The 71,653-nt window shown below is 41.9% G+C and overlaps 5 protein-coding genes across 5 annotated transcripts; 4 read left to right on the top strand and 1 right to left on the bottom strand.

Annotated features, from left to right (window-relative positions):
• The first annotated feature begins 14,681 nt into the window (after nt 1–14,681).
• LOC133408519 (potassium voltage-gated channel subfamily A member 3-like) lies at nt 14,682–16,028 on the top strand. The gene has a single exon (XM_061687517.1). It carries the CDS (start codon nt 14,682–14,684, stop codon nt 16,026–16,028), a length of 1,347 nt encoding a protein of 448 aa, XP_061543501.1.
• A 10,894-nt stretch (nt 16,029–26,922) lies between these two features.
• On the top strand, nt 26,923–29,945 carry LOC133408509 (potassium voltage-gated channel subfamily A member 2). Its single transcript, XM_061687502.1, has 3 exons — nt 26,923–26,983; nt 27,073–27,126; nt 27,873–29,945. Exon 3 carries the CDS (start codon nt 27,957–27,959, stop codon nt 29,451–29,453), a length of 1,497 nt encoding a protein of 498 aa, XP_061543486.1. The 5' UTR covers nt 26,923–26,983; nt 27,073–27,126; nt 27,873–27,956; the 3' UTR covers nt 29,454–29,945.
• A 13,047-nt stretch (nt 29,946–42,992) lies between these two features.
• Nucleotides 42,993–48,744, top strand: LOC133408518 (potassium voltage-gated channel subfamily A member 10). The gene is made up of 3 exons (XM_061687516.1): nt 42,993–43,143; nt 44,756–44,871; nt 47,095–48,744. Exons 1-3 carry the CDS (start codon nt 42,993–42,995, stop codon nt 48,742–48,744), a joined length of 1,917 nt encoding a protein of 638 aa, XP_061543500.1.
• Nucleotides 48,745–56,819: 8,075 nt separating this feature from the next.
• LOC133409255 (uncharacterized) lies at nt 56,820–62,961 on the top strand. The gene is made up of 6 exons (XM_061689041.1): nt 56,820–56,924; nt 58,046–58,656; nt 59,232–59,342; nt 59,604–59,665; nt 60,392–60,652; nt 61,133–62,961. Exons 2-6 carry the CDS (start codon nt 58,056–58,058, stop codon nt 61,151–61,153), a joined length of 1,056 nt encoding a protein of 351 aa, XP_061545025.1. The 5' UTR covers nt 56,820–56,924; nt 58,046–58,055; the 3' UTR covers nt 61,154–62,961.
• Nucleotides 62,962–67,310: 4,349 nt separating this feature from the next.
• Nucleotides 67,311–68,930, bottom strand: rplp2 (ribosomal protein, large P2). Its single transcript, XM_061687799.1, has 5 exons — nt 68,856–68,930; nt 67,849–67,972; nt 67,708–67,756; nt 67,538–67,633; nt 67,311–67,437 (listed from the first exon to the last, which is right to left on the bottom strand). The coding sequence occupies exons 2-5, from the start codon at nt 67,969–67,971 to the stop codon at nt 67,364–67,366; spliced, it is 342 nt and encodes a 113-aa protein (XP_061543783.1). The 5' UTR covers nt 67,972; nt 68,856–68,930; the 3' UTR covers nt 67,311–67,363.
• Between the last annotated feature and the right edge of the window lie 2,723 nt (nt 68,931–71,653).

The raw sequence follows: 71,653 nt of genomic DNA, 5'->3' as shown, positions 1-71,653 counted from the left end.
TCTTTACTTTCTTTGCCGTTGTCTCTCCAATGAATACAATGAGCGACCGAGATCAATGAGACAACATTCATTTATAAACACAACTATAGAAAAACTAAGTGTATGCAAATATGCAAAAACATATGAATTGGCTGTTGAACATCGGAGAACTACTTCCCCTCAACAAATGTAAGCCTTAAAGAGCCAGTGAGGATATCATATATTTGTTTTCAAAGCTCTGATCTTGGTTCTTATTTTTCCTCTTTCCCACCCTGTCCGATTCAAACATGCCCTTTTCTTTTTTTGTTGTTGTTGTTTTTTTTTTACGAAGTTGTGTGTAAAGTGAGTAAAAGTACAGTAATTCCCAAAAGAATGACTCTGCAGAGCTGATCGTGAGCAGATGTCTCAAACCCGATCACCTCGCTCGCGCCATTCAACCTGCAGACCAAGTTTTGCATTGCAAGCGTCGCAATGGGAAATATAATTGGAGGCAGCGCTGCCGAACGAACCCGCAGCAGATCTTTGGCGTTCTCGTCCCAGCGCCAAACATTTGCCCTTTAACGTTGGAAAAATGTGAAAATTGTCCTTTGATAAGTTTCCTAAATTATCAACAGTGTTTATGGGATCAAGTTCCACGCTGTGTGTCCTTTCCCCCCCTCCCCGTCTGAGCCTCACTCCAAGGTTACTCCAAGGTCACCGGGAAGTCGATGATTTATTCCTCATAAGTGAGACGACGGCAGCGGAGAAATAAAAAGCGCCGCTTGTGTTCGCACTGATGTCGGCGGCCTCGCACATCTGGAGCCAAATGGGAGCATCTGGATAGGCGCGAGGATTACCGCCGCCGCTGCTTTGAATTAAGCGCTCGCAACGCTAGGGGGCGCGGGCTTTTCAACACACCTCTCCGCCATTGTTCCGCAACCTTTATGGAACCGAGGCGCACATTTGACGTTATACAACAGTCAATTCCCACCGAGCAATCTGATTGGACACAAGTCACTCCGTGATTGATGCTACAATACAACAGCACAGAGACTTTTTCACTTTCCAGACGCACACTGATCGGTGGCGGCCAAAGTGAAAAGGAAGAACAGATGAATTGTCGTACAGTTCGTTGCGTGTCGCTTTCATAGTTCTCAGAATTGAGATCGAGAGATCTGATGGGCCTGTGCTCAGACTCCATCCGAAGTGTGTGACCTTTGAACTAGTGCCCCCCCTCCCTCCCCAGGCCAGATCAAGCCCCCTGCAAGATGGCCTTTTTTCTGGGGTTGGGGGAAGCCCCCTCATTGCATCAGGACAATGACTGTGTTGTTTAGGACATCATTTGTGCATTGGATCGAATTTCTCGTAGTGTAACGAGACTCTAAAAAGGCAAACTTTCATGTTGGACGCTCCTCAGTGCTTCTACAGTGTGTGCGAGAGTGAGTGGGTGATTGCGCTGCTGGCAGATGTGCTAATGGTCGGAGAGAATTCCCTTCCTCCCTCAAGGTGGAGAGCGCTGTCCTTCTCGACGGGGATCCTCTTGAAACGGTTGAAAATGCTTGTACGTTGCCCTTTTTAAAATGACCTTTCATGTTCACAATTTAAGTCAGTTCCCACGTGATGTGCTTTTATCCAAATCCCCCAATAGGAACAACAATTACAGCGCACTTTAGCGCCGCTGAAGGCAGCATGTTTTGGAGGGGTTGGTCCTTTTTCATGCAAATGACCGACTGCTCGGCCGGACCCCTCTACTGCGGCGCCACAGCCGAGTACGCGAAGCGCAATGCGCACGAAAGCCCCCCAAAAGACTGTCAAAGCCACCGAATGACACGATCAATTAACGTGCGGATCCGTGCATGTGGCGCATGTAGCGGACCAGTGCGAAATCGTGAACGCACGATTCGGCAAAATTCAGATCAATTTTACTCAATACTGCATGTCCCAATAAGATTTTAAAAAAAAAGAGATTAGATCTGAAGTAGACTCGCAGTCCATTCCAGGAGGCTCTTTGACCATCAATTCATTATTAAATGCCCAGTGGTTGCCAGTGAAAACACTGGAAAACTAATGTAACAAACAAAATTAACACAAAAAATAATTACACTTCAACAAAGCATGTCGCAAAACCTTACCTTTGCGTTCCACTTTTTAGATGTTGTCGTAATTGCCATTTTCCTCTTGGTCTTACCTCGACTGATACAATTATAAAAGGCTACACACACACACACACACACACACACACACACAAAGCCGAATGGAGTGCAAAATGAAACAAAATAAAGTTTTCAAAATATTTAGTTGTGTGACCGTCCAACAGTTCTGACTTAGCAGCAGCTTTTCTTTTCATTTTTATGCCCTCTGCTATGACGCAACAAAATTGGGCTTGTTCAAAGCGTAACATCAACATCTTTAAATTTCCTATTTAATTTGTATTTAACTTTTATCTGCAACATAGCTTTCATTTTCCTATATTCAAGTGCAGTGTTAATATTCACAACAATAACGAATATACTTTTAGGCAATAAAACCATGTTTTTGACCAACGCTTGGGCCGATGCGTTACTTTATTTGAATGTTTTTGAATGTCATTTGAATATTTGAAAAAAAAAAAAAAAAAAAAAAAAGGAAAATCTTATATATAAAGTTTATATGGTAAGATGGACTTTAACAGCCTATTGTTGGCAATATGTTCAAACATAACAAAGCACTGTCGTGGTCCCTTGTGCATTGAGTGTGACCCGCATTCACAACTATTTCATGTGCCCTTGCCCTCTGGGACTTGAGCTGGTTTCTTGAGCATGCCTCGCTTCAAACACGTGTAATCTAAAAAAGCTCAAGAGAAAAAAAAAAAAAAAAAAAATCATCCCTCAACTCTCTTGCTGTCATTTCCATTTAAGCGTGCCGTACACGTTTGGTTCCAGCAGTGCTGCCACTCCGTGTGCTTGCAATTCAAACAAGATGGTTAAAAAAAAAAAAAGGAAAAGACAAAAGTCAGGCAGGAAGGAGGGCAGCTAAATCTATCTGCTGCCCTCTTGTGGAAACATGCTGTAACTCCTCTTCCTGCAGTGATTGACATGGCCTCTTTTAGTAAATCTCATTTCTGTATGAGGAGTAACTAAGCCAATTTATTGATTGTCATCAAGCAACAATTTAATTGGCAAATTCATGTTTGTTGTAATTAGGTAAAGCATTTTTCAACATTGTTCTTCTGCATATGACAACAATGTTCACCGCAACACATCCTGTTTTGATGCCTTTGGCGTCTCAGAGGACGCGCGATGGGGCAAGTACGGTGATCCAAGAGCTCATTAGACGTCGGAGCAAATAAATCCTCGCAGGGATTGAGCAGGCGTGCCAGGCCCACAAAAAAAAAACAAGAAAACAACAACAACAACAGTCGGCTGTCGGAAAGCTCAATGTCGTCGCCTAATGAGGCTTTCTTTACGAGCCGTCGTAGCTCGCTGAGGAGGTGCGTCAAATCAAGTGCGCCGCACGCCGGATAAAACCGCAGACCCTCGAGGCGAAAAGTGACTTTATCTTTGTGACACTCTCAGGCTGGAACGCATTCTGGTCCGAGACGCAGCGGGAAGCCGTGATGTGCGCAGCGGGCGATTGTTCGGCAGATAGTCGCCGCAGCGTGAAGGCTTTATGCATGCTCATCCATAAGGTATCGTGGCATAGTAGTAGCGATTATATTTAGATGCAATTCAGGCCTGAATGATTATCATGTAGTGTCGTCGTGGTCGACAATCGTAAATGTTAAACCCGTCCAGTATTTACGATCGTAAATCCTTGTGCTCAACATCGAGTTGGGACGAGCCACAAGCTACATAACCGTGACATGAAACTGAAGGTTGGCCAATCAGGAAGCGACCGGAAGCTCGTACTGCTGTCGGACACAACTGGTGGTCCCTCACCATAATAAAACATGACAAGAAGAGTTTCCAATTGCAGTGTAGTAACCACATAAGCTAACATTTAGCCTAGCTTCTGCCATCGCTTTGTCTTTGTATATTCCAGCAGTCCAGCACCGTGCAGAGGCATACAGATACCTGGATCGCTGGCGCAAACTTAAAGTGAAGTGTAAGGTCCACAGACAGCTAGTGGAGGGAGGCCAGAATAGGAGTTATGTGCTCCCTCTTTCGGGTTCCAGTTAAGAGGTGAGCGTCAGCATTTTGAACCAACTGAAGATGTTTGAGGGAGGACTGGTTGACTCCAAAGTAAAGTGCATTACAGTAATGCAGCCTAGATGTGACGAAGACTCTTTCGAAGTGCTGCTAAGAAAAAGAATTGTTTTCCCTCATTTTTTCTCGCATATGTGCGTCTCTCACATTTTAGAAATGGGTTCAGATGATACAAATTGGTACGTGTGAACGCGGCTTAGGATTTAAGCGGCAAAAGACAAAATCCCCCAAACTTCCTAAACACGACGCGTCTTGGTTTTGTGCGCCTTTAGGGAAATCCCGCATCCGGATAAATTCTTCCTCTTTTGCTCTCGCCATCGTTACGAGCGGAAATCCTCATTATGCCAATTAAATCTCTGCATCAACACTGCGGCCCGGTGTTCGTCGTCACCGGGGTCTTTTCCCACAACGGCGCTTACCGCTCTGTCATCATCTCCACTGACCTGGATCGCCGGCCCACGCCTCCACCTCGCTAAAGATTTTAATGCTGACGGATGCGAGGGGAGGGGTGGGGGCAAGGGGGTGGGGGGTACGCTCATGGATACAGTGTAGCAGGTGTAGCTTTCAATAACCTCGTGGCCACGGATTTTGAATGGAAGTTTAACACATCCTTGACAAGCGAGACGTTACTTTACAACTTCCTACACGCACGCACATCATTAGCCGCCGTGTTGTTGTTGTTGTGTGTGTGAAACTGTTTGCATCTACATGAAAGCAAGTGGGTGAACACTCCGCCTGGATTTTCGTTTCTTTTGGCACCAAATGAAAGTCTAAAAAGTAGGATATGTTCCTGTTTTGCATATGTTGCCCCTGTTTGTGTGTGTGTGTGTGTGTGTGTGTGGAGAGGAGGGTGCAGCTGCCGCGCTCGGTGGGCTCAGGCGACTGTGAAATGTGTTCTCAAACAGTTAATTTCACAGCCCGGATGGAAATGCAGGACGTTGGCTTACGCGGCATCAGTCGAGGTCACGCCGTCCCGCGCTAATAGCGCCGTCGCCGTGGTCACCGCTAGAAAAAACAAAAAACAAAAAAGAGATTCCCGCCATCTGTTTGCTGCCAATTTGAATTGCTTTCTTTTTGTTGTTGTTGTCAAATTCATATTGGAATGAGAAAATAGAAGCTGTTTGGAAAAGAACAGTTCTCCAGGGATAGGGACTGAGCCCTGCTGCGAATAGCAAAAAAAAAAACCAAGTGATTTAATTTATTTATTTTATTTTTTGCCTCCCCCCCAAGAAATGTTTAGAATTGCCTATATTGACTGTTAAAATTAATTTCAAATTCATCTTACAAAATGACCCTTAAGAACCAAATACATGATTTGATTTCGAAAAAATGCACCAGAAGTGTACAGGCACATGCGGCAAAGACTCTCCGTAACTTCCACTAACAACCCAGGCTAAACTCAGCTCCTCCACTGCATACGAAGCTTGGTCTCTTAGTTGAGATGCATTACTTCAGCATACTTCCTTGACACCGATTACAGTGCTACTTTTCCATTGAGGCAGTGCTTTGGCGACACCTTATGGCAACCTAGGGCGTTTTTAGATGGAGTACACAAACCACATTTAGGTGTGTTTTTCAGCCAATAGCCGGTTTTAGGTTTCACGGAAAGAAACGTGAATTGTCCTCAGTGTTGCCAACTTTGCAACTTTTCTCACCCTTCTATTTTTCTCAAAAGCAACAGGCTACAAATCGAGCCACTTTTTGCGGTGTTCGCGGACTCCTGACTCAGACTCCTTTTAAGAGCACGGGACGTTCACCCCTCTGCTTCCAGACCGCAAACGAATGTCGCGCACGCAAAGCCAGAACTGGCTAATTCAAGCGTGTAGCTGCCAAGTCATGGGTGGAGAATCTCGGCGTGGCGGCGCTATTATGTACAATTGCCAACGTGTGACGTAACATTTCAGAACAGCTCGCTCACAGATTTTCAAAGATATGTAGATGGTATAAGATTTACTTTACACTGACGCCAGGGACGCAACTATTTGTATAAAAGCAATTAAAAAGTCAATTTTCCATTATACGCCCCTTTAAGACAGCTCTTGTATTGGATCTCATTAGATTGCGCAGGTGCCCAGACATTACGACACATTTGTGCACTTCCCCTCATGAATTTACCGCTAAAGGTTGCGTTGCCAGCGGGCCAATTTGCACTGGAACACGTCATTTCCTTCTAAATGCCGATCTGCCTTGTAACCTCTCTCAGTAGTTGTCAGTATTTTCTCCTCAAAAGTGCACAAGCTTGCAAAAAAGACCAAGCTTGACCGAGCATATGCGCGCTGTTTAATATTGAACCAACAGTTCTTAAGTGAGCCGCGGCGCCACGATTCCTTGGTGGGCCACGTTCCTGTGCCGCCGCCTCGCCGTGCTGCAATTTGGCACCCTTTCAGGGGTTACTTTCGTCAGACCATCTGCCCCTTTTGAAAAGTGTCTGCTTCACACGCTTCCAAGTCGGTTCTCACACTCGGGAGCAGGATTAATTAGCTGCAGAGAAGGAGAAAAGGCAGCGAGGAGCAAAACAGTATTACAACCCCAATTCCGATGAAGTTGGGACATTGTGTTAAACATAAATAAAAACTGAATTATTTGCAAATCATGTTCAACCTATATTTAATGGAATACACTACAAAGAGGTGGCACGGTGAAAAACTGGTTAGAGCGTCTGCCTCAGAGTTCTGAGGACCGGGGTTCGATTCCCGGCCCCGCCTGTGTGGAGTTTGCATGTTCTCTCCGGGCACTCCGGTTTCCTCCCACCTCCCAAAAACATGCATGATAGGTTGATTGAAGACTCTAAATTGCCCGTAGGTGTGAATGTGTGTGCGAATGGTTGTTTGTTTGTATGTGCCCTGCGATTGGCTGGCAACCAGTTCAGGGTGTACCCCGCCTCCTGCCCGATGATAGCTGGGATAGGCTCCAGCACGCCCGTGACCCTTGTGAGGAGAAGCGGCTCACAAAATGGATGGATGGATGGATGGACACTAGAAAGACAAGATATTTAATGTTCAAACAGATCAACTTTATTGTTTTTAGCCCCATACCATCACAGATGCTGGGTTTTGAACTTTGCGTCCATAGCAGTCCGGATGGTTCGCTTCCTCTTGGCCCGGAGGACATGACGTCCACGATTTCCTTAACAATTTGAAATGTGGACTCGTCGGACCACAGAACACTTTTCCACTTTGCATCAATCCATCTTAGATGAGCTCGGGCCCAGAGAAGCCGGCGGCGTTTCTGGGTGTTGTTGATAAATGGCTTTTGCTTTGCATAGTAGAGTTTCAAATTGCACTTATGGATGTCACGCCGAACTGTATTGACTGACATTGGTTTTGTGAAGTGTTCCTGAGTCCACGCGGTGATATCCTTTACACATTGATGTCGGTTTTTGATGCAGTGCCGCCTTAGGGATCGAAGGTTGTTGGTTTTCGGCCTTGCCGCTTCCATGCAGTGATTTCTCCAGACTCTCTGAACCTTTTGATGATATTATGGACCGTAGATGATGAAATCCCTAAATTCCTCGCAATTGTACATTGAGGAACATTGTCCTTAAACTCTTCGACTATTTTCTCACGCACTTGTTCACAAAGAGGTGAACCTCGCCCCATCTTTGCTTGTGAATGAGTGAGCAATTCAGGGAAACTCCTTTTATACCCAATCATGGCACCCACCTGTTCCCAATTAGCCTGTCAGGGCGGATGTTAAGGAGGTATTCCAGCGCTCAGGGGGCATCTTATCATATTCATCACACTGACAATGTTGTCATACAGGGAACCGAGCAGGTCCTCCCTTAGGGGGGGTGCATCCTTTTCCCTTCTCCTTGGCCTTCACGTTTCACTGGCAGAATGTCATTTGGAATAGCACCACCTGTCTTCATCTTTTTCTTTTCTTTTCCATCACCTAGCATCTAGGCATGGTATGATCCAAAATCAATAATGTTCATACTTGGACGGAAACCCCTCAAGGTTCTAAGGGATTTAATTAAAAAAAAATTTTTTTTTTAAAGAGCATTAAGAAGGAAAATGGCCATCTTGTAACACAGTGTTTCCCAACGTTGACTACATATTTTACATTTGAAAAATATCACGGAACACCACCAAACAAAAATTTCACAAAAAGTACATGGGCTGAAATAATCACAATCCTGTCTCAATGTATTCGCAAATTTACCGACTTTGTTAAATCTGGGCCTGTTGAGTTTAACAAAAAAAAGAAGGAAAAAAAATCTATTTTAATGCCACTGTCAGATACACAGTTTAATTGTACCTTCTGCCATCTAGTGGAAGAGCATTTCATTGTTTTGTTTCACTGTATGTCACTGGCATAGATCGATGACCAAAGACACACTGATTTGTTATCCTAACAGCATAATTGCCCAATTCATTTTTAAATATTTTCAGAAAACAAGAAAAAAATTTTTAAAATAGAGTCCAGTTGCTTCGATTCAACCTTTGCGGATTATTATAACCTGACTACGAATCTACGCATAGAAAAAACACATTTTTTTACAAGCACATTTTGCTTTTTTTCTTGATATTTTGCCAGTAAGTTAAAAATGACTCAGGCAGTTATGTTATTAGGCTAACCATCATTTTCACACCTATTAAGTTCAACTAGATGATTTCCCGCGGCACGCCTGATGATCTCTCGCGGCCCATTCAGTGGTTGGCAATCACTCTTGTAAAAGACATGATTCAAAAATCAATTGCGCTGGAAAATCCAAAGATGAGCGAGAACATGCGCTGATTTCCAACATTTGTCAATCAATCAATAGCCAACATTCCTCCCCCAAAATACAAACATATACAACAGTCTCAGAAAGAAGGTGATTGGCTGTTCATGGTCCCCAAATCAATAGAATAATAATCCCACTTTGACCACAACAAACATTTTGTGTTCAGACAGGCGTTTATTCTTCCAAAATCAGTCGGGTCCTTGCCTGATTGTCTCAGCGGAAGCAGGTCTCGCCACTTTCGCAGCCCGTCGGGTTCCAGACAAATCAGCGGTAACCTCGGCTACCGGCCGCTTCTCATCACGGCGAGTGAAAGCGGCCAGCGCTATTTACGACCTTGACCTTCACCTTGCTTCGCGGCGGCCGGTCGCGTGTGCGCGTAATGATTGCGATCTGGCGGGCGGCCGATGTATGAGCGCCCGATCGATCCCGCTCTCGCTCGCTCTCGTTCTTATTGACCGGCCGGGCCGCCACAAGCCGCACCCGGCGTGGCGAATCAATCCTTGCGCCTCGTTACTCAAAGAGCAGGCCGAGAGTTATTACTTTCCGTCGACGACACGGACTATCTGCAAGACACTTAAGTCTGGTACGCGCATATTTATATTTAACATCGCAAGCAAATTGTATTTTCCGTGGCATAGCGAGGTCCCCCTGTATTGCCAAAAGCGTATCGCTACGCATGACGTCCGCTAACCAGAGGCTGAGCTGCACTGTGTTTGTATCCAGAGTTGACCTGAGGCAGTCACACTTCCCAACCTTTGTACGAATCAAGACAATTTTCAATACAAATCAAAATCCAGGGTGTCCCTCCTAAAAATGACTCCCTCGTTGGCTGGCATATATTTCGTTTTGTTTTCGGCATTTATTGACATAGATACAAGTCTAATGAGTTAAATTAAAGAACGTGGTGTAACATTTGCTAGTTTTTAGGGGTACTTGTGCCGGAAAAAAAAAAAAAATGCATGGGTATTGAGCAGGCAAAGAGTGAGTGCATCTTTGTGTGGGTGGCACCCAAACGCAAACTAACCATTAGGCAACCACAAGCAATAATTGGAGACCCAAATTCTCCAGGAGCCCCCCAAATGTCTCATTAAAAACTGATTAATACCATTTTATTGGATTGAAAGCATTTATTATTGTTTTAATTTCGAGTTCTCCCTCCTACCTTCTCATGCAATGGACTAATCCATCTTCTGACTTCATTCAGGAAGTAGGTAAATAAAAGGTCTATGTTTTATTTATTTATTATTGTATCATTTGTGCACTTTGTTACAGCTGCAGTTGTTGAAAATGACTTTAGTTGAGTATCGAGAAAACAAACATGTTGGCGCTTTGCGAGGACGTTGAAGCAGAGTCATGCCAGTGAAGAAGAGAAGCTGAGAAGAGAAACCAAAAGTCCAAGGTGCTAACGAATTGCGCGTCACCAACAACCGCGAGAGCCGGACGCTCTCTCCGGTAGCAGTAGCACTGCTGGCAGTGTCAGCCGAGGAGGATGCAGTTGAGATGAAGTGGACAGTGACACTCGTGACGCTTTTCATCACAATCGTGTCAGCATGAAAGCGTTTTAAAATGGCACACTATATTAAATGTTGATTAGTGTTCTTAGCAATTACAGTGAAAGTGTTCAGACGATTCAACTTGTTCGATAGTAATCCTCAAGAAGGATTTGAAGGACTTTACAGCTCAGGAAATAGGATCATTTTCTCCAATTCACACTTTTAAGTTGATGATTAACCTAAATATTTAATATCTCGGCAGCACATGGATGCGTACGGCCCCATAAGTGGGTTTGCCTCGGGCCGCCAAATGACTAAATACGCCTCTGCACGTAACCGTTATATGCAATATGAATTCTTATTCAGTTAAAGATGTTAAGTCATAAAAAAGTGCTCTTTTTCTGATTCCATCGTGCGGGTGTACCTCATGTTGAAACCAACGAAGGCTAACGAGCGTGTTCCAATATGCATATATCAAGCGAGAGACGCTTGAAGGATCAGTGGAAGTAACGCGGCCGACATTAAATAACCAGCTGACGGTGGAGAGCGTGGGAATTTACAGCGCTGGCCTAAAAAAGGCTGGATGGGACTCCTCTCGCTCTCTGGCCCCTGGTGCATTCCATCTCATCGGAGCGGCAGCACTACCCTGGCGTCTAAATGTCCAATCCTTGTTTTTGTTTTTGTTTTTTTCTTTTTCCGCCCAAATGAAAAAGCCAGTCGGAACCCTGAGCTGCGACACGACTCCAGACGCAATAAGCTGCCGTGTTTGAACAGAGCGTGACCTAAATAAGTAAGTGCATCAAGGGAACAGATGCCGAGTGGCCAGATAGGGTTCTGTTGAAAGGGGAGCGTCTCTTCCAGCGTCCTCGAAGCCTTTTATCTGGACGTAGTGATAAGTAGCCTTACTTTCAAAACACACACACACACACACACATATATCGTGGAAGCCTCTTCCACTTAATCCCAATATGTAACATCATTCATTTCTCAGTGGGAGCACATCACACAAAGTCTCTTAGGTCGATTTACTCCTGCACAAGCCAAAGCGGACGTTATGTAACGTCTTCAACTCGAACTACTTTTCTCTTTGGGGGTGGGGGAGGGACAACAACAGTCAGTTGCCGTGGAGACAAACTCCAGACGCAACTTTCCCTGGATGTCGCTTGCAACCTCAAATTTCATGCTGGAGCCGCAATAACGTCAACAACGAAATCAGTAAATAATCAACATTTGAAAGTACGAAGGCTTTTGCCCAAATGTTGCAAGTTATTTTTAGATCAAATTCTTCTAAGGACAATTTCATAGGAAATTGTACAAAAGGATGGAAGGAGGAGGAACAGCCAAAGTCCAACACAATTTGTTCCGCAACGCTTGTTGACTTTCAAGTTGTTCTAATGTCAACTTTCCAATTTTTCAATTGGAAATAATACTCATGGAAATAATACATTTTGTCACCATGGTGACACCTTTATTTCCCGTACAGGTGTCGTTTTAAGTAACATTTGAACATTCTTAACTTGCGCTTCCCATTTTCCCTCACTTGTTTGGGAGATTGTCGTGACCAGGAGAAGAACATAACTACCGTGCCACTGCTTTTCTTCAGCTGAAAAATCTCGACAAACTTGGAAGGAATTCTGGACCGTTCGAAGAACCACTCGGTGTTAGCGCAAAATGTTCACGCTTCTGCTAGGAAGCAAAATAAAGTGTCGAAAAAGCCTACTAAATCATCTGAAATCTGGGGTTAATCAGAGACACTTTACATGGTGGCAGGTTTGTGCTGACTCCCTTTTAACACGAGTTTGAATGTGATTGGTTCCTTCTTAACACGGCCACATTCCAGTTACGCGGCTGTGCACACTTGTGCAACCGCATTTTTTCCCCCCAGCCATTTATTTTTACTTCCCCTCTTGAAAGGATACAAAAAGACACCTTTCAGTAGAGTTGTACAGGTTGTAGGTCACATTAATGGTGGTCTAATTTTATTTGTATTTTTTTGTATCGCAAACCACTGACATTTAGCAGGGGTGTGTAGACTTATCATAGGAACTGTATTTGAAGTTTGTATGGAGAAATACGGCTCCCAGCATACCCTCCACTGCCCTATGATTTATTTTTATTTTTTTCGGTCATTGCAAAAGAGGTCACTAGGTTTTTCGTAGATCAGTGGCATCCCTTTAAGAGGATTTTCTACATGTTGAGTGTGTTACCATATTTAGACATGCTCAGCTTCTACTTTCTTTTTTTTCTCCCCCCCCCCCCCCCCCATTTTTTTAACATGTGGAAATGAAAATGAGCCATGCACAAGAGACACCGCTGAATCCCATTTGGATTGATTAATAACCCAAAAACCCCACTCTCACCTCGCACACGTGTTGCTCGCCCCAGACAACTGCAACCGCCTTTGATCGAACACGAAACAACAGCACACTGACAAAGGCGCACACGCGGGATGCTTTTTCATGCCGATTTTGTTAGCACACGCTTGGGTGGGAAAAATAGAAAATGCTGATGAGCTGTTTGAGTATGTGAGTGTGTGTGAGGAAGTTCAGCACCTCGGAGAGCAACGACACCACCTCAGCCGCGAGCAGTCCAATTTCTGTCAGGGGACTCACGAGACACAACATTAGCCACACCCGCACACCATAATAGTATCCTCTATTGATTTATTTTATTTTTTTTAAAAATTTTTTAGAGCCCACTAAATCAAATAGTGTCTATCTATTTCATTGTTTCTTGCTAAATGAATTTGATGTTTTCATTTTGGCTTTAAATCTGTACTGAAATCCATCCAAATCCCTTATTAACTTAATTTGGACCCTAGTTGTACACAGTGGATTCACCTATCCCTGCTTATTCAAGAATTTATGAGGTTAAAAAATATAATAATAATAATTCATTTTCAATTACCCGTGGATTTCTGCTATTCGTGGTGCAACCCCCCAAATAGCGGGGGTTACGTGTTCCAGTTAAGAGGTGAGCGGCAGCATTTTGAGCCAAATGGAGACGTTTGAGGTAGGGCTGGCTGACTCCAAAGTGAAGTGCGTTACAATAATCCAGTCGAGTTGCGATAGAGGCACGCTCAAACAACAGTGAGGATGAGGTTTTGCAGTCGTTGCGGCCCCTCTAACGGAAAGCAGAACTCCAGTGTTGCCCTCGCATAAATTTAGTTTGACACCCTTGCTTACTGCAGCGCTCTGTGCATGAATACTACAAATATTCACAGTTGTCCTTGTAAAGGCCACTAATAAAATTGCAATGATTACAAAAAATAAAATAAAATACAGATTTGTTTCTCTTTTGCAGAAATAAATGAAAACTAAATACAATGCCTATAAACTCTGCAGATGTGTGGGCCATTCATTTCTGGTGTGAATAGTTTCCTTCCCCACTTATAGTGAATATTACAATTTGACACACCCCTGTTCAAATGTCCTCTTTTTTTTGTTTTTTTGTAACAGATCATTTCAAAACTTTTTTCGCCATAAATGTGACTTGGAAAACAAAAATTGAAAGGGAAATATTTTCTTTTTCTTTTCTTTTCTTTCTTTCGTCTTCTTTTTCGTCTTCCTAGCAATGTTGCGTTTGCGCCAAACATTACGTACCCTTTTGTAATCATGGCCAAAAAATTCAAACTGCTTCATCGGATCATCCCAAACCCTCTCTAAATTCTTTTAAAAATTGATTTTTATTTTTTTTATAGCTGATTGGTCACTTTAACGATGGGGGGAGTTTGGAAATGTTTCTCGGTCTTGTGTTTCATATGACAAAAACTCTGGCATTTGAAAAGGGGTGTGTCGATTTTTCTATATCCACTGTATATGTTAGTATGCCAAGGCCAATAATAGTTCGACATTCCAATTTGAATAAATAATGCATGGACGTTATCATGACAACAATGTCGTCAAGTTGGCTTTTCTTGAATGACTTCCCTTCTTGTGCTGCCTTTTTTTTTTTTTTTTTGGTAATGATATGCAACGAATACGTATCATATTCTTCTTATTGTGGTTTTGTAGCGTGTTGATATTTTGGACCACGGTCTTATTTGGTTCCATGAGACTGGCGTCCAAGCTCTCGAGTGTACCTAATGATTTGGCCCTTCGCGTGCCTTTGAGCGTGTCGCGCGCGCGTGTTTGTGCGTGCGCGTGTGCGTGCGTGTGTGTGTGTGTGTGTGAGCGAGAGTGAGACATATGCGCGCGCGGTTGGCGGGTGTGTACGCGTTTGCGCTGGGACGGTGGGATCCCGGATCGTGGATGCTGGAGCGAGCCGAGCGCGGGTCACCCGTATGGACCGCCGGGACTCGGGCGTGATCCCGACGACGACATGACGGCGGAGAACCGGAACCAGAACCCGCGCGTCGTCGTCAACATCTCGGGTTTGCGCTTCGAGACCCAGCTGCAAACTTTCAACCAGTTCCCCGAGACGCTGCTGGGCGACCCCCGCAAGAGGATGCGCTACTTCGACCCCCTCCGCAACGAGTACTTCTTCGACCGGAACCGACCCAGCTTCGACGGCATCCTCCACTACTACCAGTCCGGCGGGCGCATCCGAAGACCCGTCGACGTGCCCGTGGACATCTTCTCCGAGGAAATTCGCTTCTATCAACTCGGCGAGGACGCCGTGGAGAAATTCCGAGAGGACGAAGGCTTCATCGGGGAGGAGGAGCGCGTGGTGCCCAAGAACCACTTCCAGAAGCAAATCTGGCTGCTCTTCGAGTACCCGGAGAGCTCGGGTCCGGCGCGGGGCATCGCCATCGTGTCCGTGCTCGTCATCCTCATCTCCATCGCCATCTTCTGCACGGAGACGCTCCCGGAGTTCCGGGACGAGCGCGACCGGCGGTGCGCGCAGCTCGCCCCCGATTCTAACGCCACCGCCGGCGGCCCCTCCTCCGCGACGAGCCCCTTCGCGGACCCCTTCTTCGTCGTCGAGACCCTGTGCATCGTCTGGTTCTCCTTCGAGCTCCTGGTGCGCCTCTTCGCGTGCCCCAGCAAGACCTCCTTCTCCAGGAACATCATGAACGTCATCGACGTGGTGGCCATCGTCCCGTACTTCATCACGCTGGGCACCGAGCTGGCCGAGACGGAGAGCGGCGGGGGCGGCCAGCAGGCCACGTCCCTCGCCATCCTGCGGGTCATCCGCCTGGTGAGGGTCTTCCGCATCTTCAAGCTGTCGCGCCACTCCAAGGGGCTCCAGATCCTGGGCCGGACCCTCAAGGCCAGCATGCGAGAGCTGGGCTTGCTCATTTTCTTCCTCTTCATCGGGGTCATCCTCTTCTCCAGCGCGGTGTACTTCGCCGAAGCCGACGACCCCGCGTCGAGCTTCGCCAGCATTCCGGACGCCTTCTGGTGGGCGGTGGTCACCATGACGACGGTGGGCTACGGGGACATGCACCCGGTGACCGTCGGGGGCAAGATCGTGGGCTCGCTGTGCGCCATCGCCGGCGTGCTGACCATCGCGCTGCCGGTGCCCGTCATCGTGTCCAACTTCAACTACTTCTACCACCGCGAGACGGACGCCGACGAACGGCCGCCGAGCGACGCCCCGCGAGCCGCCAGCTGCGACCCCCTGCCCGGCGCGGAGCCCCCGCGGCCGCGGGGGTCGTGCGACGAGCGGCCTCGTCCCAACACCCGCAACCTCGTGAATATGACCGAGATCTTCACGGACGTCTGAAGTGCAACACTGGGACCAAAGTAGCCACATTATTATTATTAATTTTTTTTTTTTGGGGGGGGATATTGCTCATATCTGCGGACAAACTATCATTTTCCCACATAAAATGCACAAAAGGTGGGGGATGTTAAGATCAGGGTTCAATTTCAGGATGAACCTAAAATGTACCATATCACCTGCAGGTGAATTTAATTGGACCGTTTGGAAGTCTTTTTTTCCATTCCTCTTCCTCTTTTTTTTGTCTGCAAAGCATGTTTCCATATGGTTTACGTCAACACTGCTTAAAAACAACAACAACAACAACAAAACAACAAGAAGACAGATAGAACTTGCACGTTCAATGTCTCAATACTCCCCCCCGCCCCCCTCTCTAACAAGGAAATGAATGGCAGAATTCATAACCTCTTTTTGATCAATTCCCTCCTCAATAAGAATTTGTGTTTAAACTGTGCTCTTCGTCATCCTGTTCACATTCTGACATCGGCTAACAGTTGACCAACATTGCGAGGCTTCAATCGGAATATTTATTGGCGGGCAGGAGAGGTCACTGAGGTCAGTGGCGCACAGTGCCATCAGCGGGTTGTCACGGGAAGACTGGAGGAGTCACAGAAAGGCATACGACCCTCGGAAATGTATTGGTCCATTCATGCATCAAACACCTGTTGTGAAGTTGTGCCATTCATTATTAGACAACAGAAAAGTTGTGCAAAAAAAAAAATAAGTACTGTAAACGGCGAACAATTTGAAATGTTCATTCAGCTCAAATTAAGTTTATGTTCAAGGTTCTTTACCCCCAAATTTACCCGAAAGCTGAATATCCCTACATTGTCTCAGTAATGTAGTTTTGAATATATATTTAAATTTAGTGTTATTCTTCATCCTAATTTCCATTTTGAAATATGAATTTATTTTTGTGAAAAAATAAGTGGCTTGTTTAATATATATATATATCCCCTCATGGTGCCTATAACATATATCTCAATGTGTGTGTGTGTGGGGGGGGGGTGTCACTGATGGGTAAAGAGGTTCACAGGACATTTTATTAGGCACACTCGCCATGTCCGTGTTTCCCAACCTTGAAACATTTACTGAGCCAAGACACCCATTTTACATTTAAAAAATAAAAAAATCACCGCACACCACCACAGAAAAATGTCCCCAAAAGTTGCTACATGAAATAATGATGATCCCCATTTACTCACAAATGTACTTTATGACTTATTGTGTTGTATCAAACGCAGGTTAATTGTGTGCCTTCTGCCATCTAGTGGAGGAGCATGTCATTGTCCTGTCTGTCACTATACGTCGCTGACATGGAGGAGCAATTATTTTTACGAAATGAATAATCGTTTTACGGCCATTTAAATGAAGTTGGATCGTTTCCTGTGGCACGTGCACCTGTCGAAAATGGTTTAATGAATGCGAAGAGAAAAAAAAGGGCAGCGTTTTAAAAGGTGTTAATGCTCACATTTGACTAAATGCTGTCAGGGGATTATTATTGATTTCATATGTTTATCATCGACCCCACACGTGAAGGGGAAAAAGTCAGCCGCTGCAATTGACCGCACAAAAGGATTTGCTATCGTAAATATTGGCGGCAGATCGGGGAGGAAAATAATCACACGATGATCGCTCAGGAGAATCTTTTTACAGACAGCCGAAAAATCGGGCCTTTGCTGACTTTGATCGCAAGGGTGAGAAGTGCTCAAATTAGGCCCGATTATTGGTATGTGTGCACCCTGCTTAATTGCCTATCAGGCCACTAATCAAAACGTCCGTGGGTCAGACCCTAAAATGTGTTTAACGTCTACGATTGTTGCCCCCGATCGTTTTACGAGCAAAATAATCACATTTAACGCACCCCAGCACCACAGGATAATCGCTCAGGATAATCTTTATCGGTGTGTGTTTACCCTGCTTCATAAGGTGCAGGTGTGCTTAATGTTATGTCCTGTGTGTACTTTATAATTTTTTTTTTTTTTTATTATTTCAATTCAGAGTTGCCTATATGTAGTCTATTGTAAATAAAACAAATTGTTACACGACATTCACGGACTTGTTGTAACTTTTGTGTTTAACGACAATATAAAGGTCACGAGGTCAAGAGGAATTCAATTCCTTTGGCTCAGTTTCAAATTTGATTTTTTTTGCCTGTGAAGCGACAACAAAGGGAAACATGTTTATTATTTATATCAATATATCAACCATAACTAGTATTAATAATAAATGCATCTTTGTTTGATAATGACTGCTTTTCAAAGATTTCATGGTCGTGCACTGAAAGTCCTATGAATTAAAAACAAACAAATAAACATAAGAATAGACATTTAAAACATTTGTTTGTGAAATGTTATATTTAACCTAACATTAGCATTTTAGAAGTTTACAAATGGACTTGAAATAAAAAAATGATCTATTAAACTAGCATTTTACATTGTCAAACAATAATATAACACATGAGAGCAAATCAAACGAGATAAGAATACATCATTAATTTAAATAAAAATTTTAAAAAAGCTAAATAATAATACAAAGCTACTTACTACTACTTAAGCTACTTTAAAAAATGTATCCATACATTTCATGTTCATATTTAATCAATGCAAGGGATTTTACAATAGCTCAACACTTCTCTCTAGTGGACAAACTGAGCTATTACGACACAGTATTTACTTTATTCACCAGTGATTATCCTAAATTGTCCCGATTTTAAAAACTATTCCAAGCAGAATATTGTTATAAATATCTTAAGTAAAAAAACAAACAAAAAATAATAATAATAATAAGTTTTTTTCTCTTTATTCAAATGCTTTGATTCGGCGGCACGGTGGCCGACTGGTTAGAGCGTCAGCCTCCCAGTTCTGAGGACCCTGGTTCAATCCCCGGCCCCGCCTGTTTGGAGTTTGCATGTTCTCCCCGTGCCTGCGTGGGTTTTCTCCGGGCACTCCGGTTTCCTCCCACATCCCAAAAACATGCATTAATTGGAGACTCTAAATTGCCCGTAGGCGTGACTGCGAATGGTTGATTGATTCTATGTGCCCTGCGATTGGCTGGCAACCAGTTCAGGGTGTACCCCTGCAGCTGGGATAGGCTCCAGCATGCCCGTGACCCTTGTGAGGAGAAGCGGCTCAGAAAATGGATGGATGGAAGTTTTGATCCACAGTATTTTTTTTTTTCTTAGGTCTCATGTTGTCGAGTGTCTGCTGGGACTTCTTTCGCAATTTATTAGGTACACCTCCACATTCTAATAAGCGCTAATAAATTTTTTTTTTTTTTCCACCATTTAAAACATTTCTCGTGTGTGCTGAATTCTATGTCAATCTTTTGACAAAATATCCCAAGGATCAAGAATTACAGTGTAGGTTTTGTCGATTTTTTTTTGTCAATTTTTCTCTCTTTATCTCTCTCTCGCTTATTTAAAAAGGGCTAACATCAGCCAATTAAATCGGTCAGCCAATTAATTGGTCGGGCCCTGATAGAAAGCCACCTGGGATATATTTAGCAGAAAATTATGGGTGAGATCTGAAATATGAATATAATACCTCATATTTAAGTACTTTTAATGTAATCATAAAATAATTACAAATAAATTAAAGCATTTGAAATATTGGGCCGGCACGGTGGACGACTGGTTAGCAGATCCCCCTCACAGTACTGGTGTCCGGGGTTCAAATCCCGGCCCCGCCTGTGTGGAGTTTGCATGTTCTCCCCGTGCCTGCGTGGCTTTTGTCCGGGCACTACGGTTCCTTCCACATCCCAAAAACATGCATGCTAGTTAAATTGCATACTCTAAATTGCCCGTAGGTGTGAATGTGAATGTGAATGGTTGTTTGTTTCGTGTGCCCCGCGATTGGCTGGCGACCGGTTCAGGGTGTACCCCGCCTCTCGCCCGAAGATAGCTGGGATTGGCTCCGGCACCCACGCGACCCTGGTGAGGAGAATCGGTAAAGGAAATGGATGGATGGATGGAGGGATGAAATATTGATGCCAAACAGCCAATCTGCATGCAGTTTTCAAGTCTCAGTGCATACTGTTGTCACATGACCAAGACCAAGCACTCCAGCCTCGTTTAGCAGAGAATTATGGGTAACCTGAGCCATGTTAGTCCAGTATCTATGGCTCGGCTGCATACCCTCTGTGCGGACATCCTCAATGGACTTGCCATGACTCCCTTGTGCGGAGACGGCGCTTCCTTTTGTCTGAGTGGAGGCCCGGAGCCCACATGTCCGTGAAGAGCAGTGAATTTCACGAATGGCCCCCAAAGTGCAATTACGCACACGCCACAGAGCAGAAGGACGGACGGATGGACTCGTGAATGGCAACAAGCTCGCTTCTTGCTATTTCCGGCACCACTAAGTCGCCGTTTTAGGGCACGGTGGGGAAATATCACAGACAAAGCGCCGAGAGCTGTGAATAATTGCACCGAATGCACACGCCGCTTTTACTTCCTCTGGTTTGTGATGAATGAGCTTCAAGTGAAGTTCAAGTGTGGCCCGGGGCGCCCGTGTGTTATCGGAGGAGAAGCGCGCCATGCTGCCATGCGCCACTTTTACGGCATGTTGGTGGCTGTTGTGTGGGCACAACTCTTAAAAGAGGCGTCCTTCCATCCAACCATTTTCTATACCGCTTAACATCTCTGTCTGGCTATCTTATCTCTCTTTATCATCTCAGCTCTGAGTTTCCAAACAATCCGGAGCTTACGGAATGCGTTTGGAAGTGCATTACCCGACGTAACCCTTATATGTGCGGCGCTAGCAGCTAGCGACTAATCGAATTGAACCTTAATCGAATTCTTAACGAATCGCGCTTAAGAATCCAGATGTTGAACCGTGAGACACTGCTGACACATTTCAATTGAGCGTTGTGGCAGTTGGGCACCCTCTACTGGCGCTTCATCATCACTACGCGTCTGCGACAGAGGGCGACATGGGCGGCCCTCCTTCCCATTGAATTGTGGTCTTTACTTCTTATTCTGCAAGCACAATAAGAATCAATGTTTTGACAACTGCTGGCACATAACAACGTACTATTGCAAAAATAAAAAATAAAAAAAATAAAGTGGTTTAGTTCCCCTTTAAGCAACGGTTATTTGAACACAAATGGTGGGGCAAACACATATCGACTGACAATATAACCATACTCACGAGCATATATTTTTACTCTCAGAAATCGACTAATATTGCTGTTGTTGCAGCTTACTGAGTCAGTTGTGAAACTCTCCATGTGTGTCTTTATGTCGGTTAATATACTGTGCCCTGGTGGTCAAGGTGCACACGCCAGCAGGAGTGCAATGGCATTTCCACCCAGTCTTTTGAGTAGCGGGCATGGTCACGGTACGAGTTAAACTCTCAAGGCACCATTGTGTCTAAAAAAAACCAAACAAAAACAAAAAACTCTGAAGTCGGAGTCACTCTTGAGTCTCTGCACCACTTTAAATGTAACATTTAAAAAAAGTCATGCTCGCTGTTTATCCGGTTCTCCGAAAACCCAAAAAGTCAGGCATCGCATCGTCTCTGTGACTCAGCCGCTGTAAATCCCTCACGTCCCACAGCGCACCGGATGTCTTTGCTGCATGCAGCGCACATTGCGGCACTTTCTCTCCCTCGCTCAACACCTGTCTGTATTTCATTGTGCTAAATCATGGCTCTCGAATACTCGACCATCATCATCATCATCATCCTCATCATCATTTCAGGCCCTTCCTGCACCTCCTACGAAAGGGAGTCTTATTTCAAATGTGACCTTGCTGTAATATAATGCAGTGTTGCCGAAGGAAATGCTTACCTTGACTTGAATTTCACACAGTGCGGACACACACGTACACACACGCACGCACGCAGACACACACGCGCACACACACACGCACACACACACTGTGTCAGGCAACACAAGGGGATCCCTGCTTCAGTGACACTGACTCACTCGCCTCCTGAGTCATGCTCTTTTTCAAATATGTTTTTTGAATATGCTGTGCCTGTTTCATGTTCTGCAAAGAAAAAAACGTTTATTTTCACTGTTTGTGTGATTGCCGTGTGTCCCATTTCGTTTGTCCATTTTAGGTTAATTCATCCAATTAAATATTTTTGTAGTAATTCAATAATTATGAATTAAATGATACTATTTCTTTGTTTTGAAAATATATTTTTTTTCTTCATTGAAATATTATATATCGTTGATTAGACGCATTATTTTAATTAGGAATGGCCGATTACCGTATTAGGTATCGGTATCGGGCCGATACCGACCTTATTTCAAGGTACCGGGTACTCATAAAGGCTGCTGATAACAGCCGCCAACAACAAAGGCCAAAAACCAAACATTGAATAAGTCCTCCTTGCCAGTAGTTGGCGCTAGACTGTGGGAGTGTGACACATGGCCGAATCATCACGTGGCTCAGAAAGAAAAATCTATGTTCACAATTATCTGTCATTGTGTGTGTGTGTTTTTCTTTTTTGTTTATGTATCAAATGTATTAGTGCGATCGATACTCGGTATCAGTATCGGTGAGTACCCAAGAGTGAATACTCGTACTGGTATCGGTCTGGGGAAAAAAAAGTGGTATTGAACATCCCTCATTTTAATAGTAAATTATTGATTGTCATAAGGCATTCAATGACATGGGAGAATTTAATTACTAAGATTATGTATTTACGTATCACCAATAATTCATGATACAGTAAAACCTGTATTTGCTGGACTTTCTACATGTAGAAAGACAAAAGAACTCATATTTTTCCTGCTCTTGCCACATGCTTGGCATGTGCTTGTTGCCGGGCAGAATTCACAGGGCTCAATTATAATGTCCCCATTTAGGCAATGGGGAAAAAAACAATTGCCTTATGCAGGATGTAGGGCCCTTGATAGAAAACAGACAGTCATGTTCAACCACTACTCTATATTAAATATAAACTGTATTTTGAAAGAAAGGTGGTACATACTGTACGGGTATATATTACGCCCCATAACCCAAATGCAGAGTAGCAAGTGTTCTTGTCTCATCCTGCTGGGCGTCCATCTGATGATCCACCACTCCACTCGCCCTCACGATCCCGACTTCCTCTCCTCCACCCCCACCGTTCTCTCCATCTGCGACCCCTCTCAGATGTCCCGAAAAGAGCCTCGGCGAAGACGCCTCGGAGAGGAAGTGAAGTGCGCGGCCGTCGAGGGATGTCAGCTGCGTACACCGGAGGTGGGAGAACAACACGCTGGATGAGGATAAGACGGTTTTAGTATGAGAATAATTCCCCGATAAGGATTATACGCATCGGGCTGCCAGCGTCTCGAGAAGCAGAACATCAAAAGATTTAACATTTTAATCTTTATCCTCTTACCTAACATATGGACAAAAGTTTTGACGCATTACATCTTGATCAATTAATTAATAAATCAATCATGGGTTGGACAAGAACATAAGCCCATCCCCCGATCTGAATTCTTCTGTATGCTGTATTCTGTATGTATAGTTAGAGAAAAAGCAGACTGCCTAGTACGACATCGTTTCGTATCACTGCAAAAGCAAAAAGCTATTTAAAACCTGTTGAAAATTAAGGTTTTATTTCAAAAACTGAAACTGCAGATAGTATTATCTCTTTTAAAGACAATCACAAGATCACAAGCCCACAGGCATTTACGTCATCGTGCAATAAATGGGCAATCACATGGAAAAATAAAATAAAACGTTTTACATTCTATTTTGTATCCATCCATATTTTTCTATACCGTTGAGCTGTGACTCTCCAGCACTTTTCCTGGGATTAATCTTCCGTGCCTGACCCTGTCTGTCCCTGACCTTCCCGCTTCTTCTTACTCCCGGGAATCCCCTCAGTCTTCAGCAGCCAACCAAAAGTTCTGCCTTAACACGTTTGCCTGCCCCCCCGTGGCTAATTGGTGTTTTGCTGCAACGTCAACAAAGTGTGAGTTTACCTGTTATGCTATATGTGGATTACGGAGCATTACACAACCTGGCCCCAATCTTCCAAGAGCATATACAGTATCGGCACAATAAAAATAACTACTGTTTTACTGGACCTGGAGGTTAGTTGCTACTCACCCGTTTGTTTTCTGTCAGTAAACAATCATTCACACTCCCATTCACACCCAGGGACAATTTAGTCTTCAATTAACCTTATAAGCATGTTTTGTGAATAAAAATACATTTTTATTGTAACTTTTATTAAGACAGAAAAAGCGTGTATGTGAGTGGACAGACTGATTTATATATTTTTCTATTGTTATTACGTATAGTAAATGTGAAATCACAAAGTCAACCTGGTTTCACTTCCTGTGTGGACAACAGCCATCTGTCCCAATATTTTGTCCGTTTTTGGTGTCTGCAATGCATCATCATCATGGGGCCCGTTCCATTACATTTCACGTACTTTGCTGTGTTCCAGGACAGCCGCTGTCTGCTGTGATCACCACTGGCACTGCATGCAGAAGAATGTGGCGAGTGCCTTCGCGTTTAATTAAAGGCGACACGCTAATGCGAAGCGAGCCGCGCCTGCCCGGGAGCCCACACGAACGGCCCCCTTGAGTCATAAATAATGGCCGCCCTGTCACAGGAAACTTGGGAAAGCCATTATGGAGACAGTGAGAGGCATCAGCGTGTGTCGCAGCCTTGATGGACTCTGCCAGCACTAACCTTGGCAAAGCCTCACAAGTCAACACCTCCCACCCCCCACACCCTCCTCCAACACAAACACAGCGACTGCCTTCCCATCCCTCTCCTCATATGTGACGGGATTCCCGATAACCTTTGGCCTGTCTCCCGATGTCATGTTCGGTCATTGTGCCTGTGTCGACGCTTCCCTGAATGCTGACTACACGATGCCATTGATCCACGTTGGTCTGTCTGCCAAAAATAGCCGCAATGGAGCTTTAGCTCTATTTTTGTCACCTTTTTATCTATTATAAATGGACGCTTTGTTGCTGGGGAAGCTTGCAATTGGATAGATGGATAAATGGATAGATAGATAGATAGATAGATAGATAGATAGATAGATAGATAGATAGATAGATAGATAGATAGATAGATAGATAGATAGATAGATAGATAGATAGATAGATAGATAGATAGATAGATAGATAGATAGATAGATAGATAGATAGATAGATAGATAGATAGAACTTTTTAGTTCACATGCTTGACACGATTATCAGGGCGCTTCTCAAATCCTTATAGATTTTTTAGTTTCCCCACTTTAATGTTTACGATCATCAAACAAAGGTAAATATCAGACAAAGATAAAGTAATATAAACAGCAGTTTTTAAATGGTGATTTTTTTTTTTCCATTAAGGAGAAAAACTATTCAAAGCTTACCTGGCTCTGTGTGGAAAAAGTAACTGCCCCTCCTTGTTAAATCATGAATTAACTCTGGCTAATCACATTTTATGGTTCATTTTCACTGACCACACCCAAGTCCGATGACCTCCAGGCCTGTTAATTAAGAAATCACTTAGATTGAACCTGTTTGACAAAATGAAGTCTCAAAGATCTCAGAAAGGTGCAACAAAATATCACGATCCAAAGAAATAATAAAAAAAAAAAGGTGAGAAATGAAGTAACTGAAATCTATCAGTCTGACAAGGGTTACAAAGCCATTTCTAAATGATTAGGACTCAAGTGAACCACGGTGAGAGCCATTATTCTCAAGTGGAGAAAAAAATGGAACAGTGGTGAACCTTCCCAAGAGTGGCTGGTATACAAAAAAAAGCACAGCGATGACTCATCCAGGAGGTCACAAAGGAACCCAGGACAACATGTAAAGAACTGCAGGCCTTTCTTTCCTCAGTTAAGGTCAGTGTACATGACTCAGCAATAAGGAAGAAACCAGGCAAAAATATATCAATGGCAGAGTTCCAAGACAAAAACCAACATCTTTGCAAAAAAAGAAAAACTAAAAATCTGAATTTTTTCCCATGACTTTTGGGACAATATTCTATGGACTGAAGATAAGAACTTTTGGGAAGGTGTGTGTGGCATTACGTCTGCCGTAAATGTAACACATTTTCAGAAAAAAAACAAAAAACAAAACCATCATACCAACAATCAAACATGGCGGTGGTGGTTTGATGGTCTGGGGCAGCTTGACTCCTTCAGGACCTGGACAAATTGCTGTGATTGATGGAACCATGAATTTTGCTCTTTATTAGTAAATTCTGGAGAAGACTGTTCCGCCATCAGTTCGTGACCTGAAGCTAAAGCTCACTTGTGTTCTGCAGCAGGACGATAATCCAAAGCACAACAGCAAAACAAAACAAAAAAATGAAGGTTTTGGAGTGCCTTAGTCGAAGTCTGGACTTGAATCCGTAATGTAATGTAATGTTGTGGCATTACCTTAAAAAGGCCATTCATGCTCGAAAACCTTCAAAAACCATTCTGCAAGGGAGAGTGGGCCAAAATTTGTGACTTGTTTGATGATCTTAAACATTAAAGTGGGGAACCTACGCAAATAAATATATATATTTGAGAAGCGGGCCAATCCTTTTTTTTTTTTCTGTAGTTGTGTTCAATTGCATATTTGCCTCCTCGCACTCCACCAAACTCCAAACCTCTGCAGCCCCTCTCCTTATTGTCATTTTTGTCAATCCCTACATTGTGTCAAATTAGCACATTTAATTGTAATTAGATTCTAAAAAAAATAATAAAATTTTTTTTTTAAAAAAAGCGCCTCTTGCTCCTCCTGGTCGTGATGGTTTACCTTTGCGCTGATCTCATCACCTTTTGTTTGGTCCTATATCCGCTTCCCTCAGTCCAACCCTTTCATGTTTTTAACCCCATCTTCATCATCATCACCATCAGCCATCATCTCGAGAGTCGTGGAGGCAGAAGAGGAGGAGGAGGAGGAGGAGGAGGAGGAGGGGGACGCGAGGACACACCCGCCCGCTCACCGTCGCCTTCGGCCGGTGCACACGGCGAGGATGCAGCAGCAGCAGCAGTAGCAGTCGACATGAGGTGATCAGCACCACTCCCGCATTGGAGATGCATTATAATAATGGTTATCACTCCTCATTTTATAGATTAAAAGCGTTTTTTATTCCAAGACAGGAGAGCTGGTTGTCTCCAAACAGCAGCAGAGTCCACTAAGATGTCGGCAGGTATGTACATCACGCATGAATATTGATATTTTCCCATGTATTTTTCCATTGATGCATGCCTCTCTTTAAAAATAACAGTGACAGAGTCCTCCCACCCATCAGCCATCCAGTGAAGAGAATACATTTTTCTACTCTTGGCTGCTGCTGCCGTCTGCTCTTCAATTATTCACGTGTGTTTTTGAATATTTCAAACACCGCCGTGTAGCGTGTTTGAACATTTTCCCCTTTAAAAAAGTGGTTTATTTGCTGTTTGTTCAGCGTGAACCTGAATTAGAAGCTGCCTGTACCTTTTCTGTCTATGTGTGAGTCTATATATATATATATATATATATATATATGTTTGTGTGTGCGTGTGTGTGTGTGTTTGTGTGTGTGTGTGTGTTTGACTGCAGTGATGTTGTCAGCAGGATGCTGCATGCGTGGCTCCTGGTGCCGGCCGCATTGTCGTGTTCATGCATGGCTTCCCCATGAGAAGAAGTAAAAATAAATAAATACAAAACAGGAGCTGGTGGCTTTAGTTCCGAATGGCCCAACGCAGCAGATCGGGCGCCCTAATTTACGAGCTGCTGCGCTGACTCTGCCTGCGTCGAAGCAATTGACATGCAAGGCACACAGCCCGGTTGCGTATTAATTGCAGTCCAGCAAGTTTGAGGTGATTCTTTTAAAGAGGTACAATGTTTAGGAAGTATCGAGTGTTGCTTGTCTCAAGTTTACCTGACCTACTTGTGCGACTGTCCTACATGCAGTCCCACCCTGAGAGACGCCTGGCCGATTCTCCGCACCCTAACGCGCTACCGCACTGCCTCGCCCAGCAGTCTTTTCCCGCCACGATGACGGTTGCCACGGGCGACCCGTCCGACGAGGCGGCGGCGCACCCGGGCCACCCGCTGGACTACGACCCGGAGGCGGACCACGAGTGCTGCGAGCGGGTGGTCATCAACATCTCCGGGCTGCGCTTCGAGACCCAACTCAAGACCCTCTCGCAGTTTCCCGACACACTACTGGGGGACCCCAAAAAGAGGATGCGTTACTTCGACCCGCTGCGGAACGAGTACTTTTTCGACAGGAACAGACCCAGTTTTGACGCCATTTTGTACTACTACCAGTCGGGCGGGCGGCTAAGGAGGCCGGTGAACGTCACGCTGGACATTTTCTCTGAGGAGATCCGCTTCTACGAGCTGGGCGACGAGGCTATCGAGATTTTCCGTGAGGACGAGGGCTTCATCAAGGAAGAGGAGCGCCCTCTCCCCGACAACGAGTTTCAGAGACAACTGTGGCTGCTGTTCGAGTACCCGGAGAGCTCAGGTCCAGCCCGGATTATCGCCATCATCTCCGTCATGGTCATCCTCATCTCCATCGTCAGTTTCTGCCTGGAGACACTCCCCATCTTCCGCAACGACGAGGACGACATGCACAAGTCCCACGCCGAGTTCTTTTCCCCCGAGACCAACACCACGGTCATCAGGTACACGTCCACCTACTTCACCGACCCGTTCTTCATCCTGGAGACGCTGTGCATCATCTGGTTCTCCTTTGAGTTTCTAGTGCGCTTCTTCGCCTGCCCCAGCAAAGCGGGCTTCTTTGGCAACCTCATGAACATCATTGACATCGTGGCCATCATCCCGTATTTCATCACGCTCGGCACGGAGCTGGCAGACAGTCCGGACGACGGCCAAACTGGGCAACAGGCCATGTCTCTAGCTATCCTCAGGGTGATCCGACTGGTGCGAGTCTTCCGAATTTTCAAGCTCTCACGCCACTCCAAGGGGCTCCAGATCCTGGGCCAGACCCTCAAGGCCAGCATGAGAGAGCTGGGACTGCTCATCTTCTTCCTCTTCATCGGCGTCATCCTCTTCTCTAGCGCCGTGTACTTCGCCGAGGCCGACGAGCGACAGTCCCAGTTTGAGAGCATCCCGGACGCCTTCTGGTGGGCCGTGGTCTCCATGACCACGGTGGGCTACGGCGACATGGTGCCCACCACCATCGGGGGCAAAATTGTGGGCTCCTTGTGCGCCATCGCCGGCGTGCTGACCATCGCCTTGCCCGTGCCCGTCATCGTGTCCAACTTCAACTACTTCTACCACCGCGAGACGGAAGGGGAGGAGCAGGCGCAGTACCTCCAGGTCAACGCGCCCAAGAGCGAGTCGGGCGAGGAGCTGAAGAAGAGTCGCAGCGGATCCACCATCAGCAAGTCGGACTACATGGAGATCCAGGAGACGGTCAACAACAGCAACGAGGACTTCCGCCGGGAGAACCTCAAGACGGCCAACTGCACGCTGGCCAACACAAACTACGTCAACATCACCAAGATGCTCACAGACGTGTAGTCGACCACACAGATCGCTGGGAAAAATAATACAAAGGCAATAGAATTCAGGAACGAGATGCTCTTCACGCCACGCTTCACTCCTGCCCTTAAAGCTGTCAAACAGAGCCAAATTGTTTGCATTTGCATGGAGTTTTCCGACTGGAAAGAAAAGCTTGAAAAGTCACACCGATGCCAACCAAAAAGAAGCAATGAAAAACAAAAAAAGCTTTTCAAAAGATAAGCCAACACACAAAAATCACTTGATCACTCACTTCCCAGGGTGCACTGCTCTGCTTTAGACACAAAATATATACTGTAGGCGTTAGGTTTCTTTTTCACTGCTAGATAAATGATAGCCATCGGTGCCACATACGCTTGTGGTGGGACACCTTAGTAGTCAGTATCTGATGAGTGACTGAGAATGGCCTTGACGCCTCGCTGCTTTGCTCTTACGCAACGTGTTACTAGGATTCAAACTCTCTTCGAGACGCTTTGCCCGCCATTCACCCGAACTGGTCTTACTCCGCAGAGCTTTGAGGACGACTTGAATGTTTCATCTCGGGTTTTGCGTTTTTCTGTTTTTTTTTTTTTACAGGCAGAACGTAAATTCACATAGCCTGTAGTTAGGTACCGTGAGTCACTGCAGTGGGTCTTCATTTTACGACTCTCCCGACGTATGACGTTTCGATGTTAAGAACAACGCGCAATGAATTAGTGCGAGAATGCGTGGTCACGAGCCACAGGAAGGCACACTTGGTTACCGCCAAACTTAATGTTTTTTATTTGATATTTTGACAGTAAAAACTGTAAAAACTCTTTCAGTTGTACAAATATTTACTCGAATTCAGTGGTGGGCCGTGTATTTGGTACATGGGCCCTCAGTAGGATCTAACCTTTCAATTATAGAAACCATCATTACTGTAGAAAACTGCGATATAATACCATACACCTTTGCCACACACATAATATGAACAGATGAGAATCAATATTTATCTAATAACATAAAAAAACATCACGCTCACCAGAAAGGCTGATTAATAAATGCATTTATTTGCGACGTGTTTCGCTCGTGTACGGAAAATTACTGACGCTAATATGAGCCACCCAGCTGGCCCTGTCAGGCGAATTTCAAATCGGACTGGTAAAGAAACAGACTTGAACGACTCCCGTAATTGTGACTTTACTACTGCGTTAGCATAGGTTCGTGATAAACCACGGCGAGTTCCGTTTTGCGTACAAATTCGGAACTCTGTTGTAAACTGAGGACCCACTGGAGATGCATGAGATCTGCTCGGTGGGTAAGTTTCCCCCTACAGGCCAAACATATAGGCACTCAAGTTGGGCATGCATTGCGAATTTAGCGCGTTTCTCACTTGGTTTCAAGACGGACAAATTCTGAATCGGGGGATTGTTGGTCGAGGAGCTGCTGGCAGCTCACGATCGGTCGTGCGACGATCGAATGACTTTCTGGCGGCAGAAATGTAATGAAAGTCTTTCTTAGCCCCTCTTTAATCGAACGGTGGCCCCTTATTATTATTATTTTTTATCTTAACACCTCAGTTTTTGGAGTATGATGGTCAATTTGAGATGGCCAAAAAAAAAAAGGTGGTTGAAGGGGGTATGGAAAAATGGAAAAATATAAAAATCTAGCAATATTAGGGGTGTAATGGTACATCAAATATCAAAGTTCGGTACATAGCTTGGTGTTAAGGCGACGGTTCGCTTCACATTGGCTAAAGTGAGGAGAGAAAATACAAAATATGAAACGAGTAAATTCTCCTTCAACACAATAATGTAAACACTAAAATAAAAACAAACAATACATAGTTCTTTTTTTTTTTTTTTTTTAAGTTTTATTTTATTTTATCCCAAAGAAAGTGCAATATCAGTAGTTATTTTTAGGGGAAATGAATAAAATGATTTAACAAGTCTGACTGCGAAAAGCACATTGTTGGCCATGACGTCCGCTAGCCACAGGCTGAGCTGCACTGTGTTTGTCTATTAAGTAGCAGTAATGCAGTTACACTTCCTGTCCCTTACCTAATTATGACTAATTATGTACTGTTACACCCCTAATATATATATATTTCGTAGAAGTAGTAATATAATACCAATGCCTTGACAGTGTGGTCTGCCATGAAAAAGAGACCCTGTCTGTCATCGCAGTCGCCAGCTACGACAATTGCATTATGTTTGGTTATTAACGGAAATTGCAACAGTCAAAGTTACGGTGGCCTTAAAGGGTCAAAAAGGCACATTATTACAAGAATCGCGTTTCTTATGCTACGCCACTTCGTACAGCTCTTAAAATTAGCGTTGACTTTCAAATTTGTTCTTAAAAATTCCCAAATGTCACAGTGTACGCCCAGCTTTTGTTCAAGGAAAAAAAAAAAACACAAACACGATTTCAAACCCCGACTCTCCACCTAGAAACCTTCGCTAGGTTGCCGTAACAAGCACATTGCGGTCGCTGACATTACTTAACCGTTTGGGACGCTGTCGTTACCATAGCAACTTTTAAGCAGAATGGATGTAAAAGAATCTCTCCTAGTCTTGAGTCTTGCATGACATCCACTTCATCCCCAGAAGCATGACTTATAGCATCAAGAAGCAGCTCACCGCAGAGACAAAAAAAATGATTGATGTATTTATATAATATAGAGAGACATTAATATATACAGACAGAATGCATATACAGTACATTTTCACCAGAGACTTGTGATGCAGAGTATTGCCATAATGAAGCTCACATTTAACAGTGAGTGCCAAAGACACACACACACACACACTCCTACACTCTTACTAGCCGTTTCCCAGCATACCTCGGGGCGATATATTTTAAAATGAGATAATACCGCAGAGGTTCGGCTGGCGTTTAATTAACAAGAATGCCTGTTGTGTCGTAAAAGATTGGCATTGGGAGGAAATAAAATACGGTTTTGATTCCAAGGCGGTGTCCAGCTAAGGATAGCTGCCATTGGCTCAACACTGCCAAGGCAGCAGCCGGGCAAGCACTTGCATCCATCTGTCCGTCCGTCCGTCCATACTTGCTGGTGCGGTTAATCAGCAGCAGTGTAGCAGACCTCGGCCGTCCCTCCCGAGCCCCAGGTTTGACATTCCGGGGTCTGATGGATTTCGACTGATGATGGAGGTAGTGTTGTTTGGAGGGGGGGGGGGGGGGGGGGGGGGGGGGGGGGGTGCATTTGTCGGTTTGTAGCATGCGGCGTTTTCAATGAACTCTCCACATCGAGACGCCCGCGCCTATTTTTAAGCTTCTGACATGCAACTGTAACGACACGTGTCGCGCCACCGCTGCGCCGCACGCCCACTTCCGCTGCTCTCACGCGACCCCTCCCATCCATCCCAAACATACGGAAAAGTCCGCCCAAGTCAACCGCTGAGAACCAGCGAGGAAGAACTTTGCTCCATTCATTAGTGCACTTCACTTCAAACTTCACTTCAAACTGGACAATGCAGTTAGCCCATTCTAGCGTCTAGTGTCTCAAACAACCCCATGAATAACCAGCAATATTTCATTTTTAAAAAAAACATAATAATAATAAAAAAACATCTATCAAAAAGCATGTGTGTTAGAAATAAGTTCTCATTGGGAATTTTGTAGAAAATCTCACAAAAAAAACAAGAACACCTTTTGCAAGCACCTCAGAAAAATGCCGCCGCACCGGAAATGTCCCATTTTGTCACGAAAACGGTACAATTTGTTCCAATTATTTCATACTGTGCTACCTTGACTTGCATTAAGAGTGCAAGTCTGCAAGTCTGCAAGAGTGCAGTTTGCAAGTTTTCGCAGTTACGAGCCGTCGCTCAGTCAATATTTTTTTTGCTTTGTAAGCCAGCAGTCAAGGTACCATTGTATTTCCTTTTGTCAATGCATTTTTTAAAAACATTATTTTCTGTTGGATGGACCGAACAGGTGAAGCGCATATATGTGCAATAACTTTTTATGTCTCGATTTCTATTTTGAATTGCAAAACTATTTGATTATTATGTGCGATTCAGCAATTTTTTTTTCATAAATGCCTATAAATATGTCACTTTTATTTATTTATTTTTTTTTTTTTTTTACTAATTACGGTTTTTGTGCGATATCCTACCAAATTCTCATGAGAACAGGAAAAGATGGCGCAGCTGTGCCGATGCATCATTTATGTACTGTACCTTTTACAATGGACGACAACAATAACAAAAAGACATCTTTGTCTATGCATGCGGACACATTTCTCTGGAAAAAAAAAAATTTTCCTTCACTTCGGCCGAACCCGCTGTAGCAGGATCGCACAACGTTGACTTTTGTGTTTAAAACACACCCGGCTTTAGTGGCATTGACTTCCATTTCTTACATATTTTCCAGTCATTTATGGATTATTGAGATTGCATTGGCGTTGAAAATTCACTTTGTGAGAAAGTGGGGAGGAACGCTGGGAAATCTATGCATTGCTTTTCATACAAGATTATGAGACGGTGGTCACCAGGTTGGAGTTTTACCGAATGTGACCGGCATAAACACACGCTTGCATCTGAAGCAAACCTTGAAGCCAAAAAAAAAAAACAAAAAAAAAACTTGCAATATTCTGCTGCGGAATAGTTCAATGTGAACTTTTCAAATTGTTTGGGGGTTTGTTTGACCTGCATGAAAACACGCAAACAAACACACACAAGTGAAACAAGGTGACCAATATGCAATACGTATGCATGTGTGAGCTTGAGAAAGAATGATTGTAACTTTCACACAATATGTAAAGTCATTCACCCCTTCACCGTCCCCTTCTACCATAAGGTTGGATGTACGCCGCGTGGTTCAAGTGAGACAATTCCGATTTGTTTTGATGGCACAATTGGCATATGGAATACCCATGGAAACCATAAATCATACAAAATGTATTTGATACTTTCAAGAAAAAAGGGCCAACTCTGACAACAATTTGTCACCGTTATTTGATATACAGTGATCGCTCCTTCATAGTCGGGCGATACGTTACTGGCTGAAAAGTTGCAATTGAAAAACATTTTTTTCATGGAGTTTAGTATTTAAAATACCTCTAAATAGATATATTGGATTAAGTCATGAAATCGGAATTGGGCACTTTGACCTGCAGTGTAAATCCAGCCAAAGAGGCCTGGAAGCTTCCGTGAAGGATGACGGCTTTTCTTTCTATGAAATGATGAGATTTCTGTACATAAATAAGAGCAAAGACAATATCTGCAGGTGGCCTATGGACTCGGCAAGTAGTTTGATCTGCACTTTACGAGAGAACAAGGACACTCTATGGACCAGACGACATTTAGTCCTTCCGACATGATTGATAACGCTGACAAGGAGATATCAATAACAATGAAGCCAATAATAATTACAGTAACTCAAGCGTTTTGTGTTTTCTTTGCATTTCAGTCTGACTTCCGACAACTCCCTTTTCCCCCTGCAAAGCTAATTTTAGCCCAAATCGATGAAAGGCCTCCATTGCTGCTATTCTTGGCGTGTTTCTGCGTCTTTGTAGCCGCGGCGAGGCGTGCGGGAAATGTTGAAAACGCCTCGCGGTGTCTTCGGCATCGCGCGAACGGTGCACGCGCTCCCTGCAGCTTGGAAATGAGCAGAGACTGCGCTATTTTTAGCCTTTTGGTTCTGGAAGGAGAGAAGAAGAAGAAGAAGAAGAAGAGGATGAGACAGACGGAAAGGAGCCTTGAAAGGAATCAAGTTGCACTGCAAACATATTGACAAGTACGAGCCATCGTATCCAAAGATGGCTGCCCTTTTAGGTTCGGAACTGACTAATTTCAAGCAAAACGCCATCTTTTGGTCAACTAAATACAGAGCCTCAGACATGGCTGGGAATACATTATGGCCATATTATAGATACTGTACAATGTGCGTACATAATGATAAGTTGTGACCACGAAATAACGAAGTCGAGCCAATGTACGATAAGATAACATTGAATGATGAGGAATAAGAATCATGAAAATAAATAAATTAATTAACAAACTTACAAAATTAAATGAGGCATTTGAACCTAAAAAGCACAGTATATATTACAATTGCAGTATTTGAGGACTGTAACGTGTTTACAATAGTCATTTTTTATTATTAAACATTTTTATAGTTGTATATAATGTTAGCCATGTTCATTAATTACATTGTATTATTATTGTTTCTTAGTATCTTTATTATAATACAATATTTAAATAATAGATACCCCTAAATCTGAAAAGGAATCTTTAAAAATAAAATCTTTGATTTGATCATTCATTATTAATATGCAGTGGAGCGCACCAGCGCCCTCTTGGGGTGATAACTGGGATGGAACACTGAGCAAAACTGACTGTTAAATGAGCGGCTGAGGTGTTGGGCCCAACATCGCCTCAAATCCATTGTCCAATCAGGTGGCTCATATATTGTCGCTACACAGCTCACAGCCACTAGGGGGACTTTTTTTCCCCCCGCCCTGTACATAGCAATAACATGCGTGTTTTTGGAATCGAACCCGCAATTTCAGAACTCGGAGGCAGCCATGCTCACCACTAGTGGACCGTGCTGTTCTTTCAGCATTTTAGCCCCACACAATTATTCATTTCTTGGTCTCTCAGCATCGAGCGCCAATGGCAATTTTTGGCCTTGAAAAGGATTAACACGAAAACAAGCTGCATTTTTTCAAATCTGGTTCCGCATTTCCAGGAAACAGGAGTTCCGTGTCGTCCCTCTGGGGGCGACACGGGGGGCAAGTTGAGGTCGGCCGAGTGGTCATCGTTGCGGAACCGTACATGGAGAGCCAAGTATTATTTGCGGATGGTACTCAGCGTAAAAGGTAGGATACATTCTTTCAGCTGGGCCTCAATTGGGCCATTTTCCTGGGAGGAGTCACGGAATTTGCATTTCCGTTTGATTTTGGGCATGTGTCCTCGAGACTTTTTCTGTTACGATAGACATGACCACCCAATTTCCGGTCCATCGGAGAAACTGGTTTTAGGCGTAAAATTTTTTTAAACTACTTTTCGAGAATCTTTGCAATAATCGTCAAACTCTTTCGCAGCCCACATGAAATGGCGTGCGTAGATAAGCGTCGAAATTTAGCGTCACCTATCCGTCGAAAATAGCGTCGTCCGATTGGGGCTCATTTAGACGAATTCCGTCGTAGGAGTTCGCCCGAAACGTTAGCTTCAAACTAAAATGGCCGACTTCCTGTTCAATTCGGGCCACGGGTCGTTGAGACTTTTTCGTGCATCCTGTTATTATAGACACATCCACCGAGTTTGCTGTTGATATAGTATAAAGCTTGTGTCAGGGGCTATTTTTTTCAGACTTTCCAGGGTCCGCAACTGAGTGAGCTTTGGAGGGGTCGTGTGCAGGACCCACCAAAATATTGTTGACTTCTCCAGCGTACTGATTGCTCCCAAAAGACAGTTCAAAATAACAATCAACACATTTCCTAACAAGACACTGAGCTCTCTCGTAATTTGGCAAACACGTGCAGCCGGCGTATTTAAAAGAAACTAAAGGTTGTCTGCGCCATTGTGGGAGTGGACAAAGCAGAGGATTCGATGCCCGCTGTTCACATTTTTACGAATGGAATTCGTCTGATATCCAGCACATGTACACGGATTTCAGAATCCGTCTGCCTGTTCCCAGATCAAATTCACCAAAATCGCGTTAGACCATCGGTCTACCTACTGCACCAGGACTTAGACGGGATCCCAGCAGACTTAAGTTTCGACCGACTTTCATCCACTGTCACAATGCGCTGGGCGCATGTCTAAGGACACACCCTCGCTGCCCCGGAACTGCCAGCTTCTTGCAGACTGATCTGCCAAATCGGAAAAACACACGCAGCGACCCTTTCGCTTGCACAAAAATCAAGATATGCCATTTTTTTTGCGCTCTGCCGCAGTTGCGCCGTCTACGAAAGTAGAGCCCTGAGTGTGAAAGCTAGTTAGTTTAATGTGTGGAGAATGTGGAGGACTCACTCTCTAATGGGTCACCTTTTTGTTGAAGCTGCATTTTAAAAGGCTTTTTATGGCTTTCATCACAGTGACTTTCATGCTCTGTAGCAGTTTGTGGGATAAAAATCCCATAAACGTTTCATTTCCCTAATTATATTTTTATTTTTCCTATTTTATGAACATGTTTTTCAAGGGGGAAGCAAGTGGTTAGCATGTGCTTCACAGTTCCGAGGATCTGGGTTCGAATCTTGCTCTAGCTTTCCCATGTGGATTTTTTGTACGTTTTCTCTGGGTACTCCGGCGTTCTCCCACCCACATAAAACATACGTTAGGCTCTTAGGTTCTGAAGTCTCTAAAATGTTCATAGGTGGGAATGTGAGTGTCAGTTCTTGTTTGTCTATTTGGCTGGCTGTGGCTGGTTAAAATGCTGAGTGGCTAGTAACTCTGGGAAACCAGTAGCCATAGTGGCTGACCAAAACGGTTCATGTCAAGCCCTGTTCATCTTCCATGACAACATTCATAGCAGTTCACAATCATCATGTATTTCATAACATGACAAAAACCTAAAGACTTCAAATAAAATAAGCCATGCTCACCAGAATCCTCTTTTGCTAGCTGTTGGGTGTTGTCATTGCTAGCTACGCAGTTGTTTCCGCTCTGGAAATGGTAAATAAATACGGGGTGTAGCAAACCAGCTTTGTCCAACCTTTCCTCACAATGTGCTTTTTTTTTTTTTTAATTCAGCCTTGGAAATGAATCTTTCATGTTGTCCAACATTAACCCCAAATAAAGTTCAGATGTTCTAGTAAGCTTTCCCTGACATTTTTGTAGTTGCGTCTCATAGCACAAAAACCTGGCATTTGAACAGGGGTGTGTAGATTTTTGATATCCACAGCATAAGGTCAACTAATTACTGTATATACCACATAGCTTTGCTGCAGTAATATTTCATAAGAAAGATGTTATTTCAGGCATGCGTGTGTATTAGCATCAGAGATTAGCACGATGTGCATTGTTCGGGCTTTAAAGCTGCTCTCCTCAGATAAACGCCCCGTATGGGCATCAAATGACAGGAAGCTCTGAAGTGTTAATAATAATAATAATAATAATAGTAGTAACACAGCCACATTAGACTCCTTGTATTGTGCAAACATTGGATGCCCTCATGCAGCACAAATTGTAATAATTCATTTTCAGTGTAGCTGCCGTCGCTTCAAAGCAGTTACTGTCATTCTTGCGTTGCTTCGTGAAGGCCTTGAAAAAGTGACTGACGATCGGCAGCAAATCCACAATCCGACGACTTGTGTCCAAAATCATCCACGGTCATCGGGTTCTTATTTAAGTGGGGTACACACGTCCCGATTTTTAACATCGAAATGTGAGCGACTCCACGCAGGATGAAGTGTGCGCTTACTGCTCTAATAGTGTGTTGTGTAAGATTGTCGCGTTGCCTCCAAAAGTGGGCAACGCGTGACGATAATAGGGCCGTGTAAAAGTTTCATCTGGCCAATATCTGCGATTTAATATCATTGTCAATGATAGACAATAGCGGCAATCGGGCCAAATTTGAGCTTTTTCCCTGCGTGGCGATTAAATACAGCAAAGGCCCGATTGTCCGATAGTTCGAAAAGATTATCCTAAACAATTATCCTGTGGTGTGGGGTGTGTTAGTGATTTAAAAAAAAATTTTTTAACATCCCTAATTTTTCACTTCAGCTTTCTTTGGAACAGGGATCACTGCGTGTGTGTGTGCATGTGTGTGTGTGTGTGTGTGTTTATCATTAAACTTGGCGCGTTGTGAGCCAGAACTATTATTAACGTGACAAGCGCCGTTTAAATCGCCTCCACAGCAGCCCGAAGGAATGTTGAATCGGAGGGGATGTCGGGAGCACCGACATTCACCAGCACGCGACTGTCTGGTAAAATGTTACATACTTACAATTCGACCATTGTTATAATAATCAATCAGACAATTATTTAAGATCAACAATATCATTCATATCTGTAGTGAAGGGCGATACCGCTGATGGTGTTCTGTGGGACCACGAGATGGCAATGCACAGGATTTCGAGCCTGTTCCAGACCGTGATGTTGGTACGTAACCATTTTGTTTCCAATTCCCCCCTGCCTCCAGCTAATCAGTGCATGAATTCATTCTTAAATATTGTCTTTATTGAAGTAATTAGATATTGACATTAAATAAATAAAATATTGTAAGAATGTACTTTTTTTAAACTTCATTTTGTGCTATATATGTATAAATATATATGTATTTGCGATTGCTATTTTATGAAATGTATTTGACATTTTATTATTTTCTTTATTTTGTAATTAATTTAAATGTGAAAATATAATCCAAAGTAATTGCATTGAACATTTTACTATTTTACTGACTTCATATTTAGTCATTTTACTATTTTACTGACTTCATATTTAGTCATAAAAATGCTTTTAGTAATTTAATTTATAATTATTTATATTTTTCAAATATATTTTTTTATTAATTTCACTTTTAATATTTTGATATTTCATATAATTTTTACATTTTAGTAACGTTTCAGTTATTTCACTCGCAACGGTTTCAGTTATTTCACTATTTCAACTGCATTTTAGTTTTTAGATTTTATTTAAAAATATTCATATTTCTACTATTTCATTTCATGATGTTTTAATTTTGATTTTTAAAAATATTTTTTATTATGTATTAATAATGTTTGTATTAATAATAATTGTTCGGATTGAATTTTTGTATACGTATATAGTTATATAAGCTAAAATATATATATATGTATATATAAAATCCTTAAAAAATAAAAGCTAAACATCTAATATGACCCAACGGAGTGTAAGAGGTCAGCATCAAATGACAGGCCGCTCCGCGATTGGTTCGGTCGCCATGGTCCCTCCCGCTTGTCACGGCAGACCTTGATATTAGCGAGATTAGATTACTTGTCTTTTGATTAGTGAATGCTGGCAAGCATCCACGCGTGTCGACCAAGCGTGCGATATAGTTTAGTGTGGAGCGGGAGGGGAATATTTCGTGATGGGCCGCGCTGCTTTTAATCTGCTTAGCACAACTGGACCACAGCTGCAGTCAAAATGCACACACACACACACACACACACACAAAGGAAGTGTGACCCTGCAAGCAGAAACAAACAAACAAACAAAATTCCAGGTAAGTTTTTTTTTTTTCTTTGTCTTTTTGTGTTTTGATTGCTTTCCACAAGAGTATCAGTGAAAACAAGCCAAAGGGGGGAATTGTTTCCAGCAGTATATACGTGTACATACGTGTTGCAGTTGTGTATCTAGTGGGTGAATAATACATCACAATACATGTGAAGATTTTGCATATATATATAGTATGCATGTATGTATGTATAAATGTACACTATGTTTATATTTCAGTTTTCACTTTAGGATGGATCAATAGAAGAGTTTGCTATTTAAAAAAAAAAAAACTTTTTGTCTTCAGTTAAAAGTGTCAATATGCATACAAGAATACATAGTACATGAATATGATCTGTGAAGAAAGAAAGAAAATCCCTCTCTGGCGCCATCTTGTGCTTGTAGTTTAATTTGCAAGAAACCACTGTGCCTGAGGAAAAACAGTCAACGTGAGACAGAAGGTATGAATGACTGAGTGACACTCATTTTTTGTGCACTTGTGGGCACATTCACAGCAGGCTATTAGTACCACTTTCGGCCTACTAGTTCACAACTAAACCTTACTGGTAAACGACTGTGCTGCACTATTAACACTACGAGGCACAACTAGTAGGCATGTGTCACAACGTTAGTAGCCAACTGGCTCGTACGAGCAGATCCAAAATGCCCAGTAGTAGTTTTACCTTTCTAGTAACATGCAATTATCATACTAGTCGGCCGAAGTCGTCCTTTTAGTGTGCAAAAATGTCATACCGTAATGTAAGGCAGTAATGGAAAAACTTTACGGCTGTACTTGTGTGCCGAATTGTCTGGATATCAATGGTATCGAATAAATGCTCAAACAGCTTGCCATACACGTGATCCTTGCTGATTATGATTAATATTATTTTTATTATTTTCATTTTATTTTTTTATTATTATTATTATCACTTCTTTTCTGTCATTTACAATGTCAGTAGAGACTGGTGTTTTGCAAGCGTGTGTTCCTCTTCACACAGACACGAGCGTGCTGATGGGAAAATTGCTTCGTCAACATCGACTGTTAGCAGGTTGAGGTTCGAAGGTTCAGCAGCAGGGGGAGGTGTTGAGCGTTTGCTGGATGAAGTGCAGCGTTGAATGACAGGCAGAGGAAGGGGACGTCTCAGTCACGACTCCCACGGGATGCTACGGCGGAGCTCATGCTTGAGCCGTTTACCACAGCCCCGCTCACTTTTACCGACAGAAATCACTCGCCATCGATTCATCCGCGCTCCCGCCGTCGTGTCGCCACCTTGGCCGTCGTTAACTGCGATGCGAGTGACCGCCATGTTACTGCATTGACCTGTATTGTGATACTGGTGGTATCCATGGCAAATTTTGTAGTATTGCATTGTGAGTTATTACTGCGTGTTTGGTGGTTGTGGAACATGGAAAATATGCTCCCACAGTCGAATGAGAAAAGTGCTAATACCAAAAATATATTTGACCTGTATCGTCATTGACAAATTATTGCAGCAATAAAAATCACCAACCTTTGAATAGAAAATATCTATTGTATAGTATTGTTGTCTTGGACCTACACATGAACATAGAACTCCAAAAACAAAAACAAAAACTAGAAAATTGCCAATATCAATAGTGTTGCTATCCAGACTATTTATACTATTTATACGTGATACTGGTGGTATACCTGGAAAAATATGAAGAATATTGGATTGTAAATCACAAGCATTAGTTCAGTGGTCATAAAACTTGGAAAATATGCTCCAAAAGTCAAAACAGTAAAGCACCAATATCGGTTTTGACCTGTATCGTGATACAGTTAATATCGTTGGTAAGATATTGCAGTGTCATTGTATTGCATCAACATAGTATCGATGTGCTAACAATTTTGACCTGTATCGTGATACTGCTGATAACGTTGGCACACACAGTCGAACACGAAAAGCACCAATATCCAAACTCTTGCTGTCCTGGCAATTTCGACCTGTATCGTGATACGGTTGGTATCGTTGACACATTTTGTTATAATATTACATCGTGCATTAACACACTATTGTGTTACTATTAAATTCGCAAAACATCTCGCCCCAAAAATGAACAAATATCAATAGTGGTGACAATTTTGGCAGCAACAAAAGCACCAATATCAGTAGTATCAATGTGCTGATGATTTTAACCTGACACTCTGAGTGGAAAGTTTGGTTTGTAAGGATGGATAATTGTACTAGTTTGTAGAACTCAAACAAATGGGAAACACATCCCTGCTTGTGTATGCGCATGTTTGTCCTGCCCTAACCTTGCATGCACTTGAGCCTCCCTGGTCTATGCATACGTTGTGAAGTTTACACTCATGGATGCACACAATGAGACCCCCCCCCCCCCCCCCCCCCTTCCCCGCCCTGGAGGCGACGGCCTAATATGACGGATAGCCAACGCTCGACTGTAAAGACTTAAGATGAGCTTTTTGTGGGTGGGAGAAGGGGGGGTGGGCGACCTTGACGTGCTCCGTGCAGGCTGCAGCGGTGCCGCTCGCACCGCAGTGTTACAGGAAAGCGGGGGCGACCCGCAGCACCACGGCAGCACACAAGCACTTTGCTTGGAAGCGGGTAACATTAGAGTCTCGCCTTTTGCTTCCAAATTGGCCGCCCTGCTGGTAAAACGTCAACGAGGAACTTTAGTTGGAAAGTTTTCAAGGTCAAGTCGCTGCTGGAATTCAATGTTTTATTCACCACTGGAATACTTGGAGCTGTTAATTTAATCTGTTCTTAACTGAGCCACTGAGAACTAGAATGGGCTAACGTTAGTGTTGTCATTTTTAAGTTAAGCGCACAAATAAATAGAGGAAAGGCTTATCTTTGAGATGAATACTAATCTAAATCGAGAGTCAGTTCCAATTTTGATACATAGAGGAAGTCCACTATTGCGTTCAACACTCTTCCAGATTCATCAGCGCAACACTGGGCCAAAATCCCAGGCAACGAAGTTCAGACATTGATGCAAGACTCAGAAAGCAAGTCGTGCTTTAGCTTGGGTTTCAGTACATCTGCATGTTAGTACATTAAAACTGAATGCTACTTATCAATCGGTCATCTCACATGAAATATTGACAGATTTTGGACGCTTGGACTTAGACCACTATTGCACTAAACTTTTTTTTTTTGGGTTCTCTAATCCCAGTTTGTTTCTTTTCTTTAAAGCAACCTACATTATACTGAACTAACCTAAACTAAAGATGATGACAGTACATCGGCTGTGGATAAAATGTCATTAGGTGAATTAGGTGCACTTCGTTGTGGTTTTGGGGTAGAACCTTTAGGCACAAAAAGTTCTAAATAGACGTTTTTGAAAATTATTTTTACAATTATAATTCGAATTTTAAAAAAGATCTTGCAACATTCCTATATCCATTATACATACGTATGTATTTATTTATTTGCTGAATGTTTAAATATCTTCGTAAAACCTTTAGCGCAACCCATTTTCATCTATTCAAATTATGCAAAATTTGATTCTTTTAAATCTTGTCTTATTCATTATTTTAAATGATTGTATAGTTTTTTTTTTAATCCCTGTAAAAAGATTACAATAATAAGTGTGGATGGTGCATTGATAGACTCCTACTTGCTCCAAATGTATGCCTCGCACTTTTGACAAGGTCAATGAAGGAGTTATTTCCCCTTAAAAGTGGCACATGTTTACGGCACTCAAGTGAGGGTGTTCCTCACACATGTGAGATTTAAATTAAAATAATAATAATAATAATAAATCAATAGTCCTTTGAAATGCTTTTACCTAGCGTGAGACGGGTAGACAGATGTGTGCATGTGCGCAGGTGCTCTGTCAGGTATTGTACTGTATTGGTGGGTTGGGGCGGGTGCACAATGCAGTCTAATCCCCAAGGTGACGCCGGATTGGACGATCCTAGCGTGTGTGCATGCTTACTCTGCGGGAAGGACAAAAAAAGCAAAGCGGTTAAAAAAAAAAAAAGTGGGAGGAGGGGTGAGTCTTCCTTCACACCACGTCAGGCGTTAAATCTCCTATCACTGAGCTGATGCTCGGGGGGGGGGACATTCCAGGTGACCCCCCACCGTGCCCCCCCCCCCACCTCTACCCCTCATCCCACCATCCCTCCCTCAGTATTTCAAACCTTGCACGAGTGTGTGTGTGTGCGTGTTGTTTTGTATTTGTGTGCATGTGGCAGCTCTCGTTTCCTATCAGGTGTTCAATTACCCAATGGCAGCTTTGGTAGGGACGCTCTTGAGGGGGAGTGCGGGCGAGCTAGGAGGGTAGAAGTGGAAAAAGAAGAAGAAGTGGAGAGCACTCCTGCCGAGACAGTAAGTGAGTGGGTCATCCTTTCAGATTGTTTTGATTTGTTTGTGTGATGCTGAAGGTCATGGGGTCATTGTTCAATGTCAGCTCACGAGCAGATGCAAAGTTTGGGTTTTTTGTTTTTGGCTGACATTGCACAATCGGCATTTCTTTATTATCTTATGTCTCGCTCCTGAATATTTGTGCCTGTGCTGCAATGCAAAAAAAAAAAAGTCTTCAACAAAACGAGTCCAGTTGCCTCCATTCAACCTTTGTCGATAACCTTGACCTGAATGACTCCTACCATTGTTTGTCTTTTCCAGGGCCAATAAAATGTATAAAAATTCATCCTACAGGGTTGAGTCAGTAAACAATGATTTTTTTATTTTATTTTAAAAACTCAAATGTACTTCAAAATGTGGTTATGTGCACCACTGTGAGGCTGTTTTTTCATATTGTTTTTGTTGTTATTTATCACCATGTATTTGTGCGTGTCATATATTTTTCAAATCTTAATTTACTTTTTTTTTTCTTAACAGTACTCATATATTTGTCTGTGTTTTCTTTTTATTTAATTAAATGTTTTATTATTTTATATATTATTAAAGATGTGTTTATTCATTTATTTTATATGTAGCTATATATTTTGTGTTATATTTTTTCAGCTGTTTTAAAAACATTTTTACCTTATCCCCCCACGTAAGGCTTTTTTAGCCCTGCAAACTTTCCAATCATAGATGAGTGACACAGAGCAAAGAAATAACGAGGATATGCAAAGAAAATTTACAAAAATAAAACAGGGGGAAAATGACCAAAGTGCAGTTTAGATAGTGTTTCGATATTGTTGTTGTACATTAGGTAATGATATAAACATGAATGGATTGTTCTGTTCGTCAAGAAAACATGAAGAAAAATGTTGAGCAATGGCTAAAAAAAAAAAAAAAAAAAAAAAAAACAACTCGGAAAAAATATTTTAAATTATAAAACTACATATAAGAACAAGGAACAAATTAAGTTGGTTTACCGGTTGAATCCAAACAGTGTAAAGTTTTGACAAGGCAACATTTTGTATTGGATGTCATTGGATTACAGGCGCAGGTGTACCTGATGAAGTATCTGCAATGTTCTATGCAGTAATATTGTAACACCTGATCACACACACACTCACGCGCACACACACGCATTCATTCAGTGTAAGCAGTTTCCCGGGCAAACCTGCCGAGGTTTCACTTCTGTCATGATCTCAAGTTGGAACATTTGCAGGTATCAGATGGCGAGTTGTGTGCTGATGCTAACAAAATAGGACAACAACAAAAACTTCTCTCCGTTCAGGTTACGCAGAAGACTGAAGCTGCCTGGATGCCAGCCAGCAGGACCAAGGTCCACGCGGGATCCCCACCTGCATTCCTGACGGCCGAAGAGACGGACAGCGATGGAGGTTTGCACAAATATTACAGCAAATAAGGACCGAGACCTGAATGAAATTGCAGAAATCTGTAATTGATACTAATCATTGTTTGGCCTATAGATGCCACAAGATGGCGGCAAAGCAATTCAAACGGATAGGATAATAAAGCATCAACACCATGCATTTAGCATGTACGCAATCACGGGCCCATGTTACATAAACGACTGTATTCAGTAGTTAGATTATTCAACAGAAACAATCCACCTTTACATATGGAATCATGAATAGTGTTAGCTAGTTTACTAGGCTAAATAACACGCTACCACAAGCTAACGTGACATCACCCATGGGCATGCGCGCTTGCACTTTACACTAACGGTATTAAGTCATTAAACTCACCTTTCAGCATTTACACAAAATAACGGATTTTCGCGGAATACAGCCAAATTGTGACACACAAGCTATTCGTAGCGGCATAAGACAAGATTTCAGTTTGACCTCTGACCAGGTGCATTCAAGGACCACCAACAAAACAGAACATCTCAAATGCAGACGCAAAAACATTATCCATGAACAACAAAGATTCCCCCACATGCCATCAAAGCACTACTTTTATTGATTTGGCTTCAGCACAACAACAGATAAAATAGGTGATTTTCAGGGAATATCAGTGTATGGACCCCAATTTAAAAAAATATATGCAAATCCATACAGTATGTATTGCTTACCACATACAACATCGTTATTTTTCTTCTCTCTTTGATTAGATTTAAATTTATTTTCATTCCTCCTCAATGCTGCGTTTGTATTTGTTGTTACTTCGTGCGGTATCTCTATCTAGGTTCCTCTGGTTAACTTCGAAAACGTGGACGATGTGGGCATCAACTTGGGCGACCCCAGCGACTCGGGCTACCCGACGTCGCCCACGTCGGAGGCCCAGGATCCCGAGCCCTCACCCCGCCGCCTGCCGTCCCCGCGTCTGTCCCCTCGCTGGTCCCGCCGTGAGGGTCCGTCCCCTTCCACGCCATCCAAAGCCACTTCCAGTAGCTGCAGCCTGATCTCCAATCTAAAGCTCCTGGTGAGCGGCGAGTCGGGTTCTGAAGGCGTCTTCAGCAGGATGCCGAGGGACTGCTACGACAATGAGGACTTGTTTGAGAAGATCGGCGTGGAGAACCGAGACCATAAGGTGGTCATCAATGTCTCGGGGCTAATGTTCGAGACGCAGCTGAGCACGCTTAACCGGTTCCCGGAGACTCTACTGGGTGACCCCGTCAAACGAATGCGCCACTTCGACCCCATGAAGAACGAGTATTTCTTCGACCGTAACCGCCCTTCTTTTGACGGCGTCCTGTACTTTTACCAATCTGGCGGGAGGGTCCGCAGGCCAGCCAACGTCCCATTAGATGTCTTCGCCAGTGAGATCGTCTTCTATCAGCTGGGCCACGAGGCCATGGAGCAGTTCCGCGAAGACGAAGGGTTCATCAAAGAGCCCGAGGTCTTGTTGCCCACCAACGAGCTCCAGAGACAGTTCTGGCTCCTGTTCGAGTATCCTGAGAGCTCCAGTGCCGCCAAATCCGTTGCTCTAGTCTCGGTGTTTGTCATCGTCATCTCCATCTTTATCTTTTGTCTGGAAACGTTACCGGAGTTCAGGGAGGGTAGCGATTTCACTCCCGATGCGGCTCATGTTGTTAACGGGACCAGCGGAGGTTCAAGTCCTCACCCTGCCCCCAAAGACATCCTAGCCTACCTCACGGACCCTTTCTTTATCGTAGAAACCATTTGCATAATCTGGTTCTGCTTTGAGGCAGGAGTCCGCTTTGCCGTGTGTCCCAGTAAGAGCGACTTCTTCAACAACATCATGAACATCATCGACATCGTGTCCATCATCCCGTACTTTGTCACGCTGGGCACGGAGCTGGCAACCACTCCCGACGATGATACCAACTCCAGCCAAAACATGTCACTCGCCATCCTGAGGATCATCCGCCTGGTGAGAGTGTTCCGCATCTTCAAGCTGTCGCGCCACTCCAAGGGGCTCCAGATCCTGGGGCAGACCCTGAAGGCCAGCATGCGAGAGCTGGGCCTGCTTATCTTCTTCCTCTTCATCGGCGTCATCCTCTTCTCTAGCGCCATCTTCTTCGCCGAAGTCGACGAGCCCCAGACGCAGTTCGTCAGCATCCCGGACGGATTCTGGTGGGCGGTGGTCACCATGACCACGGTGGGCTATGGAGACATGTGCCCCAGCACCATAGGCGGCAAGATGGTGGGAACCCTGTGCGCCATCGCCGGCGTGCTGACCATCGCGCTGCCCGTGCCCGTCATCGTGTCCAACTTCAACTACTTCTACCACCGAGAGACCGAGCAGGAGGAGAAGCGGATGATCGACGCCGCCACCGAGGCGCAGAAGAGCACGCTGGCCGACAAGTACGGCAGCGCGGCGTCCTTCGACAAAAGCACCTGGAGCGTCGAGAAGAATGGCTTCAACTCGTAAAGCAACATTTTCCTCCGATCATTTTTGTACTGCTGCAGCATGATGACACTTTCAAGCCTTTACCTAAGTTGTCTTCTTTTGGACAAAGTGAAATATGCACAAGTCAGCACAAGAGGGACCATTTTAACAAATGTAAATTCCATCTGTTCATTTGACATATTGCTGGGCTACTAGCGCAGAATTGGGGACAAGCCCTACCGTGAATAATGAAACCCACAAGTAATTGACGCCCCCCTAAAAAAAAAATTTTTTTGTCATTCCAGAATTGGAGGAAAATTTTGGCAACAGGGTTTTGGAAAATCAGACGCTTATTTTATCTTTTTTTTTTTTTTTGCTATTTTTTTTAAAGGAAAAAAGAAAATAAACCATCAAATAATTTCTTTTGTCCAGCCCAACCATGAACAGTACACATTGTAGACGATTTTTATTTATCGTATCATATATTTTGTATTTTGCTTTGTATACCACAACAGATACCCAGTTCCCTGAAAAACATATATTTCGGAAAAAATATTGCTGAATCAATCGTTTATCCTTTACAATTACATAAGGAAAGTAAACGTTTATTTGAATTAGACTGAGCATTTAGCTTGATGATGTAATTTCTGCTCAGTCATGTAGCTTACTTTTTTTATTTTTTTTTTCCTCTAGATGGCTAAAAAAGGTTTTAGTAGCAGGGTTGCCTATATGTTGAGAGACAGCTTCAGAGCATAATTACGACTACAGTATATAAAATGTCTGTGACAAAATTAAACGTTTTAACAATCACAAGGAAGACATTGAGAAAATCCTAACAAAACAAAACAAAAAAAAAGCTGATTTAAAACTTGGACAAAAAATGTCCTCCAATTCTGGATTGACCATTGGTCCAACTATTATATAATGAAAAAAATAAAGATTTACAATGCAAATGATGCATCTATTTTAAATCATTGTGAACAGTTGTAGTATTGTAAATGTTCTCTTTGTTCTCTTTGTATAGGCATAATGTTCAGTCATAGGGGTGTACCTAATGAAGTGACCCGTGTCCTCTCCAGCCTGTCCTTGTGACGACCTCCCCAACAGTCCCCTCCTCCGTTACTAAAACAACAACCAAAAAAATCATTAGTCGCATGTGAAGCTCCACCTTATCGTATTCAGCTAAATCTACGAGAGGCTTTCAAGGATGCTGGGACATGTCCACGCTGTGCGAGACATCTTCAATTGTTGTTGTAAAATGATATATGATATCCTGTATAGTTTGCAAGTTTTAGTAAAATATCAATCAAATGCTAATGGGACAAAAAAACAAAAACATGCATCCACATTTGATGTTTTCTTGCCAATTAAGCATAATTACGCAATAGAACATTTTTAAAGTACAATTTGAAGAGCTTGTTGAACGATTGCGCTGAATGATAATCTCCACATACGCACTTTGTGACGCTCAGGAAAGCACATTTATCATCACCGTGTGACATACTGTAAGATTTATACTTTGGATAAAAGGAAGGTGGGTGGGTGGGCAGAGGGGGGGCAGAACACAATTCACTTTGCACACTTTAAACGAAATAAACAATGTATTATTTATATAGCATGGCATGCAGAAATGAGGCTACTACTAAGGTTTGACATAACGAATGTAGCTAATTATAAGCATTTTAATGGTCTAGTGATAATCAAATGAGACTGTTAGACGTGCATGCCGCATTTTAATCATGATAATGTGACTCCATGACACATATAAATGGAGTTTATATAGCAACGGCCATGAATGTAATCTTGCAATAAATGTACTGTATGCAATAATGTTGATGTGGGCATAGGGGACCCCTGTTTGACCCCAGGAACACAGCAATAATGAAATGGGAGGCAATAAGATGTAAAGGCAGCATCATTTAGTGACTTGGCTACTCAGCACTTTATGCTTGGAAGAAGCACTTATTCTTGCCGAGTACACTTGAGCCACTGACAGCTAGAGCGGGCTAACTCCATGTTTGTCATTTTGCAGGCGAGTGCAAAAAAAACATTTTGGCACCGATGAACCAGCAGAAGTGCAAGAATTGGAACTAAACCTTGATTTAGACCAGGATTCATTTGAAAGATATGCCTTTTCTCTATGCATTTATGCACGTAACTTCAAAATGACAACAACAACAGCAACAAAAAAATGGAGTTGGCACACTTTAGCTCTCAGTTATAATGAATGAATGAGTGAGTGACGTTTTATTTATTCTGTAAGTAGTGCCTTCCATTAAACATGCATGCTATTAACTGTCTGGAGTCAACCGCTCATTATTTGGGTGATAACTAATATATTAAAACAAGGGCAAGCAGCTCACAGTCCACTCCACTGTCTATTATAGATTATTTTTCATATAAATATATCAATATTTGTATTTGTATTTGTAATTGTAATATAAATATATCAATATATATATATATCTATATATATATATATAGATATATATATATATGTATATATATATATATAATATAAATATTGATATATTGACAACAAAATCTCTCTCTCTCTCGCTATATATATATATATATATATATATATATATATATATATATTTGTCTATTCTAAATGTTCATGTCTGATAGTTTACAATTTTTGTATGTAGTTGTTTTTGTCTAATATTTTGGTATATTTGCATGACAAAAAAAATCTATAATAATTTAATATTACTTTATCTTATAATTTGTATTATTTTGTTGTATTTTGTCATAGTTTTTGTAATATTTGTTCATTTTCCAGCTAAATGTTATACATTTCCATAACACTAGTATTTTTTATAAAACAAATATATAAAATTTTGTGTTATTTTTAAACATTTTTTTAAAAATTATTTTGTCATTATTCTTATATTTTTAAAGTAAGGTTTGTGGGTTTAATTTATTTTTTTCAAATATTTTATTGCATTTTTAATTACATATATATACATAAATACTTTTACGCTGACATTTATTTTCATCTAATATTTTTTATAAAATTTCTAATATATATATATATATATATATATATTCATTATCTAATACTCCTGTGTTTTTTTCCCTTTACTGTTTTTTGTATATTTCTAACAAAGCTTTGTGCTTTTGATAAATAATTGTTATTATTTTCAAATATGTTTTATATTTTTTGTCATAAGTTTGTAATTTATTTAACATTTTCTTTTTTTCATGTAATATGCTTTATTTGTACCTAATATTTAATCTTATTTTCAAATATTTTTGTATTCCATCACAATATTGTTGTTGATTACGGTTTCTTTTTTCTCATATTTTCTATTTTTAATCATTTAATAAATATTTTAGGTTTTTTTGCCAATATATAGACGGGCGCACGGACTCTCCCAGTAAAACGGCAAAGTGAGTAAGCAGATGAATAAAAGCATCATTTGCAGAGAACAAAAATCATTGCGTCCTTGTGCGGCTGGTGGATCACTGACTGAATGACGGGCATCAGGCAGGCAAGTACACGCACACACACGCACACACACACACAGGTGACTCTCACAAGGTCGACGCCGATGTGATGCTGCTGTCATTTATAATTCATCAGATATTACACCAAAGGAATCCGGAGGACTCCATTCAAAGGTCAGCAGAAATGTGAAATGTGACACAGCAGTTTTACACCACTATCTAAAAATATGTTATTTGTGAGGATTTTTTATCTAATATTTTTGTGCAATAGTTTATATATATATTTGTTTTTTTTTGGGGGGGGGGGAGATTACTGTCATAATGTTATTTTTCATATTTTGTTTCTATTTTTTGGGTTGCAATACTTTGCATTGTATTATTATTTTGTGCATTTTAACAAAAACATTTTGTGTGTTATAATATTTGCATATTTTTCATCTAATAATTTTGTACTTTTCAATAAATCTGTTTGTAGTTTTCATCTAATGTAATTTGGAATGGTTACAATTTCAGTATTTTTTTTCTACTATTTGGTTATTTGTCATGTAATATATTTGAATTTTATGTTTCTACATTTGTGTGGAATTTTTGTATTATTTTATATTATATGTGTGCATTTTGTCATGTGTTTTAAATATTTGTTCATTCATTATTTTTAATTTTGTCTTTTTTTACTTTCATTTATTTCATGTTTCAAGCTTGTGTTGAATATTTTCAATTATTCTCGAATATTTTGACTAATATTTTTATAGTAAGTTTTTTGGGTTGAAAAATATAAGCAATTTTTCTAGTAAGTTATTTTTTTAAATCTAAAATTTAAAAAATCTTTGTGTAATATTTTTCTATTTTTCATCCAGTAGTCTTCCATTTTTTTTATACTACTTTTACTAAATAGTACTTTTTTTCAGTAGTATTTTTTCACTTTTTTGTCTGATAGCTTGTACTATTTTTCAATGTTATTGTGTTTTTGTGTTAATATCTTTCAAATTCTCCAAAATTGCAGTATTAGAAAAGTACATACATTGCATATCAGTTTTACACCACGGTCTAAATATAGCACCGTCGCATGACTGGACAAGCCACGCCCCTCCTTGGAAACAATGGACGGGCAAGTTGCATATCAGCGTGTCGGATTCCTGCTTACTCAGCAGACTGTTTGCTTATGAGCTGAATGTAAAACAGGCGTCAAAGTTCAACATTTGCATTCAGACTGTCGTCAGGATGCGCTGACGGTTGGACTGACCTTGATCACAACACGAGCAGCTTCGCACCGCCGTGTCTTATTGATCGGTGGCATACTCCGGCAAGATTCAGCGCCCTGACTTTGCTGACTAGGACGTGTTTGGCATTAGCCTTTGGACTCAATTGAAGAATACATTTTTTTAAACACAAAATGTGAACTAGCTTCTGAAAAACTGGTTTAAAAAAAGTTGCCGATTTACATTAGGGGCAAGGGGGGAGGTGCCCCACCAGAAACAGCAGATGGCACCGTAGAGAGAAAAGCTGTTTTTTTTTGTTGGTTTTTGTCTGCCACAAGCAGTGGAAAAAAATGCAAATAACTGACGCCCCTTCTAAAAATGTTTATAATTGCCTATATTTTTAGTTTGAAACTGTAAACTATGATCCCAAAATACTTTAAATAGAATTTTGAATTAATTACAACATTATCCTTAAAGATAAATGGCTTAAAAGTGATTTCAGCAGAGCAAAAACACACGCAGCAAATAGATTCTCAGTAACTTCCGCAAAAAAAACGGAGCTGTTACTCAGCTTAGTTATTTACTTGGTACTTAGCTCCTACTTGACATACAAAAATCCTTAATCGTCAAGATGTAGAAGTTCAACATACTTCCTTGGCACCAATGACTGCTTTCCTATTAGTTATGACTTTGGCGCCATCGTGTGGCATCTTAGGGCATTAAAGAATGTAAACAAAAAATACACCAAAACGAGTAGGTGTTTTTTTCCCCATCAAATAGGTGAGGATAGATTTCATAGAAAAAAATGCAAATTTGTGCGCAAATACGCACAGGTTCACTGTACATATTTTATATTGAATACAGAGCAATAATAGAATAAGTTTGGGAAGATTTTTGTAGAGCTGATATCAATGGCTATCTAGCTAGCAGCTAACATTAGGGGTTGATATCGCTGTCGATTTGAATTAAGGGCAACAAGCTTTGCTCGCAACAGTGCCATCTGCTGGATGTGGTAGGGCATCTCCCCACTTGCCCTTGCAAATAGTGCAGCCCACTGCTGACGTTAGCTGCTAGCCAAGTTTAGCTATCTAGTTAGCACATGTTCGCAGTCGACTCATGTACGTTTGGGGCAAGTGACAAGTTGCCCCACCAGATTCAGCAGATGGCACTGTTGCAAGCAAATATTTGTTTTGCTTCTGATACATATTTTATACTTCATACAAAGCACCAAAAAATTTAATTCTTCAGATTTGGTGTACAGTCGAAGTTCAACAGAGCGGCTATCGAGCTAGCAGCTAACGACTCTACTATCTAATTTCAATAAGGGCAAGTGGGTAAGTGCCCCAACTCATCTAGCAAATGGAACTGTTTGATGTCTCGTGTATCTTCTTGTACAGTGTTGATTTTTATTTTTTAATACAATACTTTTACGTCAAAATCCCGGGGAGGGTGAAAAGTACAAATAAAGGAGAAAGTTAGCGGAGTTGTTGTAGGAGGCTGACTCATAGACGCCTCTTTGAGCTCGAATGAGGTGATAAAGACCATTCAGTCCGTTATAAAAGGATTTTATTTCTCAGACAACGTTGAGTCAGCTAAAGTTAAATTGTTAAAACTCCACAAAGGTAAGCCTATCTTACAAATCAATGATTAAACTGACTGGCTGGAAGATTTGAAAAAAAAAAATTCTCCCATCCAATATTATGTATTTTTACATTTTTATTAATGAGATTTGTGAATATATTATAATAACTTATATATATATATTATAATAAACCCATCTTCTTATCTCAATTGGTCATCATAAATTTGAACAATAGTCTGAACTGCTAATTAAAATATTTTGTATATTTCTATGGTTATGCTCATATATTATTTATTGTGATTGGGAGGTCATTTAATTGATTGATCGACAATTTATTTCAAACACGCAGTACTAAACAAAACAATAAACAAATTGAAGAGGGAAGAAGTAAAATTTATGTTATAATCTTGTGTAATAATAGTTATAATATTAATAATGCATTGGGATTTAGTAGTTTTGTTTTTTTGCATTTATTTCATGATTATTTAATAATAATAATAATAATAATAATTGTATTTCGATTTGTATTTAAGCATTATCAGAATAATTGTGTGAAAGATGTGTTATTAGCGTGCCATCCTCTGGCAACGTGTGGTACTACATGCTGGTTAACTGGACAGTACAAACCCCTCAAGTCACTTGACCACATTCATATATAGTTCTTAAAAATATATAGAAATGTTAATTTAACACATTTTGCTGCGTGTAGGGTGCAACAACCATGACTTGCTGTCATAACTTTATGATTGTGACAAAGTAGCAGTAGAGTCATAAATATAAAGTCCACCTCGAGAGATACTCAACATTCCTAAATAGGATAAAAAATACAAATGAAAACAAAAGTGAATGGTGTGTTGGTTTCTGCATGTACAGAATTGTGTAAACAATCGGGACAGCTGCTGACTCACTAAGTGTGATGAGCTCATTGCAAACAGAGAGGGGCGGCAACTTCGGGATAAATGGCTGCACTTCCTGGAAATCAGCCTGGAAGGACATATAGGGCGAAGATGACTTAGTTTCAAGGACACTCTTTGTGCTGTCACTGGAGACGTCTGGAGACTCCGTTGACCCTTTTGAGCCCAGACTGTGAATTAACGATATATGCGCAAAGCTACCGCTGGCTAATTTAAGCACAGTGGTGCCTCGACTTACAAGTGACCCCATTTACGAGCGTTTCGAGATATGAACCGTAGCTCGGCTGAGTCTTTTGTCGTGAGTTGCGGGCAAAACATTTGCGTTTCGAAACACTTGATGGTGGCAGCGAACTCTAAGACGAGCAGCGGTTTGGCTGATCGTGAACGATTCTTCTTCTTCAAAAAAAGCGACCAAGTGCTGTTTATTGCCACTCCCAGTTGAAGTTAACTGTAAAATTAAGCATAACACAAAGAATTACATCTAGTGTATTTAACCAATTCACAGCACACGCCCGAAAGTCTGCTAGCTTAATGTTAACACATACGTAACAGGAACTGCCACAGACAGGCTAACGAAACCAGCATCGATATCACGATAACTCATGATGCGCAAATATTAAAATTCTTTACATTCTATTTATTTATGTTATTATATTATGTGGAGTGCTATTTTTTTTGCATTAAAAATCGTTTAAATGTTGTTGTTGTTGTTTTTTGGGGGGGTGGGGGGGGGGGCTGGAACGGATCAATGGATGAACAGATTATAAAAGAAAGAATAGAAAGTGGGTCAGCCAGGTGTTGCGTTTATGGAGAGAGACAGCCAGGGGCCAATCATGGAAAGGTTGCCTAATACAGTAATGAAGCCTGGTTGGTGCAGGTGAAGGAGGAGTTTACATGCCCCGCCCCCTGGACCAACGTAGGTGGTGACATCAAGCGAGTTCAGGTGAGGAAGTGGAGCACAGAGGCGGCCAACAAAACAGCAGAAGGCTGAAGTTCCTCTTTGGAAAGCACACGCAGAGAAACTTACAGAGTCATTTTCACACAGCTGTCCGTCACATCATCGGACAAAACTACGTGAGTCCTCTCATCTGATTAGTTCTGTCTTTTATTAGTCATAAATCAACATGTTTTTTTATTGTGCATCAAGGTCTCTAATAATGCAAGAGCTGTCCTTTTACTCTCTGTCACTTTTTTGTACTCTTGATGCACTTTTAGAGAACTGTGGTTACATTTCGGTCTGTCCTAACACAAATAACTGCATTGGAACAAATGATTTGCACTTGATATCAAATTCAACTTAATTCAGAAAATGTGCAGTTATACAGTAAGTACAATGTGTGGTGGAATGCTTTTGAGTCCAGTCAACGAAGTGCACTTTCGGCAAAACAAATTCATCAACTGAAGCGAAAAAAACAACAACTAATATAATTAATATCGATTTCAAAATATAAATGTCATAAAATTAATCCAGTCAAGAGAGTGCACTAGCAGTAAATAAGTAATAGCAGCAAAATAAGTTGAGTAAAGCAAGGGGGGGGGGGGGGGGGGGGGGGGGGACACTGAAGAAAAAACAAGGCAGAAATGACATAATATTAAAAAAATAATAATAATGTCAAAAAAAAATCAGTCAAGAAAGACTACTGGGACCAAATAATAATAACATTAAAATTTTTGTAAATATATATACTCTAGTCTTGTTAATCTTGTTAGTCTTGAGAAAAATATTTATTATTGAGCAACAACAAGTCTCGAATACAACATCTTGTTGTTTTCCTGTAAAGGTAAGTCATTTACAGTACACACAACTATAAAAGGTTAAGAGCTTTTATCGGAAATATGGCTAAATTCTAGTCTTTCCTTAAACAAATGAGTTGTAGTAACTTATTTTTTATTGACATACATTAATTTACTGTATTGCTCCAATACACATTATCATACAGTTAGTACAATATTGAAGTGTAATGAATCCAGTCAGGATTTAAAATAAACATAAAATAAGCGTTACTCACAGGCATATATTCTTTATCCTCTGTGAAAAACAACAGTTATTGCAGCTTAGTTACAACAATCTTCTTCTGTTTCAACATCAAATCTACGTGCAGGAATGAGTTTGTAAAGTGTCTTTGAGTGTTATGAAAAGTGGTAAATAAAACGGATTCATTCTTATTAAGATTATTGTTCTCTTGCCATTGCAGTTGTCGCACAATGGCAGCCCAGACAGCCCAGCGATGGCCCAACAACAGTCCTGTGATTTCAGTGGCGCCCAACGACACGCGGCGTCTTCTGGAAGTTTACGTCAAACGCAGCCTCAGCCTCAACGACGAGTCGCTGGGAATCAAGTCTCCCGAGCGTAAACTCAAGTGGGTGACCATCCCCAAAAGGCACCGGAGACATTCCAGCGACCCTTCCATTCACTTGGCCGACGGCGTGAACGAAGACGGTGGGTTCTCGTCGCTCGCTCCCGTCGACCTTCCCCCGGAGATACCGTCGGACGACAAGGTCAGCAAGAAGTCCAAGAAGCACAAAAAGCCCTCCTTGTGGAAGAACTTCCTGGATCTGTTCCCGCGGAAGAGCACTGAGGAGAAAGACGAGGAGCAGGAGTGTCCGTACGATGTTCCGGAAGCGTCCGACGATGACTCGGACCACGTTTCCGTGTGCCTGCCCGCCTCGACGGCGGCCTCCTCGACAAAGAAGAAGTCCTTAAAGAGAAATGTTTTGAAAAGAAGGTTTTCCAAGAGGCGCCTGTCCCTCATTAAGTTCAACAAGCGAGAGGAGTTGAACCCGGCGGACATCACCGGAGTAGAAGGTATGGTTTTGATTAGAAAAGTGATTACCAACCATAACTGAGCCAAGGTGCATGCACTACTTACAAAAAGTTGGTTATATCTTGAACAGTTTGACATGTGCGCTAAAACATTTAGAGAAGAGCAAATTAAGTTCACCTGGAAAGGTAAAAGTGCATTCTTGGTTCATCTTGTAATTTCCAATGAAAGCACAAACCCTTTTGTGATGAGTGAATTTCACATTGAAAACATTTCACAAGATACCACCAAACAAAGACGTCACAAAAAGTATACATACTGAAATAATGACAATATCGTCTGAATTTACTCACAAATGTACTCATTCGGTCTGAAATATTGACACAAAGCTGGTTAATTGTACCTTCTGCCATCTAGTGGACAAGCGTTCAATTGTTCTGCCTGTCACTATTGGTCAATGGCATAGATAGAGGAACAGAGATATATGATTTGGAGTAAATAAATAATAATTTTCAGACCAAGGCATGGGATTATTTCCTGTTGGCACACTGGTTGAGAATTCATGTTTGGTTAGAAAAGCGTGCAATGCCTTTACTAACGTCCCGTTGTTAATTTGCAGCCGTGGTGAGCGTGGAACCGACTATTTCCTACTATGAGAAGGTGTCCGAGGAACTGGAGAAGATTCTCCACGAGGTCAAGGAAAAGGAGGAGGCGGTGACTATGTCGGATGGTAAGGACGCAGTGTATCTATCGTCGCATTGTTTTCGTAATGTTGCTTGCAATTTTGGAGCCATTGGTATTATAGTGGTTTTATATTTTATTTTAGATTTATAGTAGCTGACAGCCAAACCCAGAGGGGTGACCTGTTTTGGGTCTAGTTTGTTAACGTAGGTAGGTAGGTAGGTAGGCAGATAGGTAGGGCAGTAAAAGGATGGATGGTAGCAGCTGCGGGCATACCAACTCAACTTCTGTTCATTTTCCTTCCCTCCAGAGGAGGTCATCAACCGGATCATTGCTTTGACAAAGGAGCAGGGAGACGCTATCGACGGCAAGGTCAGTCAGCGGCCATTACACAAATTGTAACAAATCTACTGTTTATTTCACATATTACTCATCGGCACATGATTAAATTGATGGGTGGTTCGAGGAGTAGGTTGCCTGCGTAGCTAAGGTGCGTAGGTAGGTAGGTAGGTGGAGTAGATGGGTAAGTTAGATAAGTATGGTAGGTAGGGTAATTGGGTAGGTAGGAAGGTATATTAGATGGATAGGTAGATTAGATAGGAAGGCTAAATGGGTAGCTTAGGTAGCTAGTTTAGATGAGTAGGTGTGTTATATGGGTGGTTTTAAGGGTAGTACTGCAGGTAAATTATCTGGGCAGGAGGTTAGGTCAGTTCAATGGGTGATTAGATGCGTAGCTTAGGTTGATAGTTATGTTACATTAGATGGGTATGTTTGGTTTATTGGGTATGTAGAAAGGTTGTTAAATGTTAAATGGGTCAAATATTGTTGTGATGAAGCAGAGGTATCACAAATGAGGTGATAAGTGGTCATGATCGTCAAAGTACAAACTTCAACAGGCATGCGTGTGCTGTTATTCAGTCAAGCATCGCGCGTCACTGCCCTTTATACGAGACTGTTTTAACTTTCTTTGACTTTTAAGCTTGTATACAATGGCCAGCCCTGAAGAGATTAACATGGATGCTAACATAAAAGCAGTTTTATCAGAGCTCAGAAGGATTTTCTTGATTGACTTTTTAGCTTCTTTTTTCTTCCTGGTAGATTAGAGACAATTCCACCCTGAGCAACTTCTTCAAGGGGATGTCGTACTCGTCCTTCCAGAGGCTGGCCGACGCCTACCTGGAGAAAGAGGCGTCGCCCACACTCACCCAGCCCGCCGTCCTGTCCACGGCGCCCGAGCTGGTCAAGTTGGCCTTCACGCTGGACTTCACGGCTCGCGTCGCCGGCCTCTCCCGCCAAAACGTCGGCCACATCACCGGCCTGGGCAACCGCTACCTGCAAGACCGATTTGAGTACAAACAAGTAAGACATTAGGATCATTTTTTTTCACATCCGTTTCCAAAGGCACATACTGTATTTTACATCTCGCGGACCACCGCCAAACAAAAATGTCACAAAAAGAAAATACAGCGTTCTCCCGCGTACTTGTTATTCACTATTCACAAATTTATTTAACCTATTCTCCATTATTCGCTGGCCAAAGCCCTTTCTAATATAAAAGTATAACTTTGGTGCTATATCTTGGCCAATAAACTATGTTGAAGTGAGGGGAGGAACTTTATTTAGTCAGGCCACTTGTTTAATAGAAAAGTAGGGCTTTGTCACCATCTTGTGGCATTTATGAGCCATTATAAGACCAATTAGGTAAACATGGATAATTTCCTGTGATCTCTCATGGCACGGTTGTTGACTTTCACTGTTCTAGATGATTGCATATTTTGTGATTTTATTTTTTATTTTATTATTATTATTATTTTTTAACCATTCTGCTGTCTCTTCCAGGCGTGTTCAGATCATCCCTGATGACGGAGGAGGCAAATCGTGGAAACATTTCCGGGAGTTAAGTTAAGCTGAGGATGTGATGCAAGTTTCCCGTTTGATGTGGTTGTGTTTAATTATGCCGGAAGAGCATAATCTGCTGACACGGACGCTGTGAGGACATTCCTCAGTGAACTTCACCGTACGGTAGTTGCTGGATCTACTATCACGGTGGATTCACGCTGCAAGGTTCTAGTGACACAATTCGGATGTATTTTTTTTCGTGTGCCACAATTAGGATGGTAGTTTACTGTAAATGAAAAAAAAATGAATCTGGTCTAAATACGCTACATCAGAGGTGTCTCCATCTAAATAAGCTAAATAATTGCAGACATCGGCCAGTGGAGTAAATGAGGACCCTCATTTAAATCATTGGGGGAAAGAGTCAGTCCAGACCAACATTATGCTACAGTATGGAATTTTATATTTGTATTATTGTTTACTTCCATGTTGACGCTTATGTAGGTACTTAGGTGCAATTTGGGCATGTGCTGGTTGTTTCATGTGTTCTGTCAATGTAAACACAGCTATATACTGTAGGATATGTGTCTCTTAAAATGTGAATGGAAGTAGAGCAGCGGTCAAACATCATGTTTTGTTTTCCATCAAGGGGGCGTTATGACTGAAAATCATAAAACTGTATAATCACATAGTATTATGTACACACAATTACCCTTGCATTTTATTGATATATTTTTTTAAACATTGAATTCAGTTTGACCAAATATTTTGGTTGGTGAAAAAAATGCTTGTAATATCTGTAAGAAGGGTAGAAAAATGGTAATTTTCATTTAAAATGGAAAAAATACATCTATTTAGCAAGCAAAATGAAGTAGTAGATATTTGATTCACTTTAGTGGGCCACAAAACTGATGGGGTGGGCCAAATCTGTCCCACAGGCCTAGTGTTTGACACCTACACCTGAACTACAAGTTTAAAAAAAATAATCGCATATAGGCATTAAATCATAATTGAACCCTTGGACCTGCAGCGTAAATCCAGTCTTCATGTAATAAATGTGATGTTTTATTGATTTTGTTGAGAAACAACCCGTGCAATAATGTTTACAGCGCCGCCAATTTCACAACGACAAAAATGTCTTATTTACTAGAAGTTCAAATAAGATGTGACATGTTGATTTTAATGTGAATGCAGGCATTCATCTTGCAAATAAAAATGCAGAATCAACAAAAGCTGTCCTTTTGTTTTTGGATGTAGATTAGCGTTTGTTGTGTTAGCCTAGCACAGTAAGCCAATGGTGGAAAGCCAAACAGGTGCCACACCTTTTGTCAACTTAATGCGTATAAAAAAAAATTTTTTTTAAAACATGGTGCGACGTGGAAGCATGCAAAATGCGCCACGGGAATGCCAACGTGTCGAGACCTTTTGGAACATTTGGCGTTGAATTATGCAACACGCAGCCTCACCGCACCCCGTCTTTTCCCAACGCTAGCGTGTAATTAAGAGATGGAATGTGGCAGTCTGTCAGCAGCCAAGCGGAAGCGTGCGCTGATGGATCCCACCTGAGGAACAGGTTTTCCCCGCAGGCAGGCCAGCACGGGAAACGCCTTAATGTCGTCCCATAGCACGGGATGCTACTTCCTTCATGGAAACATATCTTTACTCACGACGTGTGTGGAAACTGACTGACAGATTTTAAGAAAACACTGCACGGAAAAGGATAGATAGATAGGTGTGTTGGGAATCATCTTCCATCCACTGCTGTATATAGTGACCCATATACAGTAGTCAGTTCACCATTTTGTAGTGCCGTTCGAATATGTAGTGAGTACGGTGATTCACCAAGTGCGGTACGAGTACCACGAGTGGTACACGAAAGAATCACTGCCTAACTGCAGTTCGGTTGTATTTAACTTTTCAGTACAATACATTAGCATTTAATCTTTAAGAACTGCTTGTTTTTAAACTTTTATCAAGGTCCGATTTGTAAATTTTTGATTTGCAATGCATTTTAATTCAGTCATTTAGGTACAGTTTTTTGTTTCCCTATATTTCTGTGCAGTGTTAATGTTCAAACTCCGCATTTTCATAATATTAAATGTACCGTACACTACCAGTCAAATGTTTTGAAACACTTTCTCGTGCCATTGAATAAAGAAATGTCTCCAGACTTTTGACAAATGGTGTACTTCTGAGGAATATAATCTCGCTTGATTTTCATGAACACCGAGGTCTACAACACTACTGTATTTTAACATTGGTTATGATGGGGGTACTTTGGGAGCTATAAGTCATTTTTTAAGGTGTTACTTGTATTCGGGAGTAGGGAATTTTGATCACAGCCTATAAAAAAAGACTATTAAAGATAATTATAGTCTCTTCCGTGGGATCACACTCAATGGACATCGTCATTGGTTAAACCTTTCCATTCCAGCAGTGGGTTTCTTGTAAGAGCTAAGTGAAACGGGAAGTGCAAAAAGCGGAGGGAAAAAAATAGCAGAAGTGTGTAGTTGGACAGAAGCGATGTGGGGTAACTTCCTTTGAAAAAAAGAAAAAGGGTTACATAACATACATGATCTTAGTTATATTAATTAGAACCTGGCATGGAAGACATTAAATTTTACATCAGCTACCGAAACATTTCCTTATATTGAAATCTAAAGCGTGTGTATTTGTAAACTGGACACACACAATGATGCCATTTTGACAGTTTTCCGTATTGGCTGAAATATGTGCCAGCAGGAACTGAATTTGAACCAATTATATTTGAATTTGAATGTCTGAAACTGAATTTGAGTTCACATAATTTGAATTAGATTCGTTTATTTTTTAAACATTGCATTTAAAAACTGAATCTGAATAGTATAATTTGAAATTTAATTAAACAGAGTACAGAGGAAATAGGGTACACAAATACCAAAATATCGGGAACAATTTCAGCCCCACCAAAAAGTCAAAAGTAAGTATGGGCTAGATTTACACTGTCATATTGAAAGATTATTCTGTGACCTGGGTGCCACTCACTAGTGGCACTGTACTGCCTCTCACAGGTCAGTCTTGGTACTACAGCAGACATTTTGGAGCTCAGTTAAAACCAGTTAAAGAGGCTCTAAGCAGGTATCCGTGTTTTGTTTCTAAATATAATAAAAATGTTTGAAGATAAGTGCTGAAAGCATATGCAAAGACTTATAACAATATAGTGCTGGATTGTCGCATCTTTTGCAACGTTTGCACATTTGTGGGCGTGGCTAAAACACAGCCCCCTCTATCAGTACAAAGTGACGTCATGTCGTTTGTCTAAATGGTGAGTTAGCCGTGGGTAGCTAACTTCGCCGGAGGCCTAAATTTACAGAAGTTTCAAAAGACACACGCGGATGGCGAGCTGGACATCAACACTACCACCAGCCGACTCTGCAGTGCGCGTTTTACGACGGATAGTTTTGTAAACTTTGACCAGAGACAACATGGCTTGGTGGGTAACTCGATACTAGTGAATGGGCCAGTGTCGACTGTCTAACTAGCAGCCGTCAGGTGGCGTGTTCGGCGAGGGGAAGTTGACTTGTGTGCTTATTTTTATGATTATAGTCCACAATAACCATTCAATTTTAAAGTGGCGCCTCTTAACGTGATTTTACATCGTACAAGCTATCTGCTTCCTTTTGGCGCATCCATTCGACGCGCCCACAGTGTCTGACACCTGCGAGGTTTCCCTTTATTATTCAAGTTTTGAAACCTGACTTTATATACTTAGCGATTAATTGCAAATATAAGTGAACAAATTAATTAATTGCAAATTTGGCAGGCTTGTTAACATTACTCTTCTGTGGTGTGTCGAATTTACATGAGATTTTTTGGGGGGCCTGCTTAGTGCCACTTTAAAAAAGGTCATTGTGTGTAAAATCAGTTTTTAAGAGTGATTTATTTATTTATTTTTCCCCCCTCCCCGATCATCTCAGAAAACAGTTGCGGCCAACAATCGTAACTGTTAAACCTGTTCAGTATTTACCACAGCAAATTCTCATGTGTTCAACAGTTTGGCCAAGCAATGGACTGCGTGATTTTGATTATTTCTTTGTCATGTGGATGGTCGAGTCTCTAACAAAAAAATAATAATAATCTGTTAAATTGTAAAAAAAATAAAAATAAATCCATCCATCAATTTTCTACCGCTTATCCGGGTCAGGTCGCGGGGGCAGTAGCTTTAGCAGGGACGCCCAGACTTCCCTCTCCCCAGCCACTTCATCCAGCTCTTCCGGAGGGATCCCGAGGCGTTCCCAGGCCAGTCGAAGGACGTAGTCTCTCCAGCGTGTCCTGGGTCGTCCCCGGGGTCTCCTCCCGGTGGGACGTGCCCGGAACACCTCACCAGGGAGGCGTCCGGGAGGCATCCGAATCAGATGCCCCAGCCACCTCATCTGGCTCCTCTCAATGCGGAGGAGCAGCGGCTCTACTCTGAGATCCTCCCGGATGACCGAGCTTCTCACCCTAAAATAAAGGGTGAGAAAAAACTCTGAATGCGTATATTCGCTTTATACTAAAGTGTGGTGTGTAACGATAGTGTAGAGTTTAATCCACGACTACATGCCGATGATCACGTGACCAAACCCTCAAAACAGACTAGCGGACTTCCTTGTGTATGCTGCAACAACTTTCATAACTATGCGTTGATGACATGATGTGTTCGCACCCAAACTTCCAATTTTGTTTTCTTTATGGCTCGTGTCTTTAAGCATGTATATCATTTATACAAATCTGATATCTATAAAAACGAGCAAAGCCTAAACATCAGATATTATCATATTGTCAAACATTTCCTTATATTGTAATATAAAGCATGTGTAAACTGAACACGCACAATGAGGTCATTTTGACAACATTTCATTGTTTTCTGTATTTGCTGAAATATGTGCCAGCAGGAACTGATTTTGAATTATTTATATTTGACTTTGAATTGCTAAACTTGAATAATTGTATTAAGAAACTGAATTTGGAAAACATAATTTGAATTAGATTTGTTTAATTTGAAACTGCATTCAAAAACCGAATCTGAATAGTACAATTTGAAATTGAATTCACAAGTTTGGAACTGAAGTCCAATAAACCTGAACGTAAATGTAAGATTATTTTATCCGCAATAAAAATGCAAACTTTGTTTTCACATATATCTTTTATAATTTCAGATTCAGTTTGCCAAATTCAATTTCAAAATAGCTGAGACATCCGGGTACTGAAGGAAAAGCAATCGATCTGTGATGCACAGATCTCTTTGGCCAATCAGCGCCTTCGATTTTGAACATGTGACATTAGTATTTTAACCTTAATATCACCTTTCCTTAACCTTTGCGGAGGGCATCATATGTTCAGAAAGAGATTAAAAAAGGTGCTTCCTTTCAAACATACAAAAGTGTATTGTACAAACAAATCACACCGGCGTGAGGTCTTGAAGTCTTTCATCTTTTTTTCCCCCAACATAACACCATCCAGGTATTGAACGCCATGCTCTAGGCTTGACTGACATCTAGTAGAAATGACACACATCGATAGATAGCACTGTTGAAAATTTAAAATGAATTTAGGGGATATTCATGAATGAATTGTAGTCCAGCCCTCAGGCATCCCTTGTCCATTATTTGGGAAATTTTTGGGGACTTTGATGTTTTCCACCAAACACAAATCATTTAAAGTCGAAGGTTAGAGGGATCAAATTTGGCCACAGTTTAAATTTTAGCCCCCCCCCCCACTCATCAACTCAGCCAGTGTAGGATTCTTTTGTGGCGTGGGGTGCGACTCTAGTACTAGTGGCAATATACTGCCTCACACGTCAGTTTTGGTACATTTATGGCAACGTCTGCTGTTGGTCATTAAAAAAATACGCATTGCGTGTGAAACCAGTTTTAAGAATGATTTTTCCCTCCCCGATCAGCTCAGAAACAGATGTGGCCGACAATCGTAACTGTTAAACCTGTTCAATGTTTACCGCAGCAAATTCTCGTGTTCAACAGTTCGGCCAAGCCATGGACGGCAAGATTTCGATTATCTCTTTGTCATGTGGGTGGTTCGATACGTTTTGCCAAATGCAGACGTTGGTAGTGCATAACCCCTATGTCATGTTTTTTAGTTAGATGTAATTGTGACATTGTGACTTTTTTTGCAGGGGGGGATTAAAAAGAGAGGGCAAAAAAAATTATTCTGTGTAAACCTTTTACTTTTTTATTGCTTTTTAGAAACTAAGGCAGATTAATCGAAGAGTCCAAAGCCCATGTCTTCATCCGACTCTTCTGATTCCTCCTTCTCTTCCTTTTTCTCTTCCGCTGAAAAACAGCAAACAACAAGTGTTTGTCAGAACTATTTATATCTGTGTGCTTCCCAAAATAATCTAAAGTATAGATAAGTCAAATAATAAGTACTTACCAGCAGCAGGCGCAGCCCCGGCGCTAGCAGCCTTGCCTGAAGCAGCAGGAGCCACCACAGCGCCACCCGCTGGTACGGAGGCTAACTTCGAGAGGCCTGCGAGGAAAAGAGGAAATTTGTAGCATTTCCTGGTGCAGCATCTTAAAATCCCCTCAATACAAAACATTTACCTGAATTCATGACTTCATTGATGTTTTTCCCTTGCAGCTCACTAATGACCTGCACAGAAATGCAGCTGAGGTATGTAAATTTAAAAATTTAGATAAGGTCACATTTTGTAGGTACTGTATACGGCAAGATAAATTGCATACCTTGTTTAAGCGTTCATCATCAGCCTCGATCCCCACGCTGCCCAAAATGGCCTTGATGTCCTTGGCCGAGGGGCTGGTGTTTCCACCGAGCACAGCCAACAGGTAAGCGGCCACGTAACGCATTCTACAACACGCACACACACACACACATTATAATTGAGTTGACTTTGTATGCCAATCAGAAGTCACAACCAGCTATCTTAACAGTTCATATTTAAATTTGAACCAGTTTTCAGAACGGTAATCCCTTGCAGATTCACTGAAAAACACCTAATTGCACCAGCAAATACACCTTTATTAACTTTATATGATGCCGCCCATACACCCCGCTCTAGGGTGCCACGTTAGGGGAGGAGTTGAATAGGGCTGCATTATTTGATTTTGGAGTATTGTACCGATTATCACATGGATAAAAATATTTTTTTTAACACATAAGAAAATGAATGTTGCGAAGGTATAAAATACAAGGCAAAAAAATACGTTTGTTTTGGCCTTTATTCAATGAGATAAGCAGTGCTTTTTACGGCCTACCAGGGGGCAGTATAGTAATTACCGCACAATTTGCTAAAGTCCATATTTTACAATAAAGACGAATTAGACTGAATGCGCGCGCTATTCGCATTCAAGCACAAATGATGATGTCAACGGACATTTTGAATTGCAAACTAGCCTAGCCTGGCTAACATTAGCAGGCGCCTTCAACCGCATTTTTATGGTCTGCGTAAGTGGACCTTAGTCACTGTTGGGAGTATATTCCATAAATTATGTATTTCCTTGTAAAAACAAGACGGAAAAACGTCCATATGTAAGCTGTAAGAAGGGCAGCATGGCGGCAGATTGTCTACCGCCGTCCTCCATTTAAGCAGCATTGTGCCTCGGCTGAAACCTTATTTATTAATCATGAGAAGCAGGTATGGTCTGTATGGTTCCCCTAGCCTATTAATATGAACCTACCCAGTGTAAACAAGACAAATAACGGTTTGTTGTTTTTTTTTTTCATTACTTACTTTAAGTCTGAACAGACACGAAACGCCGGTCACGCTTGGAAATCCGACAGAGACAGAGAGACAGAGAGAGAGAGAGAGAGAGAGAGAGAGAGAGAGGGAGGGAGGGGCGTGTCAGAAAGCTTTGGCTTGAGATGTTGCGATATAATTGGTCTATTTAGATGTCAGTCATTACGTCGTCCCTCAACCCTACATCACTTCCGTGTTAGCGAGATCGGTTATGCGCATGCGTCCTGGACACGCTTGCCGTAAGTTTGTTTTTAACTGTATCATTTGAAACGTGTATTTTGACTCGTAAAACCGTTGTTTGTTTTACAACCACAGGCCTTTATTATTCCTTGAGTTTGTTATTGATGTCATTCAGTTATACAGGGGGATATTTGATAGTTTCATACATCTGCACAATCAAAAGTAATCAGATCCAGTACGAGACGTGTCACAAATTTGGTGCATTACAGAGAAGTATGTCATTTTTATTTCCATATTTCTTTTATTAAAAAAGACTGGTAAATATAGATGTACTGTTTTAACTTCTAAACTACACAAGTTAAGACCCTAGAATGAATAATGCTCATTATTCTTATTTTTTTTTAACTCTTAGTTATATACAATACTTTTAAATGATTTGTCATTTGGCACAACGAGGGAAACGTATCTGCGCACTCAAAAATATTTTCCCTCTCATTAATTTACATTGCACTCATACAGAGAGAAGGGGTGTGGGGATCACATGACATGAAAAGCTAGCTAGCATTGGCTCGACGTATACAACAACAACAACATCAATTATATTAAAGAAGGCCATTTGTTTCTCCGAATTTGTTCCTGTCTTCGCTGATGCTCACTGGTTCACGTTCCTCAATTAAGTTCTAAACCGCCATTAACTTTACCTCCTTCTATTTGTATCTTTTCGTATATCATCAAATGCAGAGATTGAAAAAATGTAACCAGCCTGTTTTTTTTTTTTTTTTTTTTTTTTTTTTTTACAAAGTAAGGAGTAGAAAGTACATATAAAGAAAAGAAAAATACTCAAGTAAAAACCAGATAAATGAAAAATACCTTAAAGAGGGTAACAAAGTACATGCACTTTATTTCTCACCGCTGATTATTTAGCGACTAATTTATGAAAGCACACATTGACCCAGTTTGTGGAGTACGGTACATATTTATTCCCTTAAATGACAAGCAGACATAAAATTTACATCACATTTGTGTGGTGCAAAATTAATTTGTAGGTTATTTAACACTGTCGGACAAATAAACTAGATGTAATTCAGAGTTCTGCCAGCTCCTCCTGTCCCTCCTGAGCGAGGAGCCAGTCAAAGAGGAAGACCACGGCGTCAGACCCAAACTCCACAATCTTCCTCACGTTGGTCACGTACCACATTTTGTACGTGCACTCGGCCAGCAGCACGAGCAGGAAGACGACCAGGAAGCCGAAGAAGAAGCGATCAATGTAGTAGTTGGCCTTGTCTCTGGAGCTCCACTGCTCCCACGGACGAGCCCGCCGGGCTTCGTTGTATTTGCTGAAGTGCAACAAGGCCGCTTCTGCTTCGTCCACGTCCGACTCGGGTGCTTCTACTTCCTGGCCTGCCCCGGCTCCGTGCGTGTCAGTCATTGCGCAGACCTTTTAATGATAAACTTTCTTGTTTGATAACAACAATGAAAGCTTGTTAGGGGAATTTCATAAAAAGGACGATCCTACCTGATTGAAGATGTAAAGAAGAAGAGATAAAGCACAGGTTGGGTCAAATCTACATTGAGTGGTGTGAGGAGACCGTTGCAGAGGCGATAAATGGAAGGCTCCCCGGCCACAGCAAAACGAGGGCTGAGGATTAGAACACACTCAGCACTTTTGAAATCTCTCATCAACGATGAAGGCGGCAGATGGTGACACTGTATAAGCAGCAGTGTCATTGTGAGGGTTCACCGAGGCAATATTCAATGGATTGAAAAGGGTTGGCAGGAGCGCTGTCCAAAAAAATGTGGGTTATGGTTTCAAATTAGGCTTTGAAATAAGGGCAAGGGTTTTAAACTTGGGTTTAGGTTTCAAAATCGGGTTTGAAGCCTAGGATAGGGTTTCAAACGGGTTTGTGTTTCAAGTTAGTGTTAGGGTTTGAAACAAGAGTTAGGATTTCAAATTAGGACTTCAAACTAGGGTTAATGGTGTTCAAATTAGGGTTTTAAGCAAAGTTAGGACTTCAAATTCAGGTTTAAAACAAGAGTTAGGGTTTCAATTTAGCATTTCAATTCAGCATCAGTGTTAGCCCCTGTGTGGGGGCTCATCAGGGGCGTACCTAATATTGCGGCCAACACATCAGCTCGCCAAACAAGTTTGAATGGTCCTCGTTAAAAGCGCCCGTCTCTGATTCGGAGCCCACGTCAAGGCAAAGCAGTGCTTTGAATCACTGGTGGGACGTCACGTGACGCCGTTGTGGCTTGACTCAAATTCATCCGAACCTTTTTAGATGCCGGCCGCAGCCGCTCAAGGAGTTAAGTACGTCAGCCAGTAGCTGCATCCTGTGAAAGAAAGTTGGTTGGCGCTAACAGACTGCCTGCCAATGTGATGTCGCCAATGATTACACTTGCGTTTTGAGGCACGCTTTCAAGAGAAGCCAAGGTTCGGGTTTCAAACCTGGATCGGGTTTTCAATTTAGTGTGTGAAGATCAGGCTACGCTCTCAATTTAAGAACTATAGAAATGATCCCTGAAAGTATAGTCTTTTAAAACGATGGTCAGGGTTTAAAATTTTAGTTTGAAGCTAAGGTAGTAAATTAGAATTATGGTTTGAAGCTATTGTG

The sequence above is a fragment of the Phycodurus eques genome, chromosome 10, assembly GCF_024500275.1.
Source record: "Phycodurus eques isolate BA_2022a chromosome 10, UOR_Pequ_1.1, whole genome shotgun sequence".
NCBI classification, from domain to species: Eukaryota; Metazoa; Chordata; class Actinopteri; order Syngnathiformes; family Syngnathidae; genus Phycodurus; species Phycodurus eques.
Note: the sequence above shows the minus strand (reverse complement) of the source record. Positions and strands in the feature narration are given on the sequence as shown.

Excerpts from the sequence above, each read along its gene's own strand:
- LOC133408519 (XM_061687517.1), top strand. The coding sequence starts at position 14,682 with ATGACGGCGGAGAACCGGAACCAGAACCCGCGCGTCGTCGTCAACATC.
- LOC133408509 (XM_061687502.1), top strand. The coding sequence starts at position 27,957 with ATGACGGTTGCCACGGGCGACCCGTCCGACGAGGCGGCGGCGCACCCG.
- LOC133408518 (XM_061687516.1), top strand. The coding sequence starts at position 42,993 with ATGAGCTTTTTGTGGGTGGGAGAAGGGGGGGTGGGCGACCTTGACGTG. Across the intron at positions 43,144-44,755 it reads AGCACTTTGCTTGGAAGCGG|GTGTTCAATTACCCAATGGC; the intron begins GTAACATTAGAG and ends GTTTCCTATCAG. Across the intron at positions 44,872-47,094 it reads AGAGCACTCCTGCCGAGACA|GTTCCTCTGGTTAACTTCGA; the intron begins GTAAGTGAGTGG and ends ATCTCTATCTAG.
- LOC133409255 (XM_061689041.1), top strand. The coding sequence starts at position 58,056 with ATGGCAGCCCAGACAGCCCAGCGATGGCCCAACAACAGTCCTGTGATT. Across the intron at positions 58,657-59,231 it reads GGACATCACCGGAGTAGAAG|CCGTGGTGAGCGTGGAACCG; the intron begins GTATGGTTTTGA and ends GTTAATTTGCAG. Across the intron at positions 59,666-60,391 it reads GAGACGCTATCGACGGCAAG|ATTAGAGACAATTCCACCCT; the intron begins GTCAGTCAGCGG and ends TCTTCCTGGTAG.
- rplp2 (XM_061687799.1), bottom strand. The coding sequence starts at position 67,971 with ATGCGTTACGTGGCCGCTTACCTGTTGGCTGTGCTCGGTGGAAACACC. Across the intron at positions 67,634-67,707 it reads CAATGAAGTCATGAATTCAG|GCCTCTCGAAGTTAGCCTCC; the intron begins GTAAATGTTTTG and ends TTTTCCTCGCAG. Across the intron at positions 67,438-67,537 it reads CGGGGCTGCGCCTGCTGCTG|CGGAAGAGAAAAAGGAAGAG; the intron begins GTAAGTACTTAT and ends GCTGTTTTTCAG.